Consider the following 72,089-nt stretch of genomic DNA (forward strand, 5'->3'; position numbering starts at 1 on the left):
TATCCAGAACCTTGCCCATTGAAAGGCCTAACCTTGGATCTTGAAAGATCTTTCATCTGAGTGGACACAATGGACCTCTGATGATCCTTCTGAGGACTCCTAGATTTGGGTCTATGCTCTTGTTTTGTCTGGTGTACTTTGGGCTATTCTTGAATAGGAGGTAGACATTCAAGAATAGTCTACATCATCTATCTCAAACAAACCTCTTCAGACTCAGCTTGGTCCTCTCTATGGCTCTCTTCTTGCTACCTACTAGCATGCTCTCCTCTACTCTCTTCATGAGCCAATCCCTCATGGGCAGACTCATGGACACTAATAGTTTTGCCACGACCACGGCCTCTACTACGACCTCTAACAGAAGACCTAGTCCTAGATACCATCCTACAATAGTACAAAGTACTATTACAATCAAAGACACATGTTTGCGATAGACTAAGTTCAATTCTATGTTTAGGTTTAAGTTAAATTTCCAGTTTTCAAACTAACTGTTGAAGTATGAAAAATATACAAGTAACAGTTCAAGTTCTATTTCAATTCGCCTAGTTTCAAGTTGGAGAGATACACTTAATAGTTCAAAGTTCTAGTTGTTCCAAAATACCCAAAGCTCCCAATGTAGAAACTTAGGCTCTGATACCAAATGTAATGCCCTACCAAAGGATCCAAAGAATTAACCTAAAATTTTACTAAGTTTGGTAGCATTTTTTTTTTTTTTTTTAAACATGAAAGTAAATACCACATATAACTTATGCACCATAACAGAAGTAATAGCAATGTCCATCTAAAAGTAAACATAACATACAGAACAAATTACATTCTTTAAGGATCTCTTAATGTTGAATTACATCTAAGTCAACTAACATTATTGAATCCATCTAATATAATGACCACATGAAATAATAATGATAAGTCCAATGTTTATACATTACATTTCTAAATGCTCAATCATCCACTGTACATGTCACAGGGTATGAAAAGCTTAAAAGAATATACATATGTGAAATAAGGTACATCATCCTATTCTAATCCATGATACATCAAAGAAATATTATCACATGATACACATGACACATCATCATAGAAGATATATACATCCATCATAAAGATCAAACATAATAAACTAAGTGCATGGTTCCTCCCAACCGTAAGTAGCATCATTAGACCATCATGGGCCCTAGTCATCCCTCCGTGCGTAACATTCCAAATCACCAAAGAGATCATCGATACTACCATAGTAGGAATGCCACTCCTAACATATACTACATCATATGCAGAAAGTAATCTAACATGCAAATAAAAGCATAAGATAACATCATCTAACATATGCTAATCATCAATGAAAGGATACATATCCACCATCATGAAGGACGCATCAGCCACGATGTCTCAATGAATCTCAAATGATAAGAGTGGAAAAACACTACCACTCGACTGCGTGGTACCTAAGTGGTCCACTCCCACCATGTCGAGGAGATAATCTCAAGTCCCAAACAGGCTATCCAAAACACATAACATAAATCTCTATAAGTCTCAAAATCCTAAAAGTATACTAACTCAAAGGTTCCAATCACAAAATTGACATCTAATTCCCAGAGGCACACAATGACATGTAGGAACCTACTATGCAAGCAGGAAAGTGTCATCACATATATCATGTACAAGTTACCCTAAGAGTTAGCTAAACTCCACAGGTCCATACTGATCCTCATGCAACCACTACTATCCTCTCATACTGACAAGGCATACTATGGAATGCAAGGTCACAACCATGCATTCTCTCTACTCCCATCCTAGTCTGTACAAGCACTTGAGGCATTGGTGAGAACAAAAAAATTATCTTTTTAGGTTCATTGATTTAGTATTAGGTGTGAATGTTTTCACTTTTTAACTAACTTACAATGAGTTACCCTGGCAGCCTGTTAGGGCCCCAACCCCCATTGCAAGCCACTTCCCAACATTACATGCAGATATCCTACCCTAAGCTCATGGAATCATAAATCTCAAAATCACAAAAGATAATCCATAATAAAATCATGAAATATGCATAAAAGCATCAAATCTCCATGAGCAAGCATCCTTAGAAAATCATGATAACAACAGCTCTCTATTGGCAACTGAAGTATCACTGATAATCAAAAGTATCCATTGGTTCTCAATAACCAAAATATATCTCAATCATATTGATTGAAGGCTCCAAAATGGTTGAGTGAAAACATGTCACAACATGACATCATAAAAAACACTTCAGTCCCATCATGGCGACTAGAAAATAACCAAGGATAACTAATCGATGAACCAAAAATGGTTAAGTCAAGTGTCTCATACATAAGAATCTCAACTATAACAATCAGTAATTACAAACATTACATAGAGAATTCCATCACATAACCATGGTTGGGTTTATAAAGATCGAGATTAAAACATCATCATGACATCACAATCACATAACCCCCAAGCCTCTAGTAGACGTCCTATAACTGGTCAACACTAGTAAACCCAAAACCCAAAACAATAGCATAAAAATACACAATGCAAACACATGTTTTGGTTTTGCTAAATTTACATACTTAAATTAAATGTAGAGGTCTCATTTTACGTTTCCAAGTTGGATAATGAATGGAAGAACATTTTGTATGTTTTTTTCCCAACCCATGTATTGTATTGACTGATAATGGTTTTTCCCTCAATTTTGTAATGTTCTAAATGTCTTTTATATACACATTTTGATGATAATGACCCCCATCATTTTCAAAATAATAATTGAAATTCTTTTCATATTCATCTTTCTAAATTAAAAAGATTAAATTGAACCTATATTGCTCAACATTATAAAATAATTTGTTATTAAAGAATTACTCTTTAAATTCCAATCATCTATCAATATATTAATTATTTATTATTAATAATGTATATACATATATATATATATATATATATATATATATATATATATATATATATATATATATATATATATAAATACATATACATATATAATTATCATTTTATAAAAATGAATTATATAAAAAATTGAATTAACAAAACATATGACAACCGCACATTACACACAGCGAGTTTAATAACTGTCGGTCACAATTATATATGTGTCCTACATATCGCAAGTACACTGCAGACTGCAAGTACTCTACGTTACCGCAGCCCGCGTGGTCATAGCCATCGACAGAGGTGGAGAAATAAGTCCCTCCTGCCCCATTCCAAATTTTAATTTTTTTTCATAACATTTTTTCATAAATGTTATCATGCACAAATACAAATCGTGATGCGATTTTAATGAGATTTCACTGCAGAAATTCATTTGAGTTTTAATTAAATAAATATATATGTATATATACATATGTATGTATATATATATATAAAGGTATATATGTATATATATATGTGTATACATATATACATACAGAGTTTTATCAAATATCACAGCATATAGACACGTATACATATATATATATATATATATGTATGTATGTATATATGTATATGTATATATGTATGCAGATTCGAAAATATAAACATATATATACACAATTTATTTAAAAATTCTAATTTTCAAAATTTTCCTATAAACTTTTGATCTCAAATTTATCCAATAATACATCTAGTGGTTTTGGCTACAATTTAAACCCTAGCCCCATGTTCTTTTCAGATTTATGCAAATAAGATTCTCAAATAAACTTTAACTACCCATATTGAGTATGCATACAATTTAAATAGAAAAATTCTCAGAAGACATATGGAAGACACAAAGAAGACAAGGAATGCAAGATGCGGAAATATCATAAATAAAATCATAAGAGTCTACCCGAATTCTGATGCTAATTCGCTCTTCCTCAGAAAACTTGCAGAGCAAGCTCCTCCCTTCTTCAGAGTTCTCGAGTCCTCCAATGCTCCAAATGCTCTCTAAATGCCATGTCTAAGCTTCTAGGAATGCTTGAATATAAAGAGTTGTCAGAAAACACCTAGAATGTCTCTAGAGATAGCTAGAAGGTGTCACCAACTAAGCATGTGTCTTTTCCAACCTTCTAGATGAGTCATAAGGTTGTAGACACCATGTTCTTAATTGATGCACTAACCCCCGTGTTATTGACATATGAGAAATGAAAAGGTGCGTTAACTCCTAGACAAGCTTATAACTCCAATTTACTTTTTTATATAATTTCTATTTTAATTTTTATAACTTTCATTTTAATTTTTATAACTTTTATTATTATTATTTATTTATTACTTTATTATTATTTTATAATTATTATGAATTTTAATTTCTAATTTTCTTTTATTTAATTCTCAATTAATCTTCATTTAATTAATTATAATCAAAATATCAAAGATCATGAAATTTAATATTAATTTTCTCAAATAATTAATTTATTAATTAAATTTATTTATTAAGACTTAATTAATAGAAAATTTACCATAGACCTCCAAGATAAAATATGAAAACCCATCATAGAACAATTCACAAAAAATTAGTCTAAAGGGTTAAAAATCATGAAATATGTCATCCGACACATTCGGTGGGTAAAATATCCAGATACTTGTCCTACCTCACTAGGACAATTGGTTTAAGGGTTTGGGATTTGGACTTGAGAATTTATCTCCCTTCTCTTATCATTGAGATAGTGTAATAGGGTATGCTCATCCTGGCAATTCAAGGAAGCCAATACCTAGTTCCTACAACCTACAAAAAAATAATGCACGTACATACAATATATATAATGCTAAGCTAAATAGACAATGGTAGGAAGTGGTGCATCGTGTAGATCTCAACTAGCAGGTGGCTACGACTCCCTTCCTTACCCATATCAGAAATTCCATACAATATGAGAAAACACACACACCATACACATGCAAGTATGGGGTAAGTATTTATAATAAAACACATGAGATAATAAACCATCTAACTAATAATCAACAATAACTGAAAGCAATGTAATGATCATCATGCATGCATGAAATGTAAAGTCTAAATGATCTCATCATATACTAACTGAATCCATAACATAATGTCTGAAAGTCTCAAAACAACACTACTAATCCATCAACATAAAACTAGTCTATCATAGTCTGATAATAACAACAATAATGTCCAGAAAAGATGTAAACGAGGGCAGGCACTACAATATCTGATAAAGAGTTCTCCATTAATTTGGGGCTCTGATTGTGCAATCACAGGATCTCTGATAAAGTGTTCTCTCTTAATTTGGGGCTCTGATTGTGCAATCATGCGGAGGAACTCATTAATCAATTACTATTTATTACTTGTTATCTTTTACCTTTTCATGCACAATATTTTAGATATTTAATTAAAATATCTTTATTAAATTAATTAGCTTTATCTCTTTAATTTAATTTATTATATTTTAATTTCATGCATAAGCTTTATAAAATTTAATTTAAAATAAACTTTATTAAATTATGTTTTCTCTCTTTAGTTAATTACAAGATGTTTTAATAATATATTTATTAATTCAACTAATAATATTATTTATAATTTATTATTAAAATAAAACTCTAAATAATAATTATTAAATTAAATAAATATAAATATACCTTAATTAAAACTATAACTTTATCTTTAAGTTTCATTCTTTTATTTAATTAATTCATAAGAACTTTTTAATAATATATTTATTAACTTAATTAATAACATTATTTAGAGTTTATTATTAAAATAAAACTCCAAATAATTATCATTAAATTAAATAAATATAAATACATTAAAAATAGAACTTTAATATAATCTTTTAAATTTAATTCTTTTATTTAATTAGTTCACAGACATTTGTATTAATAACATTATTTAGAGTTTATTATTAAAATAAAACTCCTAAATTATTATCATTAAAATAATTAACTGTAAATACGTCAAAACAGAACTTTAATAAAATCCTTTAAAAATAAATCTTTTAATTTAATTAATTTTTCAATTAATTAAATATAAAAAAAAAAAATTCTTTATAAAATTTCCATTAAATTAAATCATTAAATTATCTTTTAATTCACTTTAATTATAACATAAAATCATCACATGCCTACAAGACTAAATATGAACACCCATCATACTTAACATAAAACTAAATCAAACACCAGTGTCAAAATCATGAATTTATGTCACTTAATGAATTTGGAAAGATGAAAATAACTCTGATACTTGTCCTATTTTTTTAGGACAATTGGCTTAGGTTAGGATTTGGACTCAAGAGTTATCTCCCCACTTATACCATTGAAATACTATGATAGGATATGCTCATCCTGGCAATTTAGGGAAGACGATATTTGGTACCTACAATTTGCATAAAATCCATGCATGTATAAACACAATATTCTAAACTAAATAGGCAATGGTAGGAAGTGGTTCATCGTGTAGATCTTGACTAGCAAGTGACTACAACTCCCTTCCTCAACCACATTAGAAATGTCACACATAAAGAAAACATACACACACACACCATACACATGTAGTATGGGGTTAGTATTCACAGAAACACATATAATTAATTCATCTATCTAACCATTAGAAGATAACTGAAATCACTAATTGAACATACATATATCATCATTGAAGGATAAACATAAACACATGAAATAATTGAACAACTCATCACCTAAATCAACTGAGTATGAAATGACATATAATCAAACCTAGTAACCAAGTATCGATAATCATAAAATTTAATAATAAAACAAGTCTAAAAGAATCTAGCACTACAACAAATAAGTCAAGTAGGGGTAGGCATTACACTTCATGCTTTAGATATCTATAATTTACAATACAATGATGCCAAAATGTCTAATTCTAAAGAGAACTAGCTTAACTATGAAGAGTATATAGTTGCATAGTTATAGTAGACAATAATACAACATAGTTAACATAAATGACATAAAATTGCCAAAAACATGTATCATTTTATTCCAGAATATTTATAATCAAAATTTCTATCTTCCAAGAGTGAAATTAAGTACATATATAACTTACAGGTAAAAGTACAAACATGTGTCACCCTTTTACAAAGGAAAAGACTAACATCAAAAAAAATTGTTAAACTTCAACAATGTAAAAGTCATATTTCTGTTTTGAATTTTAAGTTGGTGTAAATTAATGAAATGTGTATAAAAGGATAAATTTTATGTATGTTATTTTTTTAATTTAAAAATAAAAATAAAAAATAGTATGGTTTTATAATTTTCAATGACCTTTTTTTATAGTGTTAAAAATTGAGCAAATTGGGGGTTATAGTTCCCACCATAAAAATAACTACAAATAAATATTTTTCATCTAAATTTCAAGTATGTTGTCAATTACATATGTACCTAGAACTATCAAAAAGAAATTTTCAAAAAAAATGTATATTTTGTCTATTATAGCTATCTTAAGTTGAACTTTTCATAATTCAATGGTTTTTCGTTCCCACCATCTTTTCCTTAGTAAATCTATGTTAACCCTTACAAATGTTATATATTATCGAAGATGACTCTCTCCTCTATAAAAATTCATCATCTTAAATTTTTTTTCGCTATAATCTACTAAATTTTATATTTTTTCGAATGTGCATCATCTTCAATGTTGAAATACCTACTTGCATTATTTTGCAATTATCATAATTGATCTTGTGTCACCCATAACAAAATTATATTGGTGTAATTCTGACTACAAGTTCTATCTAGTGGTATATTTTATTATTTTTGAAACCCTAATTTTAATGATGAAATTGGCCTCTAAAGTGCTAAGTTCTTTAGAATTGCAAAAAATAGAAAAGAAAGTACCACATTGGATGACACATTGGCAATTCCAGCCATATCCAATCCTACTAGACCAAATCTAGCCAGATCGGATCTGACTGGATCAATACGACCCAAAAGTGGGTCCCATAAGGTCACATGCACAAGCTTAAAATATTTATCTACTTTAAACAATAAAATAGGTTTTTTATTTTAAAGGTAAAGTTTTATTTTTTGAATTGCTATATTTAATTTAATAAAATAGGGTTTTTATTTTAAAGGTAAAGTTCTATTTTTAAATTTTTATATTTAATTCATTAAAATAGTTTTTTTTTTTAATTTCAAAGGTAATTTTTGTTTTTTCAAAATTGTTATATTTAATTGAATAAAATTGGTTTTTTTATTTTAAAGGTAAAGTTTTATTTTTCAAATTGTTATATTTAATTCATTTTTGCATTTGTAGTACTAAAAAGTTAAGTTTTACATGTAATATTATCGAAGAAATATTGAAATTAGATTTTTAAAGTTATTTTTGCATTGAAATTGATTAATTAAATTAATTAATTAATTTGATTTAAATAAATTATTAGAATGAATTTAGGTGTTTTAAAATATATTTTTTCACCAGTTAGAAGAAAGAGTTAGGCACACTAGTTATGTTATATTGGATATGCTAAGCCTATCCAACATTGATTATGTATCTCAGATTCATGAAGAGCCTCCCTCAGGTGTATTTCAATATTTCTATCTTGATTTGCATGATGATTTAGTGATTACTAACCAGGTGCATTGGCATGGTACATCGACCGAGACTATGGGGCAGCTACTGGTGGGGAGATAGCCATAGACCCAAGCTATGAACAATGGGAAACTGATGTTGTCGGTTGGTCTCCTCCTACTTCAAGCTTTGAGATTAGATCAGGGTGGGTGAATTCTCCCATTATTCCTTCATCTGTTAAATGGGAATGTACTTCAAATGAACTGGGTTATGCACAAGAGGAGGCATGTGTAACTATGGAGGACATGGAGGAGTAAGGGTGAAAACAAAAAATTTGAATTTTTGATATATGTTTAAACAATGTTCAAATCTGATGTATTTTCATTTTATTTCCTCAAATTTTTTTATTAAAAATAAGGAAATTTTTGTCGATATAAAAACTTGTAAATATCTATGATTTATATTTTACGTGCTATTAAATACTTAAATAATTTAATTTATTTAATATATTTAATAAATTGTTTAATCTAAATTTAGCAATACTTTAATGCAACTACTTCTCTTAAGATATTGTAGTGTTATAGACAATAAAATATAATAAGCTTCTAAAGTTGAAAGTTTTTTTTAAATTTTCTATGATCTACTAGTATTTGTGTAATTTAATTTGGAAGCCTTTTGTATGCAAGTGATGTCAAACTCTCTATTTAGGTTTTTGTGCAATTGGGAATAAAGTGAAAAGAGCAAAACCATATGACTAAGTTAGAGATGATTGGAAGAAAGGATGGACAAAATGTAATATAGAGCCACCAATTGAAGATCCATTGATTGAAGTTGAAAAAGATCATATTGAAGTTCTAGGAAGTAGTAGGACATTTGGAAAATATGATTTACAATATGAAAGTTTGGTAGAGATGGATGAAGACTCTCTTTTTAGAGAAATTGAATCATTTGAACACATGATGCCTGAAAGTATAATTAAGCTACATTTGAAAAATATGTGGGAGGAATTTTTTGAAAATAAAACTTTGATTGGTAAAGCACAATTATTTGTCAAATTATTTAGGAAAAGAGAAATGAGTCATGTCCTAGAGTTGTTAGGTGTGAACAATAAGAAAAACTCAAGAGATAATGTGAAGGCAACAATAGTTCATAATTTGAGAGATGCATTAAATGCTATTGATTACAGAAGTTAAATAGTTCATTTAAGTGCTTCTCAAAGAGAATTGATGACTATGGAACTTATGAAAAAGGACTTGTCACAAAAAAAGCAAGTTCAAGCAATTTCTAAAATGCTCAATCTATTTAGAAGAACTATTCAAAAGATATATAAAAAGGATAAATTTTCTTGATGAGAACATTGAAAAGAGCTGGGTTAATATTTGTCTACTTCCTTGAAAGGATAGAATTTTTGAAGATGTTAGAATATAGGTTGTTGAATATTGGACTAGCCAGTCACGCGTTTCTGCCAATAGAAGAGACACTATATAGATCAAAGATGAAGGGATAGGTATGAAATAGCACATCCAAAACAATTTGTAGACACAACATAAAGTGAATTATTTGAAGCTTTCAAAAAAGATTTTTTAAATGTGAAAATTTGCCAAAGAATGTGTGAGAGGTTGAGCCCATGTTTTATATGCATTGATAAGGTATGTGAAACTTCTTGCTATTGAAATGATGTTGAGTTTCATCTATATTTGCAATCTTTTAGAAACACTATGGAAAAACTTAAGCTAGATGTGATAATTCCTAGAACCACAACACAATTTGTCAAGTCTTTTTTATGTGATAATGCTAAAGAGTCAGATGAATTCAATATACAATGCATAAAAAATGCATGTACAAAAATTGTGGAGAGTTGCAAAAATTTATGTACGAGATGGACAATATTGATGTTTCAACACCAGTTGTGTGGAATAGATTTGAGTGTGAGATATATCAAACAAAGAATGGAAAAGAATTTGAAAAAATAGATTTGAAGGAGAGAAATTTTTTATATGGTGAGTTTATGAATAAATTTAGAACTATGATTTATCCACACATTCAACATTGTAATGGTGCAAGATGACAAGTGAATTAGTTTTTAGATTCAAAAAATTGTTTTCCAGGAGGATGTATTGTATCAATTGTAGACTTCTCTAAAAACTATAGTTTTCCCCTCAATCTAAAATTCAAGCTAAATATTATCACTCAATCAAATTGCAATCTTTATACAAGTTTCCTATAGACATGTGCAATTTGAGATGAATGGGTAGAAAGTATCGATCTAGATGAATGCATTATCATCAAGGAGGTCTATTTTTATCTTAATGATGATAGGGTTCACAATAGGAGCTATGTATCTCATTGTTTTTGAATTTTCTTTGATGATCTTGTGAATCATGGGATAAATGTTTTAGAACATTGGATTTGGTCTAATGGTTGTGATAGTGTGTGTGTTTGAAAGTTAAACTTTAAAAATTTATGCACATATTTAATTAACTGAAAAATTAATTATATATAGATTTCATTACTCATCAATTTATTTTAATTTTTTTCCTAGGATAATTTAAGTCTGCAAAAGCATTAATTGGCTTGCAACACAACATGTAAGATGAAATGTTAAGTTTCTTTGGATCTTCTTTGAAATTGGTCATGGAAAAGAAGAGCACGATGGAGTAAGAGAATGTGTAAAGTGTGCACTTTGCCAACATGAACTTTCAGGTATAATATTGTTACGTACTAATCAAATTTAACATATATGACTATTTGCTAGATAATTCTTTTATATTTTGTTAAAATTGATACAATTTTCTTTCCTATAAGGTGCAAAGATAAACAAAGACAATCAAGTTGTTAAATGGTGAAAATCTCATTTTTCTCTTTGTGATACAACATATAATTTAAAAAAATTGTAAGTGAAAGGTAAGCTTTCCATTTTTCTTTGACATGATTACTTTAATATTTTGATTATTGACATAAATACTTGCCAATTTAATGTGTTGCAGATATTGATCGATCAAATCCTTACAATTGTCAACCCATTGTTGGAATTAGAAGATTGCATCAACTGATGACTAGTAGACAACACAAACCTCTAGTAATTTAAGAGAAAAATCATTTTTTTGCAATGTCTTCATTCAAAATAATGCAATGGGTCAATGCAAGAATATTGTGAATGGATACGTCTTTGAATGGTCATGGACAAACATAATCAGAAGTACCACTTATGAAGAAGATGACAATGATATAGACATTCATAGTCCTATTTATTAAATTAATTATGAATGATTTTATGATTTAGTTGTTCTAGGCGAGTTTCTACAAACATGTTTCATTTTTATATCTATTTTTCTTCATATTTATTTATTTATAGTTTCCATTATTTTTGTACATTTTTAGGTCACATATTTGCTATGTATGCAGATCCTCAAAATGTGGAAGTTGTGAATTATTATTTACTTAGATGTTGTTGGTCTTAGATTTGTTTTGACAAGTGAGTTTCCACACACTTTAATCATTTACTTAGTTCATGCCAAATAAGTAGTGCATGTAAAGCACAACATGTATATAATAGAGCATGTTGAGTCCATAGTGAGTGCTAAGACACTCATATGTCGAATCACTCAAGTGCTAAGTAGATAGTGTATGCTGACTAATTCAAGAGCTAAAAAAATAGTGGATGTTGAGTGACATAGATGTTGAGCTAGAGTATAAAGAACAATATATGCTGAGGATCAGATGCTAAGTAAGATAGTTTTTTCATAGTTGTTTGTAATGGCACAAACAACTATATAAACCATTTTTTAGTCGACTTAAAGGTTGAATTATGATATTTGGAGATAAGGATGAATCTTAATTTGAATTCCCAATGCATTGCATGCAACCAATCAGAAAAAGCGAAGGTTTAAGAAGAAAAATGGATGAATCACAACTATTGATTCATACCTGTTAGAAACATTAATCTTCACTTGGATGTATTTAATTGGGATTTTCCAAGGATCCCTAAATGTAGTTTGTCCTATTGTACGCTTGTGGAGGACATGTCATTATTTGTCCTTTATTCCACATGTGAGGACAACTCATCTTTATAATTCCTTTATTAAAGAATTTAGTTTATCCTCCTTAAGAGGAGTGTGACACTTTGCACACACCTATTCTGAATGTGGCATTCATAGAAATGGGAGTTACACATGCGAACACATGCAACTCCTTTCTCATCTCTTTAAAAGAGATGCTCATCTCTCTTTCTTCTCTACACATCACTTTGAAGTTATTGTATTGAGCTATTTTGCTCCACCACTCTCTCTCTCTCTTCTCTAGGGATTTGCCTTCATTCATAATACTCACAAGGGGTTTTCTTTGCTTTCCCCTTATAAATCCTTGTCTCCATTGTTGAACTATCTTGGTGTATGCTCTTGGATTTTGTTCATCTCATGGTAACATTATTTCACACTTAACTTACTTGAATTTTTTTTTTTGTTCCTTGCTCTATCTTATCGTTTCTTACATGGTATTAGAGCTTGGTTACTAATCCTCATTTTAAGTGTTTGTGTTGATGGTTGCCATTCATTGGAGCACACCTTATTTGGAGATGTTATTGAGAGAAGAAGTTTGTGTTGTGTTTTTTTAGCTCATCCTAACATCTTCTGTGTGCAGGTTTTATTTTATCATCTTTTATCATTTTTTTTTACTAACCCTCTTTGGAAAGCTTGCCGCCAAAGGGTTTTCGTATCAAAAAAAAAATTGATCTTTTTTTGCTCTTGTTTTGGAAGGCGTGCCACCAAAACAAGGAGCATTTATCATTCATATTATAGCACTCATTTAATATAATTTGTGCATTTTTTAATTTTAAATATTTTAAATATTTATTCTAGTGTATGTGGAATAGTAGCATTTAATTTGTGCAATCTTGTAGATTAATTATCATCATTTAATTTTGAAAAATAAAAAAATTTGTAAAGAATACCTAAATAATCTTAAGAGTGATTTTTTTCATCCTTCATGCAATAATTTAAAATCTATTCATCTTTTTGAAATTTAAAATCTTTTCCTTTTTTTAAAATCTAAAATATTTTCTAATTTTTTTAAACTTTATAATAGATTTTAATCTATTTCTTAATATATATATTTTTTGAAATTTAAAATATATATATTTTAAATCAATGAGATTTTAAATTTTTTTGCATCTCCTACTTTCCAAATCTATCTTACCCTTTTTTAATTTTCTTTTAGTTCTTTTTAGCATTTCAATTTTTTTAAGCATCTTTCTTTTTTCTATTTTACCTCTTTTTCTTTTCTAAATCTTGTCTCTACGTGAATGCAAGAAAATCTACAAGTTTGATCTAGGCTTGTTGTATTAAATTCTCTTATGTTGTCTCATTATAGAAACTCCTGAAACCTTGCGTAATCTTCAATTTTGAATTTCTTTTTTGTTTTTCCTTCCTGCTTTTGCGTCTATTCATATCATATGAACCCAAACCCTAGACCATTTCTTCTGCCTTAATCTTTGCATTCTACCATGAATCGAACCTGTGTTTCTGTTCTGCTCTTGCGCAAGCCCTCTAAATTTAAACCCTTCTTGGCTCTGGCAGGCGGAGGTGCAATAACCAAGAGGGCATTGGCATTGGCATTGTCATTAGCATTGACATGAGTAGCATCATCATTAGCTTTAAGCTTCTCAAATGCGACTGCCTAGACAACATAATGATTTCTGTTGAAGCTCAGCTTTGATTTTGCTATGAATGAGACGGCATAACTTGCATCCATTTCGCCCCCAAACCTGCAAGTATGGTGTTTTTTCTTCTATGCTTTTGTCATTATTTTACTAACCCCAATTGCCCAAATACTCTTTAAATCTTCTTTAAATTTCCTTTCTTGGTTCTGTAATAACATATTTTTGTAGGCTTATTAATTTTATTTTTTAAAATACAGTATTACGTTTCTTAAAAGAAGATTTAAAAAATTGCATTACGTTTTTAGAGTTAAAAGTATTAATGTATTTTTTTAAAAAGGTGTATTAAGTTCTTTTGAGTTTTTTTTTTTTAAAAACTATTAAGGGTTGTTAAAATAAATAAAAATTAAGTCTTTTTATCATTTTTTTTAATCCTTTGTTTTTTCAATCAATTTTTTTTTTCAAAGCTTTTGTTTTTGGTTTCACATCAAATTTTTTAATAAATTTTTTTTACCAAATCTTTTATATATAATTAGTTATTCACAAGTATTTTAATTTAATTTTATTGGTCTTATTATAAAGTTATAAAATTAATTTATAACTTAAAAAACTGACCTTTAATAATTACTTATAAGTTCTTTTTCCTTCAATCATTCTGAATCATTAGGGATCCTAATTATAGCTAATTATTAGATTCATGTGTCATTTTTTTTACATATTAATCATTTAATCCTTCAAACGCCTCTGCATTATTTGTTTGTTTCAGATTAATAATCATTTCTAACATCTGCTTGCATGGTTCTATCATTCTATTTCACCTTAATAATTAGTAATTATTATTCTAACGTTTCTTTGCAGGGTTGTATCATTTTTTTCCAGAAACTTATTCATAGTTTTATCAGCAACTTTCTTTAATTCAAGTTAACGTATAAGTCATATTTTTATTGGGGGGACTTTTTTTTTCCATAAAGATGTCAACCTTAATTCCAGAAATAAAATTTAATAGCTCTAATTATCACCCCTGGAAAACACATATTTCATTTATTTTTCATTTTAAACACCTGTTCGAGATAGCCACTGATCTTTCTGTTGAACCTGGTTTAGCAGCTACCCAAGATGAAAAAGATACTTGGAAACTTAAAAATGAAGAAGCTTTAGGTTTAATTGGTATTTCAATTATTCCAGATTTATATGTTTTAATTGCACATTGTTCTAAAGCTCATGATGCCTGGTCAATTTTACAAACCAAATATGATAGTGTAGATGAATCCCGCAAAATACAGTTGTAGGATCAACTTGAAGATCTCAGGTATACATATTTTAAGACCATGGATGATTTTTTGTTAAAATTTGATTCTATTAAAAGTCAACTTGTTGCTTTAGGTGTTCAGTTAGGTGACATTCGCCTAATTCATATTATTCTTAAAAAGTGTCTTCCTAGACAGTTTCAACAGTTTATAACTAATATTCATGCACAGCTTGCTATTCCTACATTAACTGCTCAATTAACTTATTTTATTTTTCAAAATTTATTAAGATAGGAAGAAGCCAAGGTAATTCAGTTTGGTACTCTTAAATCAACTGAACATGCATTTATGTCTCAGAATTCATATAATAATAATTTTTGTTCAAATAATAATAATAATCATCATCATAATAACAAACAGTATAATAATAATTCTAATAATTTTAATAATAAATCTCATGCCAATTATAACAATAATAACAATAACCATAACAATCATCATAATAACAATCATAATAGTAATAATCAAAGGAATCATTCAAATTCCAAACCTCATTGTTCTTATTGTGGCAAAGATGGTCATGTTGTCAATAATTGTTTTAAAAAGAAAAATGATAACAAACCTATGAACAATAGTAACCATAATAAAAAATAAAATCATAAAAAAGGTAACTCTAGTGGTTCCAATTCTTGTCATGCTTTTACTTGTAGCTTTAATGTTTGTAGACCTTTAGAGTGGATTTTTGATAGTGGTGCTTCACAACATGTAACTTCTCATAAGGCAATTTTTGATTCTCTACAACCTGATATTGCTAACATTCCTATTCAGTTAGCTAATAATTAGACTTGTAAAGTTGAAGGTTTAGGTGATGTCACTATTCCTAATGGTAAATTGCATGATGTATTGTATGTACCTGATTTGAAAACTAATTTGCTTTCTGTTTCAAAGTTATGTCAAGACTATAAAGTTGAATTTTATAAAGATACGTGTTATGTGATAGATCCTCTAACTAAACAAGTGATTTCTCATGCTAAAATGGAAAATGACAATTTATTTAAATTTCATGAATTTGCTAGTTCACGATATTCTTTACATACTTCCATTGATTTCAATATATGGCATGAAAGACTTGGCCATTTAAATTCGGATTATATTACTTTAAAGCAAAAAAGAAATATGGTTAATGGCTTGCCTCACATTATTCCATCTAAGATTGCTTGTACTGGTTGTATGAGTGGTAAGATGCATAGGGAGCCCTTTCCAAGTGGTAAATCATGGTGGGCAACTCATAAGTTGCACCTTGTCCATAGTGACCTTTTGGACCCCATGGAGAATAACTCCATCCAAGGTTCTTGATATGCACTTACCTTTGTTGATGATTTTTCTAGACAAACTTGGATCTATTTTTTGCATAGCAAGGATCAAGTTCTTGATATATTCATTGAATTTCAGTTATATGTTGAAAGGCAATTTGGTTTTAAACTTAAAATTCTCAGAACTAATAATGGCAAGGAATATGTCAATAATGCTTTTCACTCTTATTTGAAATCATGTGGAATTAAACACCAGCTTACCATTCCTTATACACCACAACAAAATGGTGTGGCGGAAAGAAAGCATCGGACCATTGTTGAAATGGCTAGATGCATGTTACATGCTAAGAATTTGCATTATAAATTTTGGATTGAAGCCATGTTTTGTACAACTTATATTCTTAATAGGACTCCTACCAAAGCTCTCAAGGATATTACTCCAGAAGAGGCTTGGTCTGGTAGGAAACTTGATTTACATCATTTGCAAATTTTTGGATCTGTTGCATATGTTCACACTCCTAAACATAAAAGACATAAATTAGATGCTAAGTCTTCTCCTTATATTTTTGTTGGTTATGATGAAAACACTAAGGGTTATCGTGTTTATGATTCTACTACTAACAAAGTTCAAGTTTCTAGAGATGTTTGCATTGCAGAAAATGGTCTACATGACTGTTCTACTACACATGATGTAGAATTTAGTGGCACTAAAATTGTGCTAGTGGAGGACCAACCTCCTTCTCTTAACCCTACTCCTCCTCTTAACCCTACAACTCAAGCACCACCTATTATTTCTGCTTCTACGAGTAATGATATTCAAGTAGCTACTAATGATGCTTTTATTGATAATGATTCTTCCTCTAGTGATGATTCTATTACAACTAAATGTAAACCTAAATGGGCTCAAAACTTAATCAACAAAAGTGATGATTACATTTCTAGATTTTGAGGAATTAAAGATAGAAGGATTAACTATTGTAATTATGCTTTGATGACTACTATTATGAATTAGAATGATCTTAAGTCCTTTGATCAAGCTAACTCTCAACCTCATTGGCAAAAGGCCATGCAAGAGGAATATGACTCTTTAATTGCTAATCAAACTTGGGACTTAGTCAAGCTACCTCATGGCAAGAATATAGTTTCATGTAAATGGTTATACAAAAAAAAATTGAATACTAATAATAAAATTAGTAAATTTAAGGTTAGATTAGTTGCTAGAGGTTTTTCACAAATAGAAGGATTAGATTATACTAAAACTTTTTCTCATGTTGCTAAAATGCCTACTATTAAATTAGTTCTTGCTTTAGCATCTAAAATGAATTCACATGTTCACCAAATGGACGTTAAAAGTGCCTTCTTAAATGGTGATTTACATGAAGAAATCTATATGGCTCAACCTCCTGGATTTGTTAAGAAAGGCAGTGAAAATATGGTTTGCAAATTAAACAAATCTATTTATGGTCTTAAACAATCACCTAGAGAATGGTATTCTAAAATTAATTCATTCTTTATTTCTCAAAGTTTTTCTAGAAGTAAGAATGATCCTAATTTGTATATTAAACATACTGAAGATGATATCATCATTGTTATTGTTTATGTAGATGATCTAATTCTCAATTCTAGTTCAGATGCTTTGATTTTTGATATTAAGTTTCAACTTAAACATAAATTTTAGATGACTGATTTAGGTATTTTACATTATTTTTTAGAGATGCAAATTTGGCAAATCCCTAAGGGTATCTTTCTTTCTCAAAACAAGTATGCTCATGACCTTTTAGAAAAAATTAAGATGAATGATTCTAACCATGTTTCAATTCCATGTGAATTAGGAACTAAATTAATGGCTAATATGAATACTCCTTTTGTTGATGAAACTTTGTATAGGCAATTGGTAGGAAGTTTAAATTATTTAACTCTTACTAGACTTGATATTGCTTATACTGTTGGTTTAGTTTCTAGATTTATGTCTAAACCTCAACAAACACATTTTAAAGTTGCTAAAAGAATCTTAAGGTACATTAAAGAAACTACTAATATGGGATTATTTTATGATGCCAATTCTGAATTTATTTTACATGGCTATACTGATTTTGATCTAGGTGGAGACCCCGATGATGGGAAATCCACTTGTGGCTATTGTTTCTTTTTTGGTTTAGGTGCAATTTCTTGGAAAAGTAAAAAAGAACACTCTATTTCCCTTTGCTCAACTGAAGTTGAATACAAAGGTTGTACCAATGTATCTAAGGAGGCATTATGGCTTAGAAGACTTCTTGAAGATTTGGGTCTACCTCAACAAACACCTACCCCTCTACATTGTGACAATCAAAGTGTCATTGCCTTGGTAAAGAATCTAGTTTTCCATGCAAGAACCGAACATATTTCACTTCAACATCACTTCATTGGAGAACAAGTTGAAGATAAGAAAAATACTCTCATTTATTGTAAGGGTGGACATCAAGTGGCTGATATTTTGACAAAACCACTTTCTAAAGAGAATTTTCAATTTCATTGTAAAAATTTGGGTTTACAACCCTTCGATGTAAACTCCCCAAGTAAAGATTAAGGAGGGATGTTAGAAACATTAATCTTCACTTGGATGTATTTAATTGGGATATTCGAAGGATCCCTAAATGTAGTTTTTCCTATTGTACACATGTGGAGGACATGTCAGTATTTGTCCTTTATTCCACATGTGAGGACAACTCATCTTTATAATTCTTTTATTAAAAAATTTAGTTTATCCTCCTTAAGAGGATTGTGACACTTTGCACACACCTATTATGAATGTGGCATTCATAGAAATGGGAGTTACACATGTGAACACATGCAACTCCTTTCTCAACTCTTTAAAAGAGATGCTCCTCTCTCTTTCTTCTCTACACATCAATTTGATGTTATTGTATTGAGCTATTTTTATCCACCACTCTCTCTCTCTCTTCTCTAGGCATTTTCCTTCATTCATAATACTCATAAGGGGTTCTCTTTGGTTTCCCCTTATAAATCCTTGTCTTCATTATTGAACTATCTTGGTGTATGCTCTTGGATTTTGCTTATCTCATGGTAACATTATTTCACACTTAACTTACTTGGATTGTTTTTTTTTGTTCCTTGCTCTATCTTATCATTTCTTACAATACCTTACCCTAAGTCACCAAAATATTCTTAGGGAGGATAAACTCTAAACTTTTTGAGAGAGTGGATGTTGCACAAAAAGAAGTTTGCATGCTCAAATAGAGCATTCATGGTGGCTAATGAGCTATGATATGAAATATCATTGCAAAATTAGTTAAAGGAGAAAAAAGAAAGAAGATAATTTATAGCAACGAGATCATATAATCAACAAGGATCAAGAATACATCAGTATAAAGGTGATTTGTCATTAGGAAATCAAGTGCTTACCACAGGATCATTGTTGAATCATTCTAGTAGGTGAATCAATTAAATCTCTTGACAAAGTAGTCCTAATAGGCTATATTGAAATCCTTTAATAGGGTACTTACTTAATTGTGAGTTAAAGTCCTTTAACCATGCACACCTCTAATAGGGTAAGACCTAATAGTCTTTGTAAGCCTTTAACAGGGCAAACCTTTCATACGGTAGATCATGTCTCATGATTAAAATATTGTAACCTTTATTGGATAAACTTTATTACTATAGTAGTGAAGATTTGTGGGTGCCATTTCCACCCCCATTTTACCTTCTCATTGGAGTGTTTCTAATTAATCATATATGGTGTCATGCATGTGTGAATGTTTACTTGTTTTCATGTTTTAGATGTACATTCTTTACATGGTATTTTAGTTTACTTAGTAAATGTATGAGATGGTTGTGTGGTGAAATTTTTTATGGGTAGAAGTTTAAACTATGAATTCAACCCCCCATAGAAGTTTACTTTTCCTATTGTAAATTCACACAATTGATATCAGAGCCTTGTTCTCAAAAGGAGAATCTTTGTAGCTTTGAGGAAAGATCTTGAAAATGGAAGTCTACAAGTTGGGAAAGATCACTGAGAATCAGGAATTGAAATACAACTCATTCTACATCAACTAGATGAAGCAAGTGAAGAACTAAAGAAATCTCTAAAGAGAAGGAAGGAAATTTCTTTTGAGGTGAATGACACATAATACAGAGAGATAGACACTACTAAGCTATTTTCTAATGGAGACTCCAATGAATTTGATGCAGCAATTGTAGATCTAATGGAAAAGAATAGAGCCCAAGCTAAGGAAATCATAAATCTCAAGTTAGAGAAAGAATCAAAAGCCATTTTACTATGTAAGGTGACTGAGCACAAAATGAAAGCTATGGAAGACAAAGCCATGATTGAAGATGAGAAATGAGTTTTGACAAAAATATTGGAAAAGAAGTCATTGGAGCTAACCAAGATTTCCAACATGCAATTGGATACTCTAAGTCAATTGATGAATGCCAACTATGAATTGAATAACAAAGACATTGAGATAACAATATTGAAACTGTAGAATGAACAATTGAAGAGTGACCTAAATAAGGAAAATGAATTTGCTAAAAATTTCAATAAACCGAATGAAGTCATCAAATAATTTGAGTACTGGAGAAGGAGAGTCATCCAAAAATGATGAAGAAAGGAACAACAAAGGTAAGAACTCTAAACCTACTTGTCATAATTGTGGTAAGAAAGAACATACTACTAATGTGTGTAGGAGGAAGATTGTAAATCAAAATGTCAAGCATAAGAGCATGGTTTACTATCATAAGTGAAACAAACAAGGACATTAGGTAAATGAATGTAAAACTAAGACCATTCAAACACAAAGATTTGAAGGATATTGTTATGGCATAAGTATGGACATAGAGCTTTTGAGTGCAGAACCAAACCTATGTGGTCATCAAATAGGAAAACTAAGGTAAGGGACAATGGAAACTTTTATAATTGGGATTATAATACAAGATATACCTATAATTATTGTCAAGAATATGGACATGTTCCTAAGAATTGTATTAGGAAATACTTCAGAAGTGACTACAAAAGGTGGTTGAGTTATATCCACATGTTTTAGCTATTTGAAGATTGGTCACATCAATCACTACTATCCAACAAGGTCAAAGGCACCAAGTTGTGAATTTGATAAAGGAAAAGGAAAGGTAGATGTTGAAAATGTCAAAGATGAGATGAACAAGACATGAAAAAAAAAGGATGGTTGCAACACATCAAATGGAGAAGGGATCACTTCACCCAATGGGTCAGATGATTACACCTCATCAAACTAACAAATTAAGAGATACATGGGACTGATATTTAAAAGTTATATCATACATCAATTCTAAAATGACTTAGTACTAGGAAGACTATATAAGCATTAATAAAGATGCAACATGTTATTTGGAATGTAAGAAAATATCCAAGTTTTTCATGTTACATCTAAGCATGAATGTTTCCTATGACTGTCGAGTGGAATGCTAGAAGATGCCAAACTAACAAACTAGCCAAGTTGATGTTGAGCTCGTAATGGTTGGCAAACAAATGGAATGATATCAGATGTTGAGTAAGCCTAACATTGGTTTATGATGAGCTTACAACTGTGTAAGAACTCAATATTTATTGTAGGGTTTCAAAGGGTATTTGATAAATTTTTGACTCATTTCACATCATTTCAAAATTGAGAAAGAGCAAGGAGAGTAGAAGGCAATCAGAAAACTCATCCAAAGTAGTTGCAGAAGATTATTAGTGGTGATTCTACATCATTTTGTCAAATCTTACAAGGTATTTATCAAGTACTAAGTTATGTTGTTTATATTTTTGTAAACCCTAGTTTCACAAAATGGCATCAAATTCAAAGAATGTAGAGGGAAAGGAAGTTTTGAATGTTCATTGGTTAGTAACAAGATCAAGCAACCAATGTTCAAAGCCATACCAGACATCACTTACAAACAAGACCCCTCCGATGTGTTATCTATGATACCATTGAATGTTTTAATGGTGCAAGATGTTAGGAAGTGTTATAACTGTAAAATTGGAAGTATTGGTGATATGGATATTAGGAAAGCATATGATTGACTTTGTGAGAATGGTATATTGAAGGAAGAATACAAAATTATAGAAAATAAAGGGTTAAACAAGCCTTCAATATCCCAAATGTATTCAAAACTGAATGGATTAGGATAGTATTGAGAAGAATTCATGACAACTCACTTTGGTTAGATAATGGCCCCATCAAGATAACCAAAAGAATAATCCATAGGGTTATAGGGTATCCAACCCTAGATCAGCCTAAGACCCTAAGAAGTGACTCAAAAGAAATTATTAAGAAAAAAAATGGAGTTGTATGGAATAAGAGAGGAAAGACTATTGATTCCATTACAGATCCCCTGATAGAGTTTGCAGTAAGGGTTATTTCACATAAATTTTATCAATCCAATAGATTGAATAGTGTGCCCTATATTGTAGTATATGTTGGATACAAAATTGTTAAGAAAGATCACACATATGATCTAGTAGAGATAAAATTATAGAAATTGGCTAAAAACCTAGAAGCGATAAGGAAGAAAAAGAGTGCAAAATGAAATTTTGGTTCTATTCTGATATGCATTTTATCTTATGTACAAAACACTTTTTTCAACATTTAGCATAGTTGCATGGAAAACCAATAGGTCAGTGGTAGTACAGATTGGTGAATTCACTAAACAATTGGGAGAAAACTTTGAATCAATTATGATCAGTTATTTTGAGGATTTCAAGCAATCAATGAAAAATAGATTGAGAATTCTAGTCTCACTAGTAGAAAAGCATTATGATGATATCTATTTTCTAGTAGAAGTTGACTATACATTTGTTCAAGTAGCAACACCAAGAGAGAGATGGCTAAGGCCACTTGGATATGAGATCAATGTAGATGAGACCTCTATAGCTATCACAACTTTACTAGCAAAAAAGTTGCCAAAAATGTAAAAGAATTTGGAAACTATGAAATGGAAAAATCCAAAATTGCTATGGAATTGAAAACTATCTCTACTATCAAGAAGAAAGAAAAATTGGTGAAGAAGATAAAAGCCAACTTTGGTGAAGGGAATGAGCAAGAAGAAGAAGAAGAAGAAGAAGATGATGATGATGATGAAGAAGATACCCTAGCATAAGCACCACTAGCACTTAGTCAAGGAATGCGAGAAGACCAGCTAGAGGAGGAGACAAAAATTATTGAAGGTGTCAAGGGAGAAGAAGTCAAGGAAGCACCTTCCCCCATAAAACAAAAGAAAAGGAAAGCTAAGGCCCAACTAGTGACAAAAGAAAAGAAAGTAGCTAAGCCAAAGCAACCCAAACCTTCTACACCTACTACAAGTGCCAGTGCACATGGTACTACACAAAAGGAAAAAGAAAAGACAAACCCAACAAAATAGGGAGGTGAAGTGCAGAAAAGACCAAGAAGGAAGCACATTGCACAAAAAAAATCTAATGAGGAGAAAATAGAGTCAGATGACAATAGCCATTTCAAAGTGGTGAGTCACAAACCTCTATCAAGCTTAGAAAATCTATGTAAAAATATTAAGAATAGTGTAGATTTATCAAGATTTTTACATGTTGATTTTGATAATCTTGGTAAGGTTGAGAAAAATCAAGTGGAGGAAGCTATATATGCCATGATGGAAAATTTTAAGAAAGCCCCAATAGAAATTTCCAACTCAATGGCTAAAAGCTTATATGAGAGAGTTGAGCAAAAATGGCACTATTGCCTAAACTTGGAAAAGAAAATAAGGGAGACTTCACTTGCACAAGTCATGCTTGAACTCAGTAAGCCACAAATTGCTAAGGTCATGAAGAAATATGCAGTTAGGTTTGCACCTAAATATAGAGCCTTTAACGTTTTGCAAAACAATATTGAAGATGTAGCGAAGAAGCCCACACAGATGTGGAAGTTAACTTATTGACTTGCTATAGTGAAGAAAAGTTAACAAGAGCCTATAGAAGTGAAGGATTATGAAGAAGATGATGATAATGAGGAAATTATTGAGGGTGAAATGAAAATGAAAGAAAATGACAAGGCAATAGCTAAGGCAGAGCAACAAGAGGAACAAAGTGTACAAGATACACATCTGCCTAATGTCAACCCCCAACATGAAACAAATGTTGAAATAGTAACAATTAAGGATGTATCTAATTTCAAAACTTAGAACATCAATCCCCTTATAGAGGAAGATCTCAAGAAGATATTTGATCAATCCACACTATAGGAAAAACTATGTGATAATCCAATATTGGTAAGTGTGGATGAGATATATAAAATAGTGACTGAAATAACAAGGGAAGAGGTGAATACAAAAGAACCACCTACTATTAACACTCAAGCAACTAATGTACAACCGTTGGATAAGGTGCTTGAAGCTACATTTGTAAAGGTTGATACAACTTTAAAGGATACAGTGGATACCCAAGCCACTACTAGAGAACATAGTCAAATAGGTCAAATGTACTTATCTGTATCTACAACACAAGTACAAGGTGCATCAAAAGACATCATAGAAGTGAAGGATGAGGATGAAGAGATAGAATTGATAGCTAAGGTGAAGGATAAACTTTCCATTCAAGCATTGGTAACACCATCAAAATATGGCACTCCTTCTACTCACACTCTTCAAAAGTTGAGCACTGATGCAACACCATTGCAAATCTCAATGCTGAGCCCGAGCTCATCAAAGGCTAAAGAACCCATACAATATGGAGATGTGAGTCTTGATGAAGAAATAATTTTACCAAAATATGATTATGATACAATAACAATTGAGTAGATAGGAATATTACAAGAATCCATAGTAAGAAATAGAAGACAAAAACTACATAGAAAGGAGGATAGGCATAAGAAGGCATTACAGGATATCAAAGACATCTTTTTAGATGCATTTAGTCTGTTGACTCTAGATGAGACCAAGCCACTAATTAAACAATTGAAAAACATAGTGTAGAAGGTTAGTGATGTAGACCTAGATACAAATGCTAAATTATTAGAATGGTCAGAAAACAAATTCCAAAGTAAAGTTAATGAGAAAATATCATGCGATATAGCACTCACACAATTTGCATTGGCAACTAAAGTAGAAAGTGTGAAGAAGGTACTTGAGAACATTTTCTCAGTGTACCCAAAATTGTGCAATCCAACACTCTTCACACAAGAGACTAGAAGTCACATCTTGAGTCTAGAAAGTCAAATTAATGCATTAGGTGCAAAATTGCCTATGACACTAGCTCAAAGTGAAAAACACTTCAAAACATTGCTACAAACCCAAAGTCAATTAGCTACATTGTTAGCAAAAGAAGCCAATATAAGGGCTAAACTTACTAGCATCCAATCAACATTGACTCCAAACATGAAAATTTTGCACAAGGAACTAGGCTATCTCAAAGCTCTCATGAAGAAAGATCCAAATGTTTCAACATTAGATGGTCTAGTCCAACTTGCTTATGAGCTAGCTATCCAAATCAAATCCTTGGATGTAGCATGTGAAAATTGAGATGCAGCTCTCAAAATTATACTAGAGGTCCATAAATCCTTTTTTGAAAAATACACAATTAGTGTATAGCCCATTTGACATAAGTGTCAAAAAGGAGGAGAAATAAATAGAGGAGATATATAGATTTTTGGAGAGATATAAATTTTGGGAAGATATAATGAGATGAGAAAAGGGGGAGTAGAAGTATAAGATAAAAGAGTATCAATAAAGTCAAAAAGCATTAGTTGAGGCACACTTACTCACCAAGAGTATAGAATTTTTCATACAGAACAAACCTATCAACTCAGGGGGGGTTATTAGATTTTCAGATACAAGTTGTCACAAAATTTTAAAATTTTGTATATAAGTCGAATAAGAGATATGTTATTCTCATAAGGATAAGGATATTAATGCATGACAAAGTATTTTTGACACTCATGTCAAAGGGGGAGATTGTTGGTCTCAAGTTGGTTTTGATAAGTGATAGTATCCACACGCTTTAGTTATTTACTTAGTTCATGCCGAATAAGTAGTGCATGCCTAGAAAAACATGTACATAATAGAACATGTCGAGTCCATAGTGAGTACCCACTCATGTGACAAGTCACTCAAGTGCCAAACAGATAGTGAATGCTAAGTGATTTAGGAGCCGAGCAGACAGTGGATGTCAAGTGATATAGATGTTGAGCCAGAGTATAAAGAATAGTATATGTCAAGCATCAAATGCTAAGTAAGATAGTTTTTCCATAGTTGTTTGTAATGGCACAAACAACTATGTAAACCATTTTTTACCCGACTTGAATATTGAACTACAATATTAGGAGATAAAGATGAATCTTAATTTCAATTCCCAATGCATTGCATGAAGCCAATCAGAAAAAGGGAAGTTTTAAGCAAAAAAATAGATGAATTACAGCTATTGATTCATACCTAACCCTAAGTCATCGAATTCTTCTTGAGGAAAAATTCTAAACTTTATGAGAGAGTGGATGTTGTGGAGAAAGAAGTTTGCATGCACAAACAAACCATTCATGGTGGCTGAGTTATGATCTAAAATGGCATTGTAGAATTAGTTAAGGGAGAATAGTGGAAGAAGATAATATACAACATTGAGACAATCTAATCAAGAAGAATCAAGAATACATTAGAACATAGGTGAATTGTCATCAAGTAATCAAGTGCTTACTGCGGGATCATTACTGAATCATTTTAGAAGGTAAATTAGTTAAATCTCTTAATAGAGTAGTCCTAACAGGCTATACTAAAATCCTTTAATAGGGTACTTATTTAATTATGAGTTGAAGTCCTTTAACTAGGAACACTTTTAACAAGGTCTCAAAATCCTTTAATAGGGTAAGACCTAACAGTCTTTGTAAATAAGGCAAACCTTTCACAGGGTAGATCATGTCTCATGATCAAAAACTTGTAACCTTCATTGGATACATTTTATTACTACAGTAGTAAATATTTTTGGGTGTCATCCCCACCCTAGTTTTACCTTCTTATTGGAGGGTTTCTAGGTAATCATATCAGGTGTCATGCATGTGTGAATGTTTACTTATTTTCATGTTTTAGATGTACATGCTTTACATGGTATTTTAGTTTACTTAGTTAATGTATGAGATGGATGTGTGGTGAAAGTTTTTATGGGTGGAAGTTTAAACTACTAATTCACACCCCCCTCCCTCAGAAGTTTTCTTTTCATATTGTAAATTCCAATAGATGCACAAAAGTGAAAATCATGTTGACTGAACCATGTACATATGATGACAACCACTCATATTCAAGGAGATGACTAAACCATGTATAGATGATAACCAGTTATAGAAGGTATAGATTATTCTCTTATGAGATGCATGTAAGTTAGTTAAGAATGCAAAAGAAAAGTACATAAAAACAAGATGCATAAACAAGGATGTTTATCATGGTTCACCACAAATCGTGGCTATGTCCACATTGAGAGTAGAGTAATTATATCAATAAAATAGAATGAGTTTACAAATAGATGTTGTCAACATTTATAAATCAAAAATGATCAGTTGAAGAGACACAATACAAGTGGAGGGAAAACAACCATGTAACTGTTGGCCTCCAATATTCAACAATCTCCCACTTGAAGACAATAGATACACCAACTGATCACTCATTATCATGCTCTACATGCTAACATACTTCTTTTTAACAAGGCCAAGAGAAGTCTTGGTACATTCAAACTTCTTCTTGGCAACAACCTTTGCCAACATGTCTATTGGATTGATCTTTGTATCAATTTTGGCAACCTTTAGTTCCCTTACCTTTACCACATAGCAAACATAGTGAGCATGCTTGTCAATATGTTTTGAGTGTCTTTGAAAGGAATGATTGTGAGACATAAAAAATTTACTTTGACTATTAGAAAATAAAACATAATCATTTTGTTGCCACTATAGATCATTGAACAAGAATTGCAACCAAATCATATCTCTAGTTCTTTTTGAAAGAGCCAAGTATTCATCTTCAATAGAAGAAAGTACAACACAATGTTATAACCTTGAGACCCAACTAATGGCACCCTAACAAATATAAAAGCATAACCAATAGCAGACTTGCATTTTTTGTGATCTTTGACAAGATTTACATTTTTGAATCCTTGTAGCTGAGCATGATTTCTACCAAAACACAATGCATAATTAAGTACCCTTGAGATATGACAATATCCACTTTACAGGTTCCCAATGAGGCTTCCTGGGATTGCCCATGAATCTATTAACTACTCCCACCACATGAGTAATGTTGGGATGTGTAGAAACCATAACATACATCATGCTACCATTTACTAATTTATAAGGAACATCATGCATAAAATCCTTCTCTTCTTGTGTTTTGGGACACAAATTAGAACTTAGGGAGAAGTGAGGAGCAAGAGGAATAGGAACATGTTTATCTTTAGCCATACCAAATTTCTCTAGATCTTTGTCAATGTATGATTTTTGTGACAATTTAAGCACCTTTTTATATCTATCTCTAGAGATAGTCATTCCTAGATTTTTTTTGACAACCCTTAGATCTTTCATGGAAAACTGAGAAGATAACTCTTTCTTTAACTTGCTAGCTATTTGAGGGGAAGAATCAACAACTAAAATGTCATCAACATAGAGTAGAAGAATGCTAAACTCACCACTAGGAAGTCTTTTATAGTAGACACACAAATCTGATTCGCACTAGGTGAAGTTGTGTTCAACCATGAACTAATCAAACTTAATGTATCAATGTCTTGGAGCTTGCTTAAGCCCATACAAACTTTGCTTTAGCCATCAATAGAGATGTTCTTTCCCCTTTTGAAAAAAGCCTTCAATTTTTTCCATGTACAACTCCTCATTGATGTCAACATGTAGAAAATTTGTCTTGACATCAAGTTGTTCAAGCTCAAAATCCCAAATGGATACCAATCCCAAGGTTTCTTGTATTGTAGTCATTCATACAACTGGTGAGAAAATCCCTACAAAGTCGAGCCCCTTTTTCTGAGCATACACTTTGACAACTGACCAAGCATGATATCTTTTTTTGCAACCATCTTCCTCTTTCACCTTATATATCCAATGATGTTTTAGAGCTTTACGGTTGGGTGGAAGTGAAACTAGATCCCAAGTTCTATTGGTTTTAAGAGAATTCATCTCTTCTTCCATCGTAATCATCCACTAATGTTTATTAGTACTTCTACAAGTGTCTTTGAAATTAATCAATTCAATCTAATCAAAGATTAAAATCTCAAGATTTTCCTCCTTAGAGTAAAGCAATTCATTAGCTAAATATCTTGCAAGCATTCTTCTCTACCTAGTAGATCACCTTAAGTCTAGAATATGTTCTTCATTCTAAGAATTGCTTCTTAGCAATTCATAACTGCTACCTTTTGAAGATGTGTATGTCTTATGTTGGATTTGATGACTAGATGTATCCATTAAATCAACCAAATTTTTCCTAGCACTAAGGTAAGATGGAGTCAGGTTTGATTCTTCAATTCCAAAATTGTGATTTTTCGCTACTCTTTTAGCAGAAGAAGTAATGCTTCCACCTTAATGAGATGTTTGGCTATTGAGAGAAATTATAACCTACATATTATTAGTGAAGTGGTGTCTAATATCTTCAGATGGTCCTTTGACTACATAATGGTTTTGGGAAGACATAGCATTACTAAAGACTTTGACTGCAACTTCTTCACATGACCCCCAAGAGATATCGTACTTGTGTGGATTAAGGATACCATGCTCTACATTCTAACTTTTATTTGCATTAGGTATGAATGGACTTTGATAAACTCTAGCGCCATGGTCAAAGAAGTCTAATGCCCAAGTGAATGCTCTACATTAGTGAGAGAGGTGTGGAGGAGGAAAATTATTTAGCAATGGCTCTATATCAGCATGGGTAGAAGTAGAGGGGGCAGTGACATTTCCAAGTATGTTCTTACTACTCTAACTTGTCTCTTGCATAGCATCTTGATGCTCTCCCTCATTTTGGACATCCTCACAAGATCCCCAAATGACATCAAACCCACGTGGATTCATTATGCCATTTTCTACATCCCATATAATGATATTGGAACCATTATTGTGTTGTGTAAACTATTCTCTGTGAGAAAGAGGAGCGTTATTCAATGGCAGTGGGCTTCCTTTAGACAATTCTTTAGTCTTCTAATTAACATGATAAAGATCCAAGTTTGAAACATCAGATGAAGTTAGAGCAGGATTTGGAGCTAAAATAGAGGTAGGAGTACATACCATAGCCCGACACTATGGATTTAATGAGGAATTATTCTCATTAAACAAAGTCATAGGAATAAAATCTTCAACAACTCTTTCTTGTGGTGCTGATTGAAGAGCAAGAAAATTTTTCTCATTAAAGACCACATCTCTACTTTGTACAATATTCTTTGCAATATGATCCCATAGCTAAAATCTAAATTGATTTTCACCATAGCCCATGAAGATACATTGCTATGATTTTGAATCCAAATTTCTCCTTTTTTCTTTAGGAACATGAAAAAATAAAAAAACTTGAAGATGTGAGAATTAAATCCTTCTACCCAACCATTCCTCTTCCAGAATTTTAAAGTCCAAACAAGATGAAGAACTTCAATTAATTAATTACACTTCTGTAATGTAGGCCTCCACCCAAAATTCTTTTCCTAAATTGGCATTAGATTGCATGCATTAAACTTTCTCAAGTATAGTTCAATTTAGTCTTTCCACTACCCCATTTTCTTGAGGGGTGAATGGTACAAATTTCACCCATCAAATACCTTGATCTACAAAAAAGTTATCAAACTCCAATGAAAAAAATTCACCTCTATTATCTAATTTTAAGCATTTGATTTTGTACCCACTCTAATTTTCAACAAGAGCTTTAAAAATTTTAAGTTTTGAGAAAACTTTAGACTTTCTAGACATTATATAGACCCAAACCTTTCTAGTACAATCATCAAGAAAGGAAACAAAGAAGTTTGTGCCTCCATGAGAGGTTACCTCTATTGGACCAAAGACATCTAAGTACACTAACTCCAATGGTGTAGTTTTCTTGTCATGGTCATTCTTCAAAACATGAAAACATTTTTGTTTCCTATGAAGACAAGGCTCATAGAATTATAAATCTACTAATTGGAGACCTAGAAGTTGATCTCAATTAGCATAACCTTTAGCCCCTTTTTTCTTAGGTAGCCTAATATTTGATACCAAACTGTAGCATCACTATCCACAATAGTCATCGCAACTCCCACCTCATCATTAGTTTCTACAACATATAGGATGCCAAATTTTTCCCCTTTGGTGATAATCATGGAACCCTTGGTAATTTTCTATGTACCCATGAGGAGTGTAAGAAAACCTTGAGCATGTAACTAATTGACACAAATCAATTTTTTTTTCAATTTGGGAACATGCCTAACATCTTGAAGCAATAATTGAGCACCTCCTTCTATTGATAACAAAATATCACCCTTTCCTACTATTTCATAAGAATTTTTATCACCCAAATAAACATTCCCAAATTTATTTTCCTTATAGTTTGTGAAGGCTTTGCTACAAGAAGATGCATGAAATGAAGCCCCAGAGTCAATTACCCATGAATTTAAAGTTGTGTCACTTGTCACAAGAACCAAAACACCATCACCGTAATCATGAATGATAATTTCTCTACTATCAAAAACCTTTTCTTGAGCCCTTTTAAATTTTCTACAGTCCATTTTAACATGACCAACCTTTTCACAAAACCAACAACCACTTTATTTGCGCCAAGACTACGATCTTCTAGCTAATTGTGACCTTCAATTATTGTTATTTATGCCTCTATGTTGAGTTCTTCCTCTCTTTTTTGTATTAACCATTGTTAGCACATCACCAAACAAAGAATCTTTACTAGTTCTCCTCATGTCTTCACTAAGTAACATGGAAGCCACCTCATCATAGACCATCTTTTTTTACTGGCAACAGAAGTGCTAACCGCTATTGCCACACCATCCAAGCTATCTAGTAAAGAACATAATAAGATGACCACCTTATTTTCATCATCTTGAGGCATACCAATGGAGTGTGCCTAACATAAAAGAGTATTTAACTCATTTATGTAATCTGACATTGCTATTTTTTCCTTCATCTTCAACTTGTAAAGCTTCTTCATGATAAAAGTTTTGTTTGTAGCAGACATTCTTTTGTAAATACCTTGAATTTTGTCCCATACCTCCTTTGTTGACTTTTCATTGTTCACATTGAACAACATGTTCTCAAACAGTGAGAGAAAAATCTCTACTATTGTCTTTTCATCGATTTTATTCCAAGTCTCATCTGTCATGTAAGTTGGCTGCTTCACTTTACCTCTAATTGCAATTGCAAGATCATCCTTGACTAGTAATGATAACATCTATACCTTCTACAAACTAAAATTCTTCCTCAATAATTTTTGCACTCTTAAGTCCTCTATGACTTTGGAATTTGATCACTGAAATCGATCGCAAGCTCTGATACCAAATGTAAGTTAATTAATAATGTAAAAGAAAAGTACAGAACAACAAGATGCATAAATGCAGAATTTTATCATGATTCACCACAAATTGTGGCTACATCCACACTGATAGTAGAGGAATTATATTGATGAAATATAATGAGTTTACAAATAGATGCCATCAACATTTATAGATCACAAATGATCAACTAAAGAGACACAATACAAGTGGAGGGAAAACACCCATGTGACTATTGGCCTTCAATATTCAAAAATGTATACAACTAACTAGAGAGTGGGAGATTAATAATAAATAATTATTTCTTTTCTATATTATTAAGAATACTAAATGAAGTAAAAATCTTATTTTGTAGGCACGTATTATTAGCAAACAAAAATTGACCACAATGGTGTTCAATTTACTGAATACATGCCTGGCCAAAAAGTTTTGCATTACAACCACTTGGTTTTAGTCACAAAGATTCAATTTGACATTATGCCAAAAAAAGGATATAGCAAACCAAAGTGGGGGTTAGATATTGAGAAGCATGAAAAGTTGTTGGAGATAATTAAAGATAAAGAGGATCCTGACCACATGTATTAGTAACTTCCTGATTGATAGATAGGTTTATTGATTCATAAAATCATTTCAAATTTATATATACATAAATTGTTTTTCAATAGTTATGCATGTTTTTATTCTTCAATATTTATACACTTCTAGAAAACACCTAGAAAATGATGTAAGATGTCTTTTTCATTAATTTATAGAACATGTAAATTTAGTACATATTAACAATTGTCTAAAAAATAATATTTATTTCTATTTACATTTATATTTTCTATACACTTTTACAACACACCTAGAAAATTATGTAGCACATATTTTCATTAGTTTATAGAACACTTAAATTTCTTACACATTAACAATTATCTAGATAAAAATGTAGGAGATATTTCAAAAATATGTTTCCACATTTATGTAAAAGATATTATATCAATGTAAATATCAAATATATCAACTATGTATTAACATGGTAACATAACTCATGAAAAAATCATATATATCAACTATAAATGTAAATGGTCACATAACTCATCAAAATATCATATATGGACCTACTATAAATGCAAATGGTTAGATAACTCATGCTAATATGAAATATGTCAAATATGAGCATGTTGTAAATTTAAAATGTCCCATAGTACAAATCTAAATAATATCATCATAAATCAATATCAAACATCATGTATCATGACATATATGAATATCAAACATGATCATGTCGCACTCCACAATGCGATTGACTGAGATGAGATCTCAAAACCTATGTCCAATATAAGAACAAATTCAATAAATAATAACATAAGTACAATTAAATTTACTTGTGACTTAGGATGACTAGGGTCGACAACTATCTCTCCATCTCCATTCTAACAAGCTGCAGATGTAGTCTGTATGCAATAGAAGAAACAAATATGTCACAAGTTATACTTTACTAAAGTTTTAAATATAAGATCTATAGGTCCAATTAAATAGACATGTTTGGAAAGTTTTACCTATATCTCCTATTGTATAGGATGCATAGGGGTCTATAAGTCCCCATATGCCATCATCATCATAAATATATGCCTACCTATCTCACTCAAGTCTATATCACTAAAGGTCATATCTTTGATGTCAAATGTAGGATCCCTAACCATATCTATGAACAATGAAAGTCATGCTGGGTAAGAACCTACCTTAGTGGGTGGGATGCATCCTCCTCAATGGTGGTCTATGGCAAAGCTATAGTTGCAATATGTATGTCCTCCATCCCCTAACCACCATGTGCCTCTAATGTACCTTTGATGATGTAACTCACATATGATGTTACTGAACTAAGTTTCTATCTAATCAACAACTTAATAGCTTGATAGGTTGAAAGTAGATCAGTGGACAAACATGTACTAATATCCCTTAAATAGTCTATTGAAGACTCTATGAAGACATCTGGGGATGGGATGTAAACCTCATGATACATATCATCACCTAAAGATGATGCAACTGTGTAACCACCTATAGATGTAGATCCTAATTGTTTATGTATCTTTGCACTCGATTAGAAGACATCTCATGCACCTAGGTAGCAATAGTGGCAATCTTCTCATACACATATCTTCATGTATCATCTGCCACTCTATCTCTAGCTGCAGCTAACTCTAAACATTTTGGCATCACCAAAAGGTTTGGACCAATCAATGCCCATTTATTAACAACCACAGGAGCATTTGGGTGTCTGAATTTATCCAAGAACCTACCCTGACCTTGCCCAGCATGCTAAGAGATATTGATCAATGTAATCAATCTCATGATGTAGATGAAATTCTAAAAATAATTATTTGTAGAATTATAAGGGGAACTCATCCTTTTGGGGCCACATGTGATGTATAGCCAACCAACAAGGATTTATGAAAGGTGCCACCAATGGATTAGTATACCTCGTATTGAAATACTATTTGACCTTTTTCAAAGGTTGATAATGTGGGAACATGCTCTTCACACTCTCTACTAAGACCATCTCATCTATCTCCCTCTATCACAAACCACTACTAACACTATGAGATAAAGCACTATAAAATGTGTCCAAACTAGCACTATCACAAGGGTTAAAACCCTTGACAGTGTGCATCATGCTAATCAGCTCATCTCTAATCTGAATCACCTTATCCCTATGTTTTAGGGTAGGTGAAGTCTGTAGACTTTGATTAATAGTATTGAGTGCACTCTGTAAGCATTGAATAGTATCACTAAATAATGTCTCCCTATCCTAGCTAATAGTATTTGATCTATGGGATGAACCACTATGGAGACAACTATGTACACTAGCCTCTCTAGAATCACTACTCCCAATGCCATAATGATGAAATATATAAACACACAAAACTAGATAGGTGATAATAGAGATTTGCACATGCATACATATACATATATACACAAATTATTATATAAACTAATTGAATTGAAAAACACTAAATGAATATTGCTAAACAAGCTTATTGTACAACATATAAAGACACATTAACTACATTACATTTTTTTCAATAATGGGTACAAATCAAATTTAGATAACAAGTTTAGGGATTATGGGGTTAGAGAATAGTTTAGGGTTTATAGAGATGAGGTTTAGGAGTTAGAGAGAGGTATAGGGTTTAAAGAGATGGGGTTTAGGAGTTAGAGAGTGGTTTAAGGTTTAGAGAGATGGGGTTTACGAGTTACAAAGCATTTTAGGGTTTAAAGAGATGGGGTCTAGGAGTTAGAGAGAGACAAAAGGTTAAAAGTTTGAGATCTAGAAAGAGAGAGATGAGGTTAGGTTTGGGAGAGATAAGTTATGCAAATTCTAAAGAGAGAGAAATTTATGGATTATGGAGTTAGAGAAAGGTTTAGGGTTTAGAGAGATGGGGCTTAGCAGTTAGAGAGTGGTTTAGGGTTTAAAGGGATGGGGTTTAGAAGTTTGAGAGATATTTAAGGTTTATAGAGATGGGGTTTACAAGTTACAAAGTAGTTTAGGGTTTAGAAAGATGGGGTATAGGAGTTAGAGAGAGACAAGGGGTTCAAAGTTTGAGATCTAGAAAGAGAGAGATGAGGCTAAGGTTGGGAGAGATTTAGGTTATGTAAATTCTAGAGAGAGAAGTTTAGGGATTTTGGGGTTTAGGGTTTAGAGAGATGGGGTTTAGGAGTTAGAGAGTGGTTTAGGATTTAAGGAGATGGGATTTAGGAGTTAGAGAGTAGTTTAGTTAGAGAGATGGGTTTTATGAGTTACAAAGTGTTTTAGGGTTTAGAGAGATGGGGTCTAGGAGTTAGAGAGAGACAAAGGGTTGAAAGTTTGAGATCTAGAAAGAGAGAGATGAGGCAAGGGTTGAGAGAGATAATTTATGTAAATTCTAGAGAGAGAAATGTATGGATTATGAGGTTAGAGAGTGGTTTAGGGTTTAGAGAGATATGGTTTAGGACTTAGAGAGTGGTTTAGGGGTTAAATAGATGGGGTTTAGGAGTTAAAGAGTAGTTTAGTGTTTACAAAAATGGGGCTTAGGACTTAGAGATTGATTTAGGGTTTAAAGAGATGAGGTTTAAAAGTTAGAGAGAAGTTTAGGGTTTAGAGAGATTGGGTCTATGAGTAAGAGAGAGACAAAGGGTTAACAGTTTGAGATCTAGAAAGAGAGATGAGGTTAGGGTTGGGAGAGATTAAGTTATGTAAGTTCTAGAGAGAGAGAGAAGTTTAGGGATTATTGGGTTAGAGAGCGGTTTAAGGTTTAGAGAGATGGGGTTTAGGACTTAGAGAGAGACAAAGGGTGACAAGTTTGAGATCTAGAGAGAGAGGGTTTAATGTTTAGGGTTTAGGTCAACATATTTGAATTTAAGGTTCAATATGGGTGTTGCAGTCTAATTTGGTTCAATGTGAGAGTTTTAGTTCGAGTTTGATTAGGTTTCATGTTGTGGTTTAATGTTAAGGTTCAATGTCAAGGTTTCAATTAGAATTTATTTGTGTTCATGGTAAGAGTTAGAGCTTGATTTAGTTCAATCTAATGGTTTTACTTACCTGTTTACAGTAATTTCTAAACTTTTACCTTTACAAAAATTTCTAATGATTTCTAATAACAACAAAATAAAAACATTTAAATTCTCTAATATTATATCTAACTAATTTTCTATTTTTTATATTTTTTTCTATTATTTTTTAAAGTTTCTAGCTATTCTAAAATTTCCTAAATTTTCTAATATTGTCTATATAATTTTTGAAATAATGTTTTACAATTAATCCAATTTCTCTAATAATGTATAATTTTACTACATTACAATACTTTTTCTAAACTTTATATAATATTGTAGTACTTCAAACATAAACATATAATAATATTTAAAAAAATGAACTTTTTAAAATAATCTACATTAAAAATACACATTAAAAACCATATTTTTACCTAAGGAAACTTGAAAGAAAACTCAAAACATATTAAAAAATTGGGGGAAAATGCTGACATGCCTGATTCGGCCGAATGGCTCCTATAGCTCTTCCCACTCTACACTTCCAATGGGCTTGTATAATGCAAATGACTATCGAATTTGTCTTTTTGTGAATTATATAATTTTTGGGGTTCCAGTTAGATCCCTACAAATCTATACACACCACTTGGCACCTACTTGGTGCAATGTGGTTTCAATTCGACCAGATTCAATCCAACTAAATTGATAAAAGTAACCCCAAAGGTGACACAAGTGTGTGCTTTCACCCTTACCCAAAAATTGGTTTAGATTACCAACCATTAACAACTACGTGCAACAACTAATCAAAAGAAAATTCCATTATACTTCCAACTATACCATTGCTAATAATTATTCTTAAACATGATAGCTATCCTAAACATAGAAAATTGACATATTCTAGAATATGTTATTACAAGTACAAGACCACATAGAGCTACTAGGGAATCTTGAGCTAATATTTTCCCAAACATAAAATTTGAGTCATATATAGATCTCCCAAATACAATTTAATTTGGGGATGAAATGTATATGCACTTTAAAAGTATACCATTTTAAAAACATAGTGTTATGGTCAAACCTCTTAGGAACAATCCTCTAATGAAATGATGCACTTACCCATACCCTCATCCTTGGGAGATGGTAGGATTAAAAGTATGACTATCTCTAGAATATCTGACTTATGTGGATTCACTTGAGACAAGTATACATATGTGGTGAGCCAAAAGCTAGAATAATGTATGAGTGAGCTCATGTGTAGTATGAACTGGGTGCATAGGTAAACAATAACTAGTTTTCTTATGTACACCTTTCACACAAAAAACTCATATAGGTCATACAAAATGACATGGAATGATATAATGACATTTGAGAAAATCCTATGCTACTAAAGAGTGCAAAAAACATAAAATAAAATCAAGTTGCATTCCATGATTCCATACGGATTATATGAGTACTCACTGATTAATGAGTTTTTAAATTACTTTCTCATTCCTTTTACTTTTAATTTTGTCTGTAAAAGTGGAGACGATACAAGTTTGAAAAGTGCATAGTTTTCTTTTCCCCTTTTTTATTTATTCCCTTTGACCTTTTTGTACCTAAGGTGTTGATGAGTAGAAAACCAACCTATTTTCTACGTAAGTTGGAAAAACAATGTTAACCCATCCCCACATATAATAAGGATTCAAATATGCTCTTCAATTGCAGCCTTATATTCCCCTATGTTAATTTTGCAACATAGAAACAAATTTTAAATTACACCTATGTGTATCCCTACCCATCAAGTTATTATACGAGATAACCAAATAAAAATATCTATTTAAATTGTATATAAAAATACACTCGGAATCACTAAGAATGCCAAAAAAATATTAAATTTCATTACATGTTACATTATAGAAGATTGTAATATTATTTTCCATTAAAAATCTATATAACTACTAGACATTTTTTTCATTGTAAGATTTTTTTCCTAATGTGTTTATCATCTCTCCCCTATTTCAAATGTAGATTTTATGAATCAAGGCAATCCAATTTCTAACATCAGATTCAATACAATTCAAATCCATGTATAGAACTTAGTTATGTAGACTTGAACACAAATTCAATATACACAATTTAGCTAGCAAAAACAGGAAACAATTTTTTTCACAATTTCAAGAAAAATATAGAATAGATTTTAAATTTCAAATACTTCAATAATCAATTTATAGCACTTTTCATAACCAAATCTTCATCAAACATAAAACTAAATATTATTTATTTATTTTGAAATATTTATTTAAACAACATTCAAGTTCAATCTCTTAAATTGATTTAAAAATAAGGAACAATTATACTTTTATATACATATAATTTCAAATATAAAACTAAATATAATTTATTTATTTTCAAATATTTATTTAAACAACCTTCAATTTCAATCTCTCAAATTGATTAAAAAATACGGAGCAATTATACTTTTACATACATATATAATTTCATTACAACAACATTCAGGGGAAAAAAATAGAAAACTAATTGTAAAAACATCCATTTCTATAAAAATCCAAGTTGCTATCATGAATTGATGAAGCTTAAAAAAAGGAACAATTCTACTTTGTGTGTGTGTGTGTGTGCGCGTGCATATATATATATATATCAACAGCATTCAGAAAAAAATACAAAACTAATTGTAAAAGCATTCATTTCTATAAGAGACAATTCTTTGTGTGAAAAATTGATACCTCTAAAGATTTACTATTATATTTCTACAATGATAGCTTATAAGTTTGTATACAAAGAGAGACTCAAGAGTACAAAAACTAATATTTGTAAATGCCACTTGCTACAGACCTATAATCATGACATGTTGCCAATTACAATAAATCTACACAACCTTCTCCTATCAACAAATCAAGACAAACTTCTCCTCCAACTATTTCATTATAATACTACAATATAGTGTTATATTAAATACAATAACATCAAGTGTTCAAGTTGTATGGAATCACATCTCCTCATATGTAACATTCTTCACACAACCAACAATAGAAGAGGACTACTACGCTGCATTCACAAACCCAAAAGAACATAGATAAGAATATAACCTTACTTTATGCATATAAAAGCTGAAAATTATAAGCAAAAAGAAGTGTAAGAGGCATATATACCATCCTTCTAGAAAGCCTTTCTCCCCTTTACTCTGTGTTTTGATAGGACCCGCCTCTGCATATTGTGATGGTGGAGCTTGAATGGGATACCCTAAAAGTAATACCCATTTTAATAGCAGCAATTAAATAAGTAATACCCATAAAAGAAAACACATTTTGTGGTCTTCTAGTACATAAATGATTTGTGATTGTGGAACTTGAGTGATTATACTCATGAATAGATAGTTTATAGCTTTTTAATTTCTCATTTATCTTTTTCCTTTAATATAGATGAGTATTGAGAACTAATAAAGAAATGAAAAAGATAATAAGAGTCAAATTTAAGAATATATAATAATAATAATAATTAGACATAGTCAAGAAAAGTTTAAATATTATCAAATATTATATGTAAAGCATAAATGTTAATAATCTAACAAAAATATAGTTTCTTTTAGTTAAAATGTAAAACAAACAAAGAAGAAAAAGAAACAAGAATATGTTGTTTTGCAATGTGAGTGGTAGAGGCATATTTATTCATGGCAGTAGAGTCAAAGCTTCATTTTATCTTGAAATGTCTATATGTCAATATGTCTAAACAGATCTAACTAATAAGTTAGAAAATACTGAAGACTTTAATGTTATGATATTATTATTAGTCCCATAGATTACTTTAGATTGCTCCAGCCTTGTCCAATCTGTAAAAATCTTTCATTCATTCTTTAATCAATAAAAAAACAAACAATCAAAAGAATATAAAACTAGCACTTGCACCCAAAGGAGATGCAAGGGGTACACCGATAGTTAAAAAAGGTGCAAGTCTATATAAGATGGTTTTCCACATATTTTTCTTTTTAAGAATTGAATATGATGTGAAAGAAAATGTAAAAGAGGAGCACAAAATAAAAATAGTTAAATAATAAAAGCTTGGACCACGTACATAGTTTGTTCTTAAATTCACTTTTCTTGCCACTTCACATTGTTAGGTATTTGGGCATTCCTTTCTTAGTCCAACGTTCTATTAAGGATATGTGGTTGTCGATCTTTTCTAAGATTGAAGACAAGCATAAAAAATGGAAAATCCAACGGTTATATCTTGTTGGAAGGGTCCAGATTGTGTAAAAAGTTTTGGCATCTCACACAATATATTACTTCTCTACTTGGATGTTTGCCAATTATTAGTTCAATGTGTTAGAATATCTTTTAAGAGACTTTTTGTGGTCTAATGATTTGGATAAGAAATTAGGCATTGTGCTTGTTGGTATTATCCTTGCAAACCTAAAGTACTTGGTGAGTTGGGCTTAAAGGATCTTAAATACATGGTGTTTCTCTTGCTACCAAGTGGATTCTTAAGGCCTTTCATGAAAATGAACCATGGAAATTTTTTGTTCTAAGAAAACATATATTTGTAGATTTGGAATAAAAAAAATGTAAACAATGGAAAAATGTCCCTATATGTGATATTATTTTTGGGGATTTTGAGATGAAAACATTTGGTTCCTCCATCTTTCATTCCTTATAGAAGGCATGGTGTCAAGTAAGGAATCTTCTCTATTGTAGAGTAGCCATTAATAAATCTCATGCATATGTTGTCCTTGATAGATCTTTATCGTGGGTCCCTAAATCTTAAGCCTCTTACCCTTACCCAATGTTGTTTTGTTAAAGAGTGGAATGCCAAATGGACTTCATTGGTTAAGGATATTTTGTTTGAAAATTGGTTAGATTCTTGGGAGGAGGTTAGCGAGAAATTTGTCCATCTTTCCTCTCTGAAGAAAACATATATTTTGATCACCCAAACAATGGACAATTTATTTCTAGGTAAACTATATGACAATGATAGTATTGTTACTCAATCACAATGAGATAATAGTACTATGTTTTTTGATATATCCATTAAATAAATTTATAATAATATGAAGAATGATTTAGTTTTTATTAGCAACATTAACCAGAGTTGGGGCCTTGAGTGGTCTATCTCTTTTTGGCATCATATATTTGAGCTTTTTTATCATTCTCCTATGGAGCCTAAGAAGACTTGTTTTAGATGGTTTATTATTCTCAAAAAGTTATTTTTTGGATTTGTTTTATCCCCAATTGGTATTGAACCCTTGATGTGCTTTCTTTATAACTAGCTTAAAACTTTTGAGCATCTTATTCTTGAATGCAAATTTGTTGTTGAAATCTAGTCATTATTTTTTGGGAGGCCAATTTTCTAGGCTGGTCATGTTCATCTATCATAGCATGAGGTCTAGGTTGGTTATGTTGATGCTATTAATCTCAAATTAAACAAGTTCTGGTTTTCCTTTTCTATTGAAGTACCTTGGTATCTTTGGAAAAATAGGAATGCAAAGGTTTTTCAAAACAAGAGGAGGGGTCTTAATAAGTTTAACTTTAAACTCATGTTTTTTAACTTTAAACTCATGTTTTAACAATGTCACATGTTTTTATTTTTCTTGAGATCCCAAGGGCTAGATTTGTGATTTTGTGATGTATAGCATCCTAGGTGCAAGGGCAATCTTGCATCACCCAAAAATATTTCTATTTCTAGTTTTATGTTTTCAATAAGGACTATTCCTATGCAATGTTGTTATTTGTAGAGGCTTGCTAATTTTAGTAAGTTAGTCTTATGTGCTTAGATTTTTCTAATCTCATATATGAAGGTTCATCTTAGACATATCAACCAACCAATTGAGTTTCATTACCATAGATCATATGTATTAGTATAGTTATTATAGATTTTTTATTTGAATTTTGTCTCTCCAAACTTTAGGCTTTGCGATGAATTCCTAAATGACTCTAAAACAAGGTCAAACCTCGACTAATGGATTATTACACAATTAGCCATTGTAGAACTTTAGCAAAGGATTCTAGAATTGGGTTATAGTAGCCCATGGGGTGAACAGTTTGTTAGTCATGGCCTTTAGAAGTGGGCCATCCATAATGTAATTTGAAAATTGTCTTGAGTTGTTCCTATGAAATAAATTGTGATAAAATAATATAATATGAGGTTGGTTGGTGTCCAGGGTTAGGCCTTAGTGTCTAAAACCCTATTGGCTAGTGAAAAATGCCTATATAAGGAAGGCTTACAGGTTTTCTAGGGTAGTTCTGGGTGATAGTTGCAGCTATATCTAGTAGACTATTGTAAGGAAGGCACCCATGAGGGTTTGCATATTGTAATTTTGAATTATATAATTCCACACTTATGGAGATAATAATCTAATCCCATAATTTGTTCTCTCAAATTGTGGTTGTTCCTCTGTGTTTGTTGTGTGTTGTAGTATTAGGGGGAGAACCCTTCATCATCTTGGTTAGAGAAGGTGTAATGAGCATTAGAGGATATGCAATCTACAATTTTAAAAAAACTTATATGGACATGCTCAATTGGAAAGAAGTGGAGGCGCTGAACTCATTTACTATGTAAAAAGTTATTGGCATAAAGAAAGAGAATGAAATCATCAAAGAAAAGTGGGATTTTGTTGGTCCAAGCTGGGAGATCACTCCATACACTTCTCTAGTTATGGATCAGCCTATTAGTTATGATTCTAATAATGTTGACCATAACATCAACATTATTAGTGCTTGGGACTTAACATATTTTCCTTTTTAGTTTTTTCATTTGTTGGTTAGTTTTGAAACTTATTGTTAATATCCCCAATGAACTTATATTTTTCTTTATATGATGTAAAGTGATATAGCTTTATAGTTGATAGTCACTCAATATATCTTGCTAGAGTCATTAGAGATGCATATTGTGTTTCATAGGTTGGATTATCGTGAGAGATGATGTACTCCTCATTCCTTACCATCTTAATATATAATAAAATGACAATATTAAAGTTTGTTTTTATTTTTAACTAAAAAATAATTTTAATTCATCAAATATTACTATTTGTCTATTCAACAAATAAAGTCATTGCTTAAACTTTGGCTTTGAACAAATTGAAGAAAAATCAAGTACTTTTTCTTTACAACTACTACAAACACATTGCAAAAAATAGAAAAACCCCAAATTAACAACATAGGAGATGAAAAAACATAGTCTTTGCTACCAAACTTCTCTAATGAATGACTTAATTATGTACTATTATTTTGGCCACCCTTAAACATCACACTAAGAGAAAAATTAAGTTTGGAAAAAGTAAGTCAACTTTGACTATTTAACACTTTTAGCCTGGGAATCAAGCCATTGTGTGTGGTGTTTAAACCATCCATATTATTTATCTATTGTGCTTGATTATGTTAATCATTTTTTAAAATTTATTTCTGATATAAATTTTAAGTTTATGGTTTGTTTTCAAGCTATAATTTTGTATGCTATAAATTATAGTATTCATATTTTTGTACTCATATTAATGTGTTTACTAATATTTTGAAATTAGACATTTGATGAGAAATCATTTCTCTTCAAATTATTCTTTCTTTACTAGTATCCTAATATGCAATGTGGAAAAATCAAACAATTAAAGATGGGAAAAACTTAAATGTTCCTTAACAAAACAAATGTTTGAACATGTAGATGGAGATAAAAGATAGGTATGAGCATGCAACATGGCCTAAATTATACTAGAATGGGTATTGGATAAACTTATCATTTCTTCTTTACTTGAAAGTAAATGTACCTAGTTATGGGCATATAAAAAATGGTTATTATGGTATTACAGTCACACCACCTCATATGAGCTCAAATATTTCTCTAAGATTTAGATGAAGTTTTTCATTTCTAATCTTCTTGATTTTGGTCTATCATTAAATGCGATCTCAAATCTTTCTCTAAGATTTAGGTGAAGTTTTTTACTTTAATGAATGTCATTACTTGGATCTAAATTTTTGTTCAATATTCTTCAATAAATGCATAAATGTATATGGAAGAGAAGATTGACCTTTCTTGTTGCCATATGCAAGAAAACCTAACCTATTGGGAGAAAGAGTAAACAAGCACACATTAATTGCATGGGTATATCAAATATTCAAAATAAAACAAAACACAACTAATACCATGCTTGAGTTTTGCAACTCAATGCAACCAAAAAGAAAAGTCCTCATGCAACCTCAAAGTAGCTCAACAAAGGCACCCATGAGAGGCTCTGTTGGTGTGCTTTAGATTGAAGGAATGTGGTGTGCTCTCCCAAAACACAACTATGGAATCCCTTGATAAAAATGCAACATGAAATGATATGATCCCAAATCTAAATGAGTGGAGAAACTTTCAAGAAATGGCTATGAGTGAGCCAATCCTCAAAAGATTCTAGGATGTGAGATGGAGAATGCAAAGAACTAAACTAACAATAATAATCCAAAATGAAATACAAGCATATGTGTAAGAAATCTAACATCTACCAAAGGTTAGTAGCAAATATGCAAATCACAACTAAAAGCTCTAATAACAAACTAGCATGATAATAATGCAAATGAGGGAGATGTCCAATGCTTGAGACAAGGGCTCTATTTATAGGCTTGAGAGAGGCCTTGGGGAGGTGGCATCTATGTGGCATCCACATGGGTGCCACAAGGGAGACATGTAGACAAGTCATGCAAATGGTCAACATTCAAAGTTTGCTCACACATGTGTGAGAAAACTTGAAGGAAGGAGTGGGGGACAAAGGTGTAAGAAGTGTGGAAGGCATGAGAGGTGTTAGAAGTGTGATGGTTCCTCACACATGTGTGAGCACACACTTAGAACTAAAAGGGGGTTTATCAAGGTGTTTAGGATAAATAAGTGGGATTAAGTAGTGGGTAGGCTTAGAAGGATGAAAGTGATGGGTGTAGACTAGGTTTTAGGGTAGGTTTAAGACTAAATTAAATAGGATTTAATTTAATCATAGGTTTAGAGAATTTAATGAAATGGAGATAATTAAATAAATAAGATTTATTTAAAAGGGGATTTATTAAGGATTGTGCATTAAATAAATTTAACACATTAGGGATGGAAGCATTTAAATTAAATTTGAATACATTAGGAAAGTGAACCTATTTAATTAAATAAATATAATTAAATAAGTAGAAAAATATGAGAGATATAATTAATTAATAAATAATCAATTATAATGTCAAGGAAAATATTAAATAAATTAATATAATGTTTAGGATAATTTTAAGTGTCTACAGTTGCTTGCATAACTTTATGACCAAATTTCATTAAAAAAAGGTGAAATACAAAATATTAAAAACATATCAAAATGAAAAATTAATGTTCTTGCACATGGACTCCCTTTCAACTAAAGAATATGAGGAATTACATTTATCAGCCTTACAACTAAACTTTGTCTTTAAGGTTTCAAAATAATTTGAGACGTAAATCAAGGCTTAAAGTGACATCTATCAATCAATCAAATATTTTAAAGATTAAATCCTTTTATTGGTCAGGATGATTGATAAGTGGTATGGTCCAACATAAAGGGAAATAATGTCACACACATGCTTTCTCCACTCGTCTTTGACATTTCATATATCATCATGTACGAATCGTGACCTTCTGAATTCCTAACTAGACTATCATTTTCTTCTTATAATGCATTACATATTTTCTTTGCCTTTTAGTCATGCCCTAAGCATAATTAGACAAATCTAAGGTGCTATTTCATTTTTCTGAAAAAATTATTTGGTGTGAGGTTGATTTTATCATCAAATTGGTTGGATAATGCAGTATAATATCATAATTTGTTATTTGAAAGAAATATCATAAATAATAGATTGTTCGAGTAAACTTTTTAACTCTGCATTGAAATAAATCTAAGCCTGACGAAATCCACATTATTAGAGAGAAAACTCCAATCTGTACTGGTACGTTGTTAATGTGAAGTACAAGGCCATATTTTGACCACAATTTTATCAAGACAAACTGAATTGCAGTGATGAATTTGAACCCCCACAATTTGATTTCAAAACTTGGATTTGTGTGTGCAATTTTATATTCATTCTAAATTCATAATTGAGAGAGTAGTTGCATAACAGAGATAATTAGTACACATAAATGTAAGAGCCAGGAGCTGATTGATATAGTGGATGACATTAAAAAGTTTGAGCTCTTTTTGCAATTTGCAACAGTCAGCAGAAGCAATGGTATTTGGGATGAAGGCTGGAATTACATCTTTCAAAAGATCAAACTTGTATATAAATACAAACATGGCCTCACACTACTCTTCTTGGGAATATCACCATGATGTGTAAGCATGATCTTGGAAGATGTTGTTGCGACTAATGAGCTGAGAACATATGAATATGTATAGAAGCAGATCAAATAAGGATCAGTGTAGATACCATGCTGAGATAGATTGATGTTGCTAGTGCATCCAGAGGGACAGTAATCAACAATATTTAACACGATCGGTTCTCCCTTGCATGATGATTCATAGCTCCCATTCGCTGGGTCGATGCATCAACTGTCACATGCAAACATCCTCCTCGCTGGTGCAATGTCACATTCATAGGAAAATCCATCACAATTCAACCTTCCAGTGTGCTCTGAGGCTATACAAATTTACTTTTGATTTACCCAACAAAATTTATAACCCTACTTTAACTAAATCCCATATAACCCTACTTTAAATAGTTCCTCTGCACTAGAAACCAGAGATAAAAACAAGAACAGACCCATTTCTAACTCACAGGAGATGGGGAGCCATGTTATTGCCCTAGACTGTTGTTTAATCTAAATTACGCATCAATCCTTTAGTGGGTTTACAGATTATTAATCATCTTTAACTTTAGGGCGAACAATTCTTTGTTCTGTCTGCAATTTTACATTGGATAATCCAATTTTCTTTCTATTCTATGAAATTTTCATTATTCTGATGATGAGTGTGATCTTAATAAAAAGAAAATATATACAATCTAAATGAAAAACAACGACAAAAACTACAATAAACTGTATAATTGCCTGGTAGAGGATATCCTTCTGGATAAGTAGAAGGTGGTGTTACCGCAGTGGACTTCTGTTGTTTTCCTTCTGGACGAAAAATGGGTTTTCCTCTACACGGAATTCTTCTTCAACTGAATTGTGATCTATAAATTGTATTTGGGTATGCGTTTATATAGATAAGGAAGAGCTTCCCTGCATATCTCTCTTAGTGAGCTGGAAAGTTTGAGATTTATTCTAAACATAAAAGTATTTTGAGTGGTCTGATTCATTTCTATAATGACCATCCAATGGGGTTTAAGCAGTGAGCTAGCTGGGGAATAAACAATTATTAAAACATGCCTTAGATAAGCCGCTAAGAATATAACTTTCAACTGTTGATTCCGTTGACCATCCTCCATCCATTGTTAATTGAATAGATGTAAGGGATTTCAACAAAGTTCAGTCGGTTATAGCGTCATAGTGTTAAAATGTCTATTTTTTCTTTTAACTTTTCGTTAAGTATAATTCATCCCGTCTTATGACTGGTTTGGTAGAATGTCTTAAAATGGAATAATACTTATCAATAATTTGTGTTGGGTTTGGTTGGTAGTGTATCATTATTATATTTTTATTCATATTATTTTATATTTATCTTTTTGTCATAATATTATTATTTTATTCTTTTTGAGAAGAATGGAGAGTTTCTAAGTTTAACACTTTACAAGGTGAGCCATCTATAATCTCTTGAGTGACGTGCAATGGTCTCTCATCCCAATATCATGAGCAAATCCAAAGAGAGTAGAACCCATGATCTAACCTGCTTAAAGAGACCTAATATGAGAGACCATGAAATTATCATTGTATTCCTAGAGGTCATTTTTCAATAATGTGGAATTGCTTTAATTCAGTCCTATGAGATAAAAAGAATAATTCCAAAACATAAATGATCACATGTGAGTTCTAATTTTATGCCCTTTCCTACTAGTCCTTTAAATCAACTTAATACAGATTTGCATGATAAATTGCTATATAATAGTATTTAAAGAAATTATGAGAGACTATAAAATATCTAGGGATCTCAGTTTGATTTTCTAAAAGACAAATAATATACGTTGTTGTCATATATGTGACTTGCATGATAGTTTATAGTGTATATGTATCATCCATTGTATTTATTCTAGTATGTGAAATTACTTGGCCCAAGAGAGCTATCAAGTGCCTCACAAATTCCCCAATGCTACCCTTGGATACCATCTAAATAGGCTCATCTATTAAGAAGATAAAGACAAATAGGCTTTACAAGCATACATTTTGATAGATTGATCGTGTATATCATCAACCACTTTCATGCATCAAAATGAATTTGCATGACGGAAGATCACCATGTAGCTTCCCAAATCAAAAACACCAATTTTTCTAAAGGATTGGATAGGTTTTGGCATAGTCATTAATTCAAGGAAATAAATTGTAGACAAGAACAAATAAATACAACATTACATTTGCACAATTCTTTAATTATCGATTCTAATATAAACCCAATCCCCTACAATTAAAACTATCAATCTCAACTTACCTAGATTAATATCTTCTATCTAGCCATATTTAATTGATTAAATTAAATTAATTCAAGATAATTATTTATTTAATAAATTTAATAAATTTTAGCCAATTTAATTTACCTTTAATATTTAATATTAGAAAAACCCAAGAGTGGCAAAGGGAAAGTTGAACCTTAATTTTTCTTAAAATGAAGCTCACCAAATCTATTATGAACAAAAATTACTCATCTAGTTAAATTCCTTATACACATAGTTCATGGTTCTATGTATTGATAGTGGAAAGAATTGGCTCATCTCTATTATACATATTGTAATGCTCCACCAAGGAACCCTTGGAACAAAGGGTTAAATATGCACTTAACATATTTTTTGTGAAATATGGAATAAACATCACTTAACCATAACATAAGAAAGATACAACATGCAAAAGAATATAAACATGTCCTCAAATGACCATAAATGAATGGAAGACTTCACAAACATTTCCAAAGGCTCCCAAGAAACCAAAACCAAAACATGAGTAGTAAAGCCACATTCAAGCCATCACATAAGGGGTTAGACTTTTCCCATGAACCTCTTGGATCATGATTGAACCTTCATCAACATGGTCGTCCAATCCATCTTTGTGGAAATTCAATACAAGAAGCCAATAAGCCTTAAGACAAGAGACACATGAATAAAAACACATCATGATGTATCTAAGTTTTGACTATGCTAACTCAAAAGACATACCAAGAGACAACAATATCCAAATCTAAAATTGAATTTTTGACTAGGCCTTGGGTAGTACTCACTATTTTCTACATGATAAAGTGTATTCTCTAAAATAGGAGGGAAGTACAATAAATCCTACGAAAAATGATTATGGAAATCTATTAGTTTGAATCATATGCCACTTTATTGACATATGGAACTGTTGGTGTAAATAAGTATTTACTTATTACACTTACTTAAGTTTTACTTAGGTTAATGCATTATTTAATTATTTTGCATTATTTTATATTATTTTAGGTGAGACACTTAGGAGTTTGTGAACTCTCATTGAGTTACGCAACTCTAATTAGGCACATGGTGTCTACAACACAGGAGTATGCATCATTCACTTGTTGTCATGGTGACAACACCGTTTTCCGCACTCCTCATTTAGCACATGTTGTCTACTCCACTGATTTTCGTGCTACACCATTGTAGTCTTATCCTCACATCATCGCACTTATTCCCATGCTTAATGGAAGATAATCCATATCTGGTGGACATGTGCCTGGTTGTATGACATGTCATGGTGCTAACTTCTAGGCATTCCTAGAAGCTCTCCTGAGGCCTTTATATTCAGGCACTCCTAGTGTACTCAGAATATGTTGGTTTTATCCATTATTGAATGAATATCATCATTCTGATCATACTCTGCCTATTTTGGTCTACTATGTGCTATTGTTGAGTTCTTTTGTTCTTGGGTGAATTCTAGCCTAAGCCAAATTCTTACATGGTATCAGAGCTGAGGAGGATTCTCATCACGTAGCCGTTCAAGACCTTTCATGCTTCAGCACACCAATTTTAGAGGATTCGCAGAAATTGGGAGCATCTAGAGCCAGATCTGACCTCTCCGTTGCGTCCGAAACGCTGATTCAGTGAAGATTGACTATAAATTCGCCTATCTTGGGTGAAAGTTGATCGTGAGGCAAATTTTTTTTTGCAAACCGGCACCCGAAAGCACCGATTTGCAAATTGAGTATGATTTTTTCAGATCTATTTAATTGTCATTTTCAGATCTAAAAATTATTTTCTCTCTCCAATTTCTTTTCCCATATTGGATTTTTTTGAATTTTTTAATTTCAAAATTATCGGAGAAAATTTTTGGCCGAACCGGGCCATCACACCCCGGCTCGGCTCTATTTTTGGTGGACATATTTTGCAGGGTTTTTTGTTCATCCGCGGGCTATACATTCCAATATTAAATCTGGAAGCGGGAGGCACCTTTCTGGCGAACGACATCACAAATTCAGAGCATTAATCTCCCTCGACCCTAAATTCCGGCGAAGGTTCCCTCAACTGTCAGCCACTCTTTATTTCAGTTGCTGCGGACTCTGTATTATATAGAATGCAGAGTCTCTCCTACGCATGCATGTGGGACTAAACGAGCTCCGGCAAGGGCATATTTGACCTTCGGCACGCAGAATTAAGCCTTCAGCGACGCATGTTCAAACCTCCAGTGGCAGTCTGCAGTCATTGCGATTGTGCCATGCAGCCTTCTCTGATACATCCACGAATCCCCAACAAACAATCAGCACCCTGCGCCACGCCTGCCTAGTCAGATTAGACACTTGGAAATCCACGTCAGCCCAACTGCTTCGCCAGCAGCCGTACTCTGCGACACAGGACATTTCGTACAGTACGGCAAGCCAAGTCAGTGGCCACGTCATCCACTGGGTCCAAATTTTTGTTGACGTCATCATTTTGCTAGCCTAAAATTTACGCCCATCTGGACGTCAAATCAGGCCATTTTTCAATTGATGCGAAGGCCGTATGACTATCAAATTTAACTCTTCTTTTGTTGGTGCAACCCCTCACCAAATTGATTTTGGTTTTGGCAGTCCGACTTCAAGAGGCCATAACTCGCACATCTGGACTCCAAATCAGGTGCCATTTTTTTTGACATTGGGTAAAATTTTCTAAATTTTTCAATGGTGCAGTTTTTTTTTGGTTTTGATGTACGGATTTTTTAGAATTTGTGTTTTTTGGTGACTGTACCTGGATAATCCTGCATTTTGCAACTTCAAACGCTCCGTACGAGCACATCTGGAGTCGAAAATAGGTTCTATTTTTTTTGAAAGTGCATATTTTTTTGTCTACTTTCTAGATCTAGCATCAGATTGTAGTGTTGTGTGGACAAAATTGTCACTTTCAGCATAGGGCCTTTCTTTGTTTTGTAATGCTTCAGTATTGTAGCACATTGTAAAGTTTTAGATTTATCCTCTATTGAGAAGTTGTAACAAGCCAAATCAAAAGTCCACAAAGGCCTAAATTGGCAAGTGGCCCATTGTAATCGCACTACTTATAAAGTGCCCAAAGCATCTATTTTGGGGGGGTTTCTTGATTTAGTGAAAAGGGTGGGTATTCTTGGTGTTGTGTTCTCTCTTTTCTGCAAATTTCTTTCATTTTTCTGCATCATGGGCAACTTTAAGTTTCCTAAGTTAACTCCTCATAACTATGCTACATGGTCTATCAAAATGTTGTATCACTTAATGCATAATGGAGTTTCACAATATGTAGATGGTACTCTTCCTAAACCAGTAGGTGATAATGTATCAACAAGTGAAATTTTTGAATGGGTAGCCATGGATAGGAAAGCCCTAGGTGATATATGTTTGGGGGTAGATGATAAGATCATGTATCAAATCATAAAATGTACTACATCCAAGGAAGCTTGGGATACCCTCGAAAGCCTTTATGGTAAAGTGTTTGAAGAAGATGTGTTCAAAATAGAAGATGAGCTAGTTTCCTTAGATCCTAAGTCGTATGACTCAATACAGGACTTCATCATCAAGGTGAATGAATTAAGGACAAAGCTTACTAATTGTGGGAATTCTATCAAAGATGACAGACTGATCTATCTCATTCACAACAAGCTGCCATCCGAATATTCCACATTTGTATCTTCTTTTAACACCTCAAAGACTACCTTAGGGTCTGCCTACAAGAAAGTAACTTTTGATGAATATGCTAAATTGTTGGATGATGAAGAAAAGAAGTTGAAAACAATGGGGATTCTCAAATCACCTCAGACCAAAGCATTGGTGGCCAATGAGGGTTCTCAACATTCAGCTGGACAATCTTCAAACAAAGGAAAGGGTAAGAAGAAATGGAAGAGAAAATCTGAGCATGCAGAAAAGACAAAACCTCAATCCAATCAACAAGGCAAGTCCTCGAATTCCAACAAGAAAGGGGACAACAATAATAAGGAGAAGAAGAAGTGTGCTTATTGCAAGAAAACGGGTCATGAAGAGCATGATTGCTATCTTAAAAAGATTGATGAATTGACCAACATCATGAAGAAACATAATGTTCCATTGCCTAATGCTTATAAGGAGAAGGGATCTTCTTCAGATTCAAAGAACAAAGGGCAAGCACTCATGAAAATGCAAACTCTTCGAAGGAATGGATATTTGACTCCGGTGCCTCATATCATATGGGTTCTTCAAAGGGGGATTTTTCTTCATTGAATCACTCAAGGGTACCACACATCTTCATGGGGAATGATAGCAAAATGGAAGTTGAAGGAAAAGGAAACGTGGAAATGGAAAATGGAGAGTTTCAAGAGGTTCTCTATGTTTCAAACCTAAGTTTGAATCTCCTTTCAATCTACCAAATTACACACCTCGGAGATGGACATAGAGTTGAGTTCCTTCCTGACTCAGTTCAAGTGCACAGTCTTAAAGATAATTCCTTGGTTGTAGTAGGGAAAGTGAATGATCACAAGAGGTTGTACTCTTTCTCGCATTTTGTATCCAAGACTCCTTCAAAGGCCTTGTTATCACAATCACATTCAAACATGCAATTATGGCATGAGCGGTATGGTCATCTTGACTATCGCTATCTTCAACAACTTTGCACATACCACATGGTCAAAGGTCTACCTCAAATAAACTTTTCTAAGGGTAAGTGCTCATCAGATTTAGTGGATCTGCATCCAGAGGGGAAGTTACAAAGAGGGAAGTCTTCTAGAGCAACAAGTGTTCTTCAAATGGTTCACATGGTATTAGCAGGTCCTTTTGCATTCAATCAGGGTCGCTACATACTTACCTTAGTTGATGACTTTTCAAGGTTCACTTGGGTCTACTTTCTACATAGTAAGGGTGAAGTTTTGGACGCATTTCTAGACTTCAAGGCTCATTTAGAATGACAATCCAGAAAGGCCATCAAAGTACTCTGCATGGACAATGGTAACATGGATGTGAACAGAAGACTTAAGGATTTTTGCAGACATGAGGGCATTGATCTTTAGATTCCTTCAGCATTTAATTCGCATAAGACCGATGTTGCAGCTTTGAGGATCCAAAATCTTAAGTCTATGGCAAGTTGCATGATTCATGTGAAGTCTCTAGATCCATCATTAGAAGTCGAAGCAATATCATGTGCCACTCACATTCTTAATCATTCTCCTCATCCCACCTTAGATGGCAAAACTCCTTTTGAGGCATGGTGTGGTAGAAAACCTATTGTGACACACTTCAGAGTCTTCGGTTGTCCTACTTGGGCAAACAGATCTTCCAGAAGTCGCAAGGCACAGACATCTCGGCCTTGTACTTTCATTAGTTATGAAGAAAGTGTGAAGGCATATAGACTTCTTGATCCTGAGACACATTAGATTTTTGTGGAGAAGGATGTACATTTTGAGGAAAGTTCTCCGAGCTTGTTCTCTACTCCTCTTCGCACATCATACAGTGTGGAAACTAATAGTGACACCAGCGATAGTGCTTCAACAACTTCAGAAACGTGGAGTTCTGTCGACAGATATAGTGAGAGGTCACTTCATCAGTTCAGTCTGCATGCCTACATAGCCACAGTGATAGGTCCAGAATAGCAGGGTACATTCAGTCTTCTAGATACAGGTTTAGTGATAGATTTGGGGGACAGTATTCATGATCTGCCTCTTCTTCTTGATGCAGAATTACCTTCTTTAGTTGTCACGAGAGTTTTAGACTCTCTTGTTCATTCTCTACATGATCGATCCTTACAGGTTGAAGTGAATGTGGATACTTATGATCAGCAGTTGCAGCAGGGTTCTTCATCAGTTGCAGGTATAGACAGTTCTTTGGGACAGGTTCTTCAGCCAGATGAACAGGTTTCAAAGACATCACTTATCCATGGGATTCTTTCCACACACAACGAAAGTGTCTCATTTGTACCCTTGGCATTGTTTCTTCCTAAGGGGAGGAACACCATTCTGTAGTCTTGGATCAGCTTCTTTACAGGAGCATTCACTGTTCGGCATTCTTCTTTTGGGGGGGGGGCCCATTCTGTCTCTCTTCCTTCTCTCATTCTCTTATGTATATATTGGATGTATGTCATAATGGGGGGGTCTTGATTACTCCATCCATCCATGCATCCTATCTATCTCTCTTTTTGGGGGAGGGTTTTTCCCATGAGGTTTTCCCTCTTTCCCCGCTTTATGGGAGATTGCATATCATTATGTACATGGGTACCTAACATGGCCTAGTAGCTGGGACCCATCTTGCATTTTCATCCTAGATTGCGTAAGCTTAAGGGCATTCCCCTAACTTGCACTTAAGGGGGGGTGTTGGTGTAAATAAGTATTTACTTATTACACTTACTTAAGTTTTACTTAGGTTAATGCATTATTTAATTATTTTGCATTATTTTATTATTATTTTAGGTGAGACACTTAGGAGTTTGTGAACTCTCATTGAGTTACACAACTCTAATTAGGCACATGGTGTCTACAACACAGGAGTATGCATCATTCACTTGTTTTCATGGTGACAACATAGTTTTCCGCACTCCTCATTTAGCACATGTTGTCTACTCCACTGATTTTCGTGCTACACCATTGTAGTCTTATCCTCACATCATCGCACTTATTCCCGTGCTTAATGGAGGATAATCCATATCTGGTGGACATGTGCCTGGTTGTATGACATGTCATGGTGCTAACTTCTAGGCATTCTAGAAGCTCTCCTGAGGCCTTTATATTCAGGCACTCCTAGTGTACTCAGAATATGTTGGTTTTATCCATTATTGAATAAATATCATCATTCTGATCATACTCTGCCTATTTTGGTCTACTGTGTGCTATTGTTGAGTTCTTTTGTTCTTGGGTGAATTCTGGCCTAAGCCAAATTCTTACAGGAACATTTCATGGGTCACGTGTGCAAAAGTATTGATCATGTGCTAAGAAACATTAGACATATATAGTGAAAAGGGGAGAAAAGGAGACAATGTATAAGTCATATGTGATGGAATATGACTCAAATGTGTTAGAATAATTTTAAAACTTCCAAATTATTTTAGAGGCCAAATTTGTAGGCTAATTTTGGTTCTAATAGTATGAAGGCTTTTTCACAGTAGTATATAGCTAAAATGTAGGATTTCTCCACACCAATGACTACTAGATCATTACATATTAAGGAAATTCTTGTAAAAATCAAGACCTATAATAACATTAAAAATTAACAAGTATATGTCTCTAAACAATGCATAAATATAAATGTGAAACAACAAGGGATAGAAAGGAGAAGACCGTGCTCAAGAAATCTATTATTGGAAGAAAACATCCATTTGGACATTGGTCCCCAATAGTGGTATAGTAAAATTCCACCCTACCACATGGAACCCTTAGGCCCACCCCAAAATGGTCATAGAGATAGTAACTTGACCATAAAACATAGTGTAAGCACACACACCAAGAATGGATAACACTCACACAAATAAGATCCATACAATGGAAGGATGGTATATAGGTCTAATGCAACACATAAGTACAACACAAAAATCCAAGGAGAAAAATCAACATGTGGACTATTGTCCAGAGATAAATCACAATATCACATATCACAACTCATCAAGGTGTTAATGACTACTAATGAGCCTACACACCATATTACCAACCATAAGGATTATCTCTTACTACATGGATCAATATTGAAATCTAAGGCACAATCATCTACCTCACACAAAAATCTCTCATTATGTCTTAGGATTAAATGGTATTCACCATATATGCTCACACTCAAATAACTCATGAAATTTGGACACTAAATAATATCCAGCTCGTGTTTTCATTAGTGCTCACATTTGGATTATGTATGACATTCGGGGATAGAAAGGAGTAGACTATGCTTGGGAAATATATTACTCAAAGAGAACTTCCATGCACATTGGTCCCTAATGAGGTGTATAGTGAAATTCCACTCTACCACATGGAACCTTAGGCCCACCCCACAATGCTCACAAAGATAATAACTTGACCATAAACATAGTGGAAGAAAACACACCAAGAATGGATAATGCTCAAACCAAGAAGATCTATAAAATAGAAGGATGGTATATAGGTATAATACAACACATAAGTACAATGAAATAATTTATACAGAAAACTCAACATGTGGACTAATATCCAAAGATCAATCATAATATCACACATCACAACTCATCGAGGTATTAATGACTACTAATGAGCAAAGACATCAAATTACCAACCATAGGGATTATCTCTTGCCACATGGATCAATATTGAAATATAAGGTACAATCATGTACCTCATACAAAAATCTCTTGTGATGTATTATAATTAAATGGTATCCACCATATATACTCACACTCAAATAACTCATGAAATTTGGGGACTAAATGATATTCACATTGTCATCTATGCTCACATTTGGGTTATGTATGACATTTGAGGATTTGAGGAATCCACATAACCAATTAATTTGGTTTAGTATTTATACCCAATATATTCTATTACGGTTTTCACTTTTTAAGGAACTCATTGTCATCACCTATGTGGCCAATCCTAGGTCAAGTTCCATGTATAGAGATACACCCCATGCCTACTCAAAGTAACTAGTCCTATGGATCAACATCACACAAGCTCAATCTTAAGAAGGAAACCAATGCAATATCATGTTCACTCAGTCTACACCAAAGATATGAAAAAATACTTCATCTAGTTAGTCTACATTGAGGAAAAGATAACCATGGATTTTCCACTCAATCTATATCGAGGACAAGAGAATAAAATATGTACCATCTACTTGGGTTGATGCTAGTGACAAGAAATAATGAAGCCTTAATAACAAGAAAGTAATCACTAGAGAATGAATCCACTATATGACAACCAAGGCATGCAAGTTGAGTAAACGAAATAACAAGAAATAATAGAAGGCTAACTTACTCTCAAGAACTCAAGGTAGGACATTCAGTATATTTTCAATAGAATTGGTTGTTGCTCCATCCATCATGGACAATATCACAAACTTCCAAGTCTTTCAGGATGATCAACATATACTTGAATTTATCATATGCAGTGGCCACTTTAAAGGGAAGTAAATTGATGACACTCCAGATGACAAACCTAAGAATGTTGAACTCAAAGATGAAGATGGGATTCTGAATTTAAAAACCAACACTATTCCTAAGGGAATGGTTGAGTTGAAATGCATTTTTGACCACAATGAATCAGCATTTAACAGAAGAACAATCAAAGAAAAGGGAATCGAGGAATGTGAATCATACAGCTTAGGCACTGATGATGATCCTATAATGGTAAGGATCAATAAATCATGCAATGAACAAGAAAGGGAATACATGCTTAAATTACTTTTAGAGTATTAGGATGTCATAGCTTGGAGCTATGAAGAGCTGAAAACATATGATCCTGAAATTATAATGCTTGACATTCCTTTGAAACTATATGCAAAGCCTTTCCATCAAAGGCAAAAACTTGTTAATCCTATCATTGAACCATAGATAATGAAAGAAGTTTAGAAGCTTCTTGATGCCAAGATCATTTTCCCCATTCATCATTCCACATGGGTGGCCAATTTGGTTCCTGTATGGAAGAAGAATGGAGAGATTCATCTTGGTGTTGATTTTTGTAACTTGAACCTGGCATCTCAAAAGGATAATTATCCTTTACCTTCACTAGATGAAGTCCTAAAAATTGTAAATGGTTCAAAAATGATGTCTTTCTTGGATGGATATTCAGGATATAATCAGGTAATGGTTGATGAAGAAGATAGGCTAAAGACCACTTTAACGACTAAGTGGGGAACTTTCACCTATAGAAGAATGCATTTTGGGTTGATTAATGCGAAGGCCACATTTCAACAAGCCATGGATCAAGCATTTAAAGGATTGATAAACAAATGTATATTCATCTACATAGATGACTTTACTATCTTTTCAAAGGATCAAAGAACTCACATTGTTAATTTAAGACAAGTATTCAACAGATGTCATAAATATGACATATCTCTCAATTCCGAGAAATGTTCATTTGGGATCACTAAAGGAGAGCTCCTAGGTCATATTATCTTTGAAGAAGGAAACTCCATTGATCCTAATAGAATTGAAGAAATTTTGAAGTTATCACCACCTCACAATTGAAAAGAACTGAAGTCTTTCTTTGGGAAGATAAATTTTGTGCAAAAATTCATAAGAAAATTTATAGAGATAGTCCATCCCCTTAATGATCTGCTAAAAAAGGGAGCTAAAATAGAATTGGTTCTAGAGATTAAGAAGTCATTTGAGGATATCAAAGTGGTCATTTTTATGGCCCTAGTACTGGTGAGTCCAAATTATGGGCTACCTTTCAAAATATACTCTTTTGCCTCAAAACATTCATGTGCTAGGATTCTTACGCAGAAGAAAGAAAAGGAAGATGAAATGCCTATTGCCTTTATGAGTTGTCCTCTAAAAAATGTTGAAATTAAATTATTCTGACCTTGACAAACAATCTTTTTCTTTATCAAAGTGATAAATAAGTTCCACCATTATATACTGAGAAGCAAGGTGAATGTGATAGTACCTAATCCAATAGTTAAGACTTTGTTGATGCAAAATGAACTTGTTGAAAGGTGAGGAAAATAGATGGTAATCCTTCAAGAATTTGACTTGGAAATTCAACCCATGAGATTGGGTAGGGGTCAAGGATTATCAAAAATGATAGTAGATAACCAAATTGAATATAAAAAGGAATTCAGGTTTGATATTGAAACAAATGAGAATTATAAAAAGAAAATGATCATATCTCAAGTTGATATTGGTCAAGGTGTAGTGATGGATGTTTGGTACCCGAATATTGTTTACTATCTTCTACAGAATTAGTGCCCTAGTTGGATGAATAGTTCTCAGTGTAGGGGACTCAAGATGAAGTGCAAGTCCTACATGTTGCATGATAGAAAGTTGTATAAGAGGAATTATGAAGGAATCTACCTGAAGTGCTTAGGATGTGATGAAGAAAAGGAAGTTCTAGAATAGTTTCATGATAAATATAATACAAGGCATGGAACAGTAGAAGCAACTACTCATATGATCCTAAGATCAAGTTATTTTTGGCCCACAATGTTCGAAGACACTTTTGAACATGTACATTCTTGTCATATTTGTCAGCTTAGTGCTAATAGGGAAAGAAACCTAGTGATGCCATTACAACTAGTGTTTGAAGTACACCCTTTCACAAAGTGGGGCTGGATTTCATAGGTCTTATCAATCCACCATCATCAACTAGACATACTTTTATTCTTACAGCAACAGATTATTGTATGAGATGGACATAAGCATAAAATTTTAGAAATTGCACTACTAAGGTGGTAACGAACTTCTTGGAAGAACATATTGTTACTAGATTTAGGATGCCATTCTCCTTGGTGTGCAATAATGGATCAGCTTTTGCATCAGTATTCTTAACTCAGTGGGCATTGGAAAATCAAGTCATCGTCAAGTTCTCTTCAAAGTATTATCCACAAGGGAATGGTGTTGCAAAATCTACAAACAAGAACTTCATCACAGTAATAAGATGCTTGTTAAAGGAGAATCATAAAGATTGGCATACACAACTCAAATATGCTTCATGGATAGATTAGGTGAGGGTCAAAAATGCTTTGGGGACTTCTCCATAGTTGCTTGTTTACAAAAAAGAGCTAGTATTCTTGCTAAACCTTAGAATTCCTATTCTAAAATTCATGAGCGAGTACACTGAAGATGCTGAAAAAGCACAAATCAGATTGATAAATCTTTTAGAGATGGACAAAAAATGGATAGCTACATTGGAGCACATGGCTAAACATTAGGCAATCATCAAGAGATGGTTTGATAAGAGGACCATGATAAAATCCTTTAGAATTTCCAACCTTGTTCTACTTTGGGATAAGGTGAAAGAAAAGCTAGGCAGCCACATTAAGTTTCAACACTTGTGGATTGGTCGTTATCAAATTGCAGAGATTCTTGGAGAAAATACTTTTAGGCTCATTTCCTTATAGGGGGAATTAGTTCCATTGCCAGTCAATGTGCAAATTCTGAAACATTATTTTGAAGCCTAGAAAAAAAAAAAAAAATTAGTTAGATTTTATTTCTGCAAGTGTTTTTATTTTCTGCAAGTGTCTTTGCTTTTAGTTTTACATTTCCTTTTAGTCATGTCTTTTCTTTCAAAGTTGTGTCAATCCTAGGGGGTAAGATGCACTTGAGATATCATACTAACTACTCTTTTGGTTTTGATTTCAAGAAGAGGTATTTCTTTGTCAAAACATTTGGATGATTATGTGTCTTATACCAACCGAGGAACATATGTTACTTGCAATAATAGGGGGACTTTCAGTCTTGAGTTCAAGATTCTAGACCAACAAATTCTCAACACTTTGTAAATTTAAAGATCAATGGTCTCAGGTGTTGTTAAACCAAGGTTGAAAGCAACAAGGGATGGTCCAAACCTAAAGTGGTTCAAATAGAAGGGTCTTCTCGAAGGATTGCTAAGATCATTGTTTGGCATGAGAGTGTCTAAAAAGTTCTAAAAGAGGAATACAAGGGATGTTCACAAAAGGATCGAATCCAAGAAATGACACTGATGTTTGAACTACATAATCTAAGTGTAGTCAAGATATAGAAGAAAATAAAAAGAAAGAATAGTGTTAAGACTAAAGGATCCTTAAAGATCTAAAAGGGGTAATCTGATTCAAAATGAGTCATCTAGTACTAAAGAATTGCTTCATCCAAGAGTCAAAATGGTGACATAATGAGCTACATGGAGTGATTATTCAAAAGATTGTTGAAAATTCAAAAGAAAAGTGATAGCCTGCTAAGAGCCCTTGAACTAATTCTCTCATCTAGTCAGACAAAGGATCAAAAACAACCTTTATGGAGATACCCAATGGATGAACCAAGAGGGATGGAAATTTTTTTTCAAGTTGTCAAAAAAATTTGATAGACCACATCATGAGATGTCAAGGGAAATCAATACACTAAACTTGAAGATTTTGGATCCCAAAGTTTTGACTATGAAGTCATTTGAAATATGCTCGAAACATCCAAAATTTAGTTGGTGTTTGACCCATGTTGAAGGAACGTTTGCTGATAAAGAAATGCCTTTGTCATTTATTTATTTTTTGGGGGCAATTCATTGTGGTTCCACAACACACACCCCATTTTCTGTTAAGAAATGAGGACCCCCCTATCTTGTGAAGGGTTTTGGACTCCTAAATTTGGGATCGTAGTCATCAATAGGTCCCCCAGTAACTCCTAATTCACGTCTGGGTCTTGTTGAAAAACCATGAAGGTTAGAAACTCAAGACATTCAAAAAACAAGGTCAATTTTGGAATTTCTGGTGTAGTATGCGCACCTCCCAAGGTGTGCTAGTGCACAAAGCATTACGCCAACTACAAAACTTTGTAGTTGCCACACTTGCGCAGCTATGTAGCCATGCTAGAGACCTTGAATCTATATTAGGGGGGTTCCTTTACCCTTCACCTTGCTTTTTTTGTTCTTTGTAAAACTCAACCACACCTTTGAGCTCTATAGCACACTCCCTCCAACTACACCTAACTAGGTACAAAAGCCCGCTCTCACCTACACAAAGAAAATGAAAGAAAATGTGAGGTAGGTGCGCAGTAGTGCACCTAATTAGGTGCACTATTGCACACCTTTCCTTTTGCTAAAACATAAAACTTAAAAACAAGACTAAAAGCTAGTTGCACACTGGTGCACCCAACTTGGTGCGCTAGTGCAAACCTGACCTTATTCATGTTAAACATAAAAATTTGATGATGGGTGCACACTAGAACACCTAATTTGGTGTGCTACTATTCACCCATATATCAGAACATAAAACACAAAAGGAAAATATAGGTGTGTACTAGCACACTCAATCTAGTGTGCTAGTGTGCACTTTATGTATGAGAATGTGTTTTTTTTATATAAAAAATTGTGACAGTTGTGAAAATAGGTTTTTTAAGGATAATGATGGGTCTTTTTATGCATTTAACTTTTGGGATTTTGTTAAGGATAGAATTAACTGTTATTGTAATTCTGAACTAATAGGTGCTCTTTTGTACAGATATTATGGTATCCTCATTAGTTTCCTCAAGAGAGAAAATGGCTCTGAAGCCCATTGTGTTTAAGTTCCAAGGCATTCCTCCAACAAAATCAAGGTTTCATGATGACAACTCTAAAATCAAAGATATAGAATTAGGACACACAAATTTTGAAGAGTTCTTGAAGATATGTAACAAACTCACTAAGAGATCGGCTATGGTTTCCACTTTGATTCATTCAGTTTAGTGAATGTAGCATCTCTTTAGAGCTTGTTATTACACTTGCACAACATTTTGTCCCTGGGGAGAGAGTTGCTAAGAGTGTTACAGGAGAGATCGTTCTTGATCTATGACCTAACAACATTGAAAGAGTATTCCATCTCCCAATGGTGGATCAATTTATCAGGTTAACCTATGAGGCAATAGAAAGGTGGTACAGAGAGCACTTAAAAGAGGCTTCTAAGATCATTCAATATTCTTATCTTGTAGAGAAGACTCCTCTAGGGAAGATAATTAGTAAAGTGGATATGAAAAGGGGATATATTAAAGAAGATATTGGGTACTCAATCATACTTCTAAGTAGAGTAATGGGTATATTTTCAGGTAGACACGTAAACATCTTCATGGTGCACTTTATCAAGATCATCAGGATGGAAAAGATACCACTTGATTGAGCCACTACTTTGAGTGAAAATTTGTGTGAATAGTTGGAGGCAGTAAAAGATAAAAGGAAATTCTATAGGACATCATATCTGGTGTACTTGTTAGCTGCAAGGCTGATAGATTATCCAAGTATGTATAAGAGAGGCAACATGTAGGATCCTAATGCTTGGTCTACCCTTAGTTAGTAAGGAAGAAGCTTTTGGAGCAAAGTAAAGAATATAGAATCGTGAATGATGCATTCATATTTACCATCATCTGGTTCATAGAGGGTGATTATGCAAAGAGATTATATGATGATGCAGTGGAATAGATAATAACACTTTGAGCATATTACATTTAGTTTAGGACATTTACATATCTAAGGGTGGCTAGTGCCACTATCAATCCAAAGAAGCTTCCTAGATATCCTAGTGACAAACTTGTTCTTTTAGAGATTGCTCAACAACTTGAGTCTATGTATGGACGAGTTAGGACACAACAAAAACCATGTTGGAACTGGCCTCTGATCATAGGACCCTTTTAACTAAAATGGAAGTAGGATATCCCTTCTTTTGAGTGTGAATGGGATCAATATCCCTTAGAAGAGTACAATTATCCATAGTCATGTTTTGATAATATTAGGAGAGTATAGTATCTAGCAAGAAAAGAATTCACACATGAAGAAGCTATTAAAGACCATTGGATGAATGCAACAAATGACTATGATGTCTGTATTAGGGATTATTGTAGAATGACTTTGTATTTGGTGGAAAAGGCCTTAAAAATAAAGATTACATTACAGATATTGCAACAAGACTCAAGGGAGTCGCTTGACCCTTTGTTCAATGCTGATAAAATTGGGGAATGACCCATAATGAATGTTGAGGAAGATAGAGAAGAAAATGATGATATTAACCATCAGGTGAGGCATGTCATCAAAATGATGCAGGATTGGATCAAGAAACCATTTAAACTTGATCCAATACCTGAGATGGTAATTTTCCATGCACAAGCCCACCCAACTAAAGGTAAAGGGAAGAAATTCATCATCCCTACCTTTGCAGCACAGTCACCAATAAGGCCTAAAACGATATACCAACTTGACTGACTAGTTGGATACTATCATCCTTAGGAGAGAAAAGGAAAGGGAAAAAGAAAGAGGAGTTCTCCTCAAAGAGTCAAGATAGAGGAAGGTGAAATCCCAGCACCCCCACAGCAAGAAGAAGAAAATGTACAAGGGTCCAAGGATACTAGGGAACCATAGGCTCAGAGTGACTTGCAACTTCCACAGCTATTGCACCTAGTCAAATGGAGACCAAGGTTGAATTTTAGGAGGTCTCTCCACCACAACAAATGGAATAAGCATTCCCTTCCATGCCTAAGAAGCAAAGAATGATTAAGACTCCAGTCAAGAAAAGGCAAAGGGTGATTAGGAGAGTAGTGCCTTCCCAATTTGTTCCAGAACCCATTCCTAAAGAAGAAGAAGAAGAGGAAGATGAGGAGGGAAATGTGCCCTTGGTTAGAAGAACTTGGCTAGAAAAAGCCATCAAACAGGAAAGAAGAAGAAGTTCCACTATTACACTACTATCAATCCTAGAAGAACCTCTGCAAAATACTTTATCAAAGAATGAAATGTAGCAATGGATTGATGAGCAAGATGTAGAGGGCACTGACATATTTAAGATGTCAGATTTTGATTTTATGCCCATAGGGATAGAGTTAGTGGGAGGTCAAATTTTGGATACACCAGCAAATCAGCCCCAATAGGAAGATTGGATGCAAATGCCCCCAAAATCACAAGGTCCAAAAATGACTCCTTCATCCCCATTGCAAGTTTTAGTTATGGATAAAGGCTCTAACACTCCCCTGCCACCAAGTACTAAAGAAGAATAGATTCAAAAGGATCAAGAGGAATAACCACAACAAATATCAACCAATGAAGTGTCTAGAGAAGGGAAAATGGTTCAATTTTCTCAACAAGCTCCACAAGACATTGAGGTAAGAATAGTGAGCTCCACTGAAATAGAAACTATAGAGGGAGAACCATCATAGAGGGAAAGAACCATGGAAAGGAGTGATAAGGGAAAGGAGGTGGTAGAACAAACTCCTTCATCATCTAGAGTTAGGCCCTTGGTAGAACACATTCCAAGGTGGTTGTGGAAGGAAATGATAAGAAATAAAAAGCCACAATTCAACGTCAATGAAGAGGACATGGTTGAATTGATTGAGTTTCTAAGCAAACTCGAATCCCCCTCAAGAGAGGGAAGAGCCTTAACATTCATCAAGAGTGATCAAAATAAAGATTTATTTGCACAAGTCACTATTCCTCCTCTTGATGCTGATATAGAAGATCTGACTCCACAAGATTATCAAATTAGAGAGGTTATGCTTGGAAAGCCCACATTGGATACAACTAGGTTGATGGTCATAATGGGGATGAAGGAGTTGTTTAGGTGTTTGGAACAAGAAGGGACAGAACTAATGACACTTCATAAGCAAAATGAAATTCTAAAAGGATATTTGGATGAAGTTGTTGGTCCCTTGGACCCCAAACACCCTGAAGAAACTTTGAATGCCACACTAGACAGAAGAGATGGGGGAAGAGTATAGTTGGATCCATTTTTGAAGGCCTATTAGCAATGTTGGGAAAGTTTTGAGGACAAGGGCATCATAATCATCCAAGGAAATCTAAAGCTACTACATGCTATGCAGGAAAATGTAGACAAAATGGTAGCAATTTTGAAGTAGGATTTTAGTATAATGGATGAAGTACATGTATGGGATAAATATTTATAGGTATTACAAGCCATAAAGGGGTAGAGGTACAGAATACTTATAGATGCATATATAGTAGAGGAATTAGATTTAATTGATGGTTGGATTGAAAAGATAGCAAGTAGTAATAAAGTAATGGAAACATTACATGCAGAGATCCATCGGCTCAAGGACTAAGCCCGAGAGAAGATTTTGTAGGCTAAGAAACATTACAGTGATGCATGTCTTGATATTTTTGAGGATGATGAATGAGAAAAATCAATGCTAGTAGAGGTAGTGGTAGATAATTTCACGAAGATTTTTGGAGAAGCTTCTAGTGATGATGACATTCGACAAGCCTTTAGAATAGAAGAAGCCTTACTAGAGTTGGATATGAAACTCGAGGATTTTGCTGAGACCCATATCAAAGTAGACAACTAAAAACAAAAGGTCAAGTATAAATATGATGCCCTAGATTTATTGGATGCAGTGAAAATCATCGAGATTATTGAGAAATTCAAGGGCGACAAAACCCAGAGGTCAAAATTTCAATTTTGACACTTGATGAAAATTTTGCATTTTGGACCTTTGAGGTGAGTTAGTGAGCTGGTGAGCTATTGTTCTTTTTGACAAAAAAGTGTTGGAAGAATTTTGGAGAAGTTAGAGTTGCGCTAGTGAGCTGGTGCACTGGTGCACTGGTGAGCTACTACGCTTTTCTAGAGGTGTGCCAATAGTTAACTACTAGCTCCAAAAATAGAGCTTTCCATGTATCAGAAACAACTTTCCATGTATCAGAAAAAACTTTCCATGTATCAGAAACACATTTAGGAAATAATTCAAAAAGAGCAAGAGGAATAACCACAAAAAATATCAGCCAATGAAGTGTCTAGGGAAGGGAAAATGGTTCAATTTTCTAAACAAGGTCCCCAAGACACTGATGTAAGAATAGTGAGCTCCACTGAAATAGAAACTATAGAGGGAGAACCATCATAGAGGGAAAGAACCCTGGAAAGGAGTGATAAGGGAAAGGAGGTGGTAGAACAAAATCCTTCATCATCTAGAGTTAGGCCCTCAGTAGAACACATCCCAAGGTGGTTGTGGAAGGAAATGATAAGAAATAAAAAGCCACAATTCAATGTCAATGAAGAGGACATGGTTGAATTGATTGAGGTTCTAAGCAAACTCAAATCCCCCTCAAGAGAGGGAAGAGCCTTAACATTCATCAACAGTGATAAAAATAAAGATTTATTTTCACAAGTCACTATTCCTCCTCCTGATGTTGATATAGAAGATCTGACTCCACAAGATTATCAAATTAGAGAGGTTATGCTTGGAAAGCCCACATTGGATACAAATAGGTTGATGGTCATAATGGGGATGAAGGAATTGTTTAGGAGTTTAGAACAAGAAGGGACAAAACTTATGACACTTCGTAAGAAAAATGAAATCATAAAAGGATATTTGGCTAAAGTTGTTGGTCCCTTGGACCCTGAACACCCTGAAAAAACTTTGAATGCTGCACTAGACAGAAGAGATGGGGGAAGAGTATAGTTGGATCCATTTTTGAAGGCCTATCAACAATGGTGGGAAAGTTTTGAGGAAAAGGGTGGGTGAACCCACAATAGTGGGTTACACTTTTTCGGAGGAAGAAATTTGTCCAAAAATATGCAAGACAAATTTTTGGCCCTAAAACTTTTGATAGAAACTCCTCACATAGTTTCGATCGAAACTTCTTTTGCAGGTAGTTTCGATCGAAACTAACTAAACAAAATTTTTTTTGGCCTAAATAGTTTTGATAGAAACTAAGTAGTTTCTATAGAAACTATTTTTTAGTTTTGATAGAAACTAAATAATAGTTTCTATCAAAACTAATTAGACATGAAAAATTCAGCCTAAATAGTTTCTATCGAAACTATTAAAAAACTTTTAGTAGAAAGTTAGTTTTTATCAAAACTAGTAAAGTAGATGCATTTTTCAAAGTTTATAATATTTCCTATCATTTTCATGGCTTCTAGGATCTGTTTCTAGGTTCAGATGGAGCACTTAAGATATTTCATTTTTTAGGACACATGTATTCGGAACTAGCTTTCTAATGACTATGAATTTGGTATATTTTGAATGGTTTTAGTATACATTTTTTTACGTTAATTGAATAGAGGTTTTTTATAAAAAATAAACCTATATATTGAACGCTCATGGAAAATAGTAACTAAGAGAATAAATATTTTGAAAAATAACTACTGTCTCTATATTTGAGTCCTATTTCATTCAAAAAAAGAAATTTTGAAATTGGATAAATCTATAATAAGTTACATGTGTCAAAATCCACATATGTCCAAATTAGTGTTAGGTCAACTTTAAAATACTAAGGACAAAGACATCAGATCACCTCTACAATTTTTCTATGGATGTTAGCAAGCTAAATTCGAAAGAATCACATTGATATCTATTGTAGAAAAAATGTTGTGTGTCAAAAATAATGTCACTTTTTAAAAATCAGGTTTTTGATAACATAGCAATTTTCATGGGAGAAAAATTAATTCAATCAAATAAATTCAAAAATAAAAATAAAAAATATATTTAGAATCTACATAGAAAATCCTAAAAGACTCTAATTTACTTCATCTTCAAATTCCTTACCTTTAAATGGAATTTTGCATCTAAATGTGAAATTTTTCTTGAAAATTCATAGTTCAGTGTCAGTTTAGGCAAAAAAGTGTAACCCATTATTGTGGGTCCACCCACTGCATTCTAATCATCCAAGGAAATCTAAAGCTACTACATGCTATGCAGGAAAATGTAGACAAAATGGTAGCAATTTTGAAGTAGGATTTTAGTATAATGGATGAAGTACGTGTATGGGGTAAAGATTTACAGGTATTATAGGCCATAAAGGGGCAGAGGTACATAATACTTGTAGATGTATATACAGTAGAGGAGTTAGATTTAATTGATGATTGGATTGAAAAGATAGAAAGTAGTAATAAATTAATGGAAACATTACATGCAGAGATCCATCGGCTCAAGGACCAAGCCTGATCTAGCAAATTTCACAAGCAAAGAAACATTATAGTGATGCATGTCTCGATATTTTTGAGGATGATGAACAAGAAAAATTAATGCCAGTAGAGGTAGTGTTAGATAATTTTAGGAATATTTTTGGAGAGGCTTCTAGTGGTGATGACATTCGACAGGCCTTTAGAATAGAAGACGCCTTACTAGAGTTGGATACGAAACTCGAGGATTTTGCTAAGACCCATATTGAAGTAGACAACTATAGACAAAAGGTCAAGCATAAATACGATGCCCTAGATTTACCAGATGTAGTGAAAATCATTGAGATTATTGAGAAATTCAAGGGCAAGCATCCAAACATAGCTTTGGTATGAAGGGCGACAAAACCTAGAAGTCAAAATTTCAATTTTGACACTTGATGAAATTTTTGCATTTTGGACCTTTGAGGTGAGCTGGTGAGCTATTGTGCTTTTTGGCAACAAAGTGTTGGAAGAATTTTGGAGAAGTTAGAGTTGCACTAGTGAGCTAGTGCGCTAGTGCACTCGTGAGCTAGTGAGCTACTATGCTTTTCTAGAGGTGTGCCGATAGTTAACTACTAGTTCCAAAAATAGAGCTTTCCATGCATCAAAAAAACATTTTGACAAGAGTTTAACTCTAATAGATTCCCCATGAAGGATTAGCTTCTATTTTTGGCACTTCTAAGCACTTCTACTTCGACTAAAAGCTCTCTTCTTCTCATTTTCTCATAAATTCTGTGTTTATGACATATAAAGGCTCATGCATCGAATTAATGAATATAAAATGGATGGAGTCCTACTAAGCACTAGTTAGATTGTTAGTTCGTATATAATTATTTTTTTTTAATAAATTAAAAGCATATTATTGCATGAAGATATCTCTCACTCTCAACACAAATTGAGGAGATGATTTCTTATAAATACAACATTGTAATATGTAATCAGGGCTGTTGTTATTTTGCAATAATATTATGCTTTTGGTGCTCACATTTGGAGTGTAGTGATTCTTGCCTAAATGTGTCATATTTTTTGTGAATGTATGTTCATGGAATTTTGATTGAGCCAAAAATTTATTGCTTTGTGTCCGGTTGTGCGATCTTTTAATTTTGGTGTTTGCTATGGGTTTACAAATTTTGCTGACATATCTAGTTCAAGAAGAGATCACCATTTTGTTCCTTCATAGCCTTTGTCTCACATGAGTACACTTTTCCTAGCCTTGCAATCTAATGAAAAGTGAAATATCATACAATTATTGAATTCCTCATAGATGATTGTATCAGTGGGATTTAGGAAGCTCTACTCCTACTTTCATTGGTTACCCACCGATTTCTTTGAAAGCTTAACTTGCAGACACATTGTTCCCATAGTTTATGTCCATTAGGATTTTACTTTCACATTATTTTCTTTAAAGTTCTTGTTATTTTCTTTACTAACCCCATTTTTAATTTAGGAATTCATTTTAGTTGCATT

This window comes from Cupressus sempervirens, chromosome 6 (genome assembly GCF_028749045.1).
Source record: "Cupressus sempervirens isolate cs-2001-9-10 chromosome 6, ASM2874904v1, whole genome shotgun sequence".
Lineage (NCBI taxonomy): Eukaryota > Viridiplantae > Streptophyta > Pinopsida > Cupressales > Cupressaceae > Cupressus > Cupressus sempervirens.